The sequence below is a fragment of the Capra hircus genome, chromosome 8 (assembly GCF_001704415.2).
Source record: "Capra hircus breed San Clemente chromosome 8, ASM170441v1, whole genome shotgun sequence".
NCBI classification, from domain to species: domain Eukaryota; kingdom Metazoa; phylum Chordata; class Mammalia; order Artiodactyla; family Bovidae; genus Capra; species Capra hircus.
In genome coordinates, this window is record NC_030815.1 from 67,426,205 (window position 1) to 67,498,293 (window position 72,089).

Below are 72,089 nucleotides of genomic sequence, written 5' to 3' on the forward strand. Positions count from 1 at the left end.
CAGCAAATTCCCATTGGTGATCTATTTTACCAATGATATTATAAATTTCCATGTTACTCTCTCCATACATCTCACCCTCTCTCTCCTCCCCTCCCCCCTTGTGCTTAGGGCTGTTCTTTGCACGTCAAAGTCAAACTTTAGAATTCGTCTATCAAGATGCTTTATGATCTGATATCTGCCTACTTATTTAGCTTTATTCTTTGCCACTGAGCTAAACATTCCAGTGACACCAAAGCACCTGTTATTACCAAAGCATGACCACCAAAGCACACCTTTGCACCTGCAACTCTCTTTCATCCTGTATTAGTCTTCTTACTTTGTTATAACAACACTATTTTTTTATCAAAGATTTAGTTCCAGTATTACCTTTATCCTTAGCTTATCTCTGTAACATTATCTAACAATACTTTCATTCTCTTGCTCCCCATCTCCATTCATGGTGGAATTCCTATATTTCCCCCAAACATACCATACTTTTGCTGCTTCCTTCCCTTTTGCTATCCTTTTCTCCCAAGTTAATTTCCTACTCAAGCGTAGATAACGTTTCCTTTGAGAGGTCTTTCTGGTCCAAATCCCCAGGATAAGTTAAATCCTCTTGTTTTATGTTTCCACTGTAGGCTATGTCTTCTCTTTGATAATAAAACTCTTTTAGTGGCTCTTCTGGTATTTGACTTCTACAAAGACTGTTACATCTAGACAGGAACCTGGTCTATATTTTTATTATTTTTACACCATCAGAGCTTAGCACATTGTCTTGCACCTATTAGATGCTCAATAAATATGTGCTGGTTCTGAAGGAATTACGGGTATTGATGATTCTGCACAGTTGATCGCAGTCTCTTTTGATGCCACCCCCATCCCTGTCTCACAGGAGTACTTTTTCATCCATCAGTGTCTAATCACACATGCCACGCCTGAATTTTTCTCCATAGCTGGGGCTCACAACTTGGCTCCCAATTCAACTGGGGGTTTTGGAACTCAGGTTGGGACCAAGAAAACTCACATGCTGCAGATCATGGAACTTGAGTTGGCCAAAAAGTTCCTTTGGTTTTTGAGTAAAAACAAATCGTACAGTTTTCATTTTCACCAGGAACTTTATTGAACAATATATTCACCATTTTGTTCTACTACCTTCTGCTGTTTTACAGGCAACTTCATAATTCCATCTTTCCAAAGAACTGTTCTAGGTGCCTTTTGTAGTTTTCCAGGGAATTGAATTTTTTTTTTTTCCATTAACAGAAATTTGTAAAGACTGAAATAACTGAAAACCCAACGGTGCAATGTTTGGTGAATATGGCAGATGAAGCAGGACTTATCAGCCAACTGTAACAGATTTTGCCTGTCATCAAAGAAATATGCAGTCTTGTGTTATCTTGATGGAAGATAATGTGTTTTCTGTTGACTAATTCTGGATGCTTTTGTCAAATGCTCCTTTCAGTTGATTAATTGGTAGTAGTACTTGTTGGAATTGTTTGAATTTCCCCAAGGAGGTCATAATAGAGGACTCCCTTCCAATCCCACTACATGCACAATATCACCTTCTTTGAATGAAGACCAGCCTTTGTCTGGTTGCTGGTGGTTCTTTTCACTTGACCCATGATCTCTTCCATTCCACGTTATTGTACAGTATCCAGTTTTCATTGCCTGTCACAATTTGCTTTAAAAATAGATATTTTTTTCATTTAAGTAAAGAATCGCATGGGATATGTGGTCAAGAAAGTTTTTATCGCTTAACTCATGTGGAATGCATACATTCCAGTATGCACACAATGCAAAGCGATGAACAGAACCAAGCTGTGCAAATGATTTTCAATGCTTGATTTGGATATTTGGAGTACATGGGGTGTATCCCACAAGGTATGGCATTGATTATTTTAAATTAATGTCTCAATTTATTTGCTATGAACTTCAACTGGTCTATCAGACTGTGGAGTGTTATCCAGCAAGAAATTTCCAGCACCAAACTTCACCAATCACTTTTGACACACCCAAGCAGTCACAACACCTTCTCTATACACTGCACAAATTTTCTTTTTTTTTTGCATTTCAGTTGTGTTTTTACCTTTCTTGAATTTATAAAGTATAACATGCCGAAAATGTTGCTTTTTTCTTCTTTCTTCAAATATTAAAATGGCTATATAACAATTTACCAATTTTGATTTTTTCTTTTTAATACACACTGATATGACAGCTGTCACAATACAATCTAACAAAATTGTTTCAAATGAAGTGAAAGACAACTAAGCATGACTAGAGCATTGTATGGGGGGAAAAAGAATGGACATTTTGGCTAATCCAATAAAAAGTTCTACAAACCTGAGCTGGACATCACATTGGAATTAAAAAATAATTCTGTCTGAAATGGTGGCAGCAATCAGAGGAATAGGAACCAGAGGCATGAGAATTGGCCTAGAAACTTGGCCAGCTGGGCTGGTGTGACCCTATGAGATCTGGGACAGCCACAGGAACACAGGGCATGTACAAGATTCCAAAAGGTGCTGAACAGGCTTGGATGCCTCATGGTTTTGTTGGAAGTGGTGGTGGTAGTGTAGTTGATGTATCTTTACACACCAGCTTCCTCTTCTAGACTCTGAACCCTGTGGAACAAGGGAGTTTATTTTAATCAGTTTAAATCTCAAGCCCTCAGTACATTGTGCCCTTAATACACATCTGTAGAATAAATGTGTGTCAAGTTATTCTTCTCATCTAAAAGCTGACTGTTTACAGCCTTATTTATAAATAAAAGCTTTTTCTTTTTGCCTTTATTAGAAAGGTTTGCGTAAGAATGCACTGAACTTGACATATTGTTTTGAAATGCAAGCTTCGTGAAATTAATTTATAAAATCCAAACACAATTTCAGCCTATTAGGGGCTTGTAATTAAGAAATAACCTGCTAGTTAAATAAACCATTAGCTTTGGAAATCAAAGCATACCAATGAACTGGCTATGTGTGCTTTCCTGCTGTGGCTCTTAGCCTGGGAATTAGCCAGGAAATGATGCACTCTGCTGAATGAGTTGACAGAATTTCAAGTGGAAGGAACTCCTGAGGCCAGTGGAGTGCTCTGTGGTTGAAAGGGTACAAGGCATAACTGAAGTGCTTTGTATGGCAGAAATGGCTATGGCTACTAACTCACTCCTCTTCTGCATCATCCCATTGATTTTCCCTTGAGTGTTAGGCCAAAGGCTTAGGAGTTCAGTGGCCATTGCCTGCCTTGGGTACAGGTGATAATGATATATTCTGTCTGTACAGAATTAAAAATATAACAACGCTATAACAATACTGACTAAAAGCTGTTCACGATTTTGTAATCACAGTTCATTGACAATTCTAATTAATGCATGTGTGCTAAGTCGCTTCGTGTCCGACTCTTTGCGCCCGTATGGACTGTAGCTCTCCAAGCTCCTCTGCCAATGGGATTCTCCAGGCAAGAATACTTGAGTGGGTTGCCATGCCTCCTTCACGGGATCTTCCCAAGCCAGGGATCGAAACTGTGTCTCCTGTCTCCTTCATCGGCAGGCGGATTCTTTACAATTAGTAACACCTGGGAAGCCCATTCTACTCAATCAATGACAAAATAATCTTCCTACCAATAATTCTATACTTGAAATAATTGCTATAGTTACTATTGAGTTTTAATAATATACATGCGAGCTTCAAATTGTTACGTTTTTACTACTTTCAACAAACATTGCCTTTCATATGGAAGTTAATTTGTACAACTCCTAGTTGTACAAACTCCTGATACATGTGGCCTAAATACACCTGTTTATTTCCAGAGTGAATACATAAGCTATTAATTATTCAAACTTGTTCCCAGTATATAGTTTTATCTTTAAATGATTAAAAAAAAACCAAAAACGATAGTACCATGATTGTAAAGCTGAGGAAACATAATGTGTGAGCCACTTCAATTCTGTCATTCCACGTGACCCTCTCAGAATTTTTGTGGTTATGATTTAAAACCCTCAGAATGGGGAAAAATATTTGTAAATGAAACAATTGAGAAAGAATTAATCTCCAAATTATAACAATCATCTCCTGCATATCAATATTTTTAAAAAAACAACTCAATCAAAAAACAGGAGAAAAATTCTAATTAGACGTTACTCTAAAGAAGTGGCTCAGATGGTAAAGAATCTGCTAGCAATACAGAAGACCCAGGTTCGATCCCTGGGGATCTCCTGGAGAAGGGCATGACTACCCACTCCAGTATTCTTGAGAATTCTAGAGAATTTCATGGACAGAGAAGCCTGGAAGTGTACAGTCCATGGGGTTGCAAAAGAGTTGGAGAAGACTTAGCAACTGAACAACAACAACAATAATAATATAATGATAGTAATATAATAACAATAAAGTAACTAATGAGAATAATACCTTGGCCACCTGATGTGAAGAGCATCATTGGAAAAGACCCTGATGCTGAGAAAGATTGAAGGTCACAGGAGAAAGGGGCTGCAGAGGATGAGATGGTTAGATAGCATCACCAACTCAATGGACATGAATTTGAGCAAACTCAGGGAAATAGTGGAGAACAGAGGGGTCTGGTGTGTGACAGTCCAAGGGACTGTAAAGAGTCAGACACGACCTAGCAACTGAACGACAACAACCACAAGGAAAACATACTGTAGCACTGGGAACTCTGCTTTACACACTGTGGTGACCTGAATGGGAAGAAGGCCCAAAAAGTAGGGGTTATGTGAATACGTTTGACTGGTTAATTTTGCAAAACAGTAAAAACTAACACAACAGTATAAAGTAACTCTACTCCAATAAAAATTAATCCATAAAACAAAATAGTAAAAACAGAATGACAATTGAGACATCCAACAGTATTTATTTGGTAAGTCCAAATTTTACTTTATTCATGAAATATATTTATTTTATTGCATTATCATCACTGAAAATAACTTTGTTTTACAGAGAAGGATGTTAAAACACAATCTGTTTCACGTATCCAATATGCTAGATTTGTCTCTCTCTTTTTCTTTTCTCTTCCTAACATCATGAGATACCCTACAAACATGTGATCTCACCTTTCCTTGCATCCTTCGCTACTCAGAGAGAGGCAAGGCCGGGCCAGAGACCCACGTGCTGCAACTCTGCCATCAGGTGTTATTCAAGGCCATCTATATTCAGATTCTAAAACCCTATCCGAAGGTTATTATCTTATTACTTCCCAACATTACACCTCTGATTCATGCACTGGGGCTGTCCCCTTTTGTTCATCTCCCAAGTGCCACGTTCTTTTTCTTATATTCTCTCTCTCATACTCTTCTCTGTCTGCAATGCCTCCTCACTTCTTCATCCTCTTACTCAAACCATTCACAAATCCTCCATGAAGCGTTTTATGACTGCTTCATCCCACAAGTGAAAGTGGCTCAGTCGTGTCCGACTCTTTGTGACCCCTTGGACTATACAGCTCATGGAATTCTCCAGGCCAGAATATTGGAGTGGGTAGCTGTTCCCTTCTCCAGGGGATCTTCCCAACCCAGGAATCGAACCTGGGTCTCCTGCATTTGCAGGCGGATTCTTTACCAGCTGAGCCACAAGGGAAATCATCCCACAAATATGCCTCAATTCTCTAACTTCTCATAGTGAAAGGTATTTAAATTGCTCTGGTTTCTGTTAATTGATAGATATTTTTTAAATTGTGGTGAAATATATGCAACAGAAAATTTACTGTCTTGGGTTTCCCAGGTGGTGTTAGTGGTAAAGAATCTGCCTGCCATTGCAGGAGATGCAGGAGACTGGGTTCGATCCCCAGGTGGGGAAGATCCCCCGGAATAGGAAATGGCACCCCACTCCAATATTCTTGCCTGGAAAATTCCCTGGGCAGAGGAGCCTGGTGGGTTACAATCCATGAGGCTGCAAAGAGTCAGACATGACTGAGTGACTGAGTACACACAATTTACTGTCTCAGTCCTTTTTAAGCACACAGTTCAGTGGTAATAAGGACATTGACATTGTTGCACAGCCATCACCATTATCCTTTTTCATCTTGCAAAACTATGACTCTGAACCCATTAAACAATAACTCTCCATCCCCTCTCTCCAGCCCCTGGTGTTCATCGTTTTATTTTCTGTCTCTGTGAATTTGATTACTCTAGATTCTTCCTATAAGTGGAATTGTATGATATTTGTATTTTTTTTAATTAGTTTTTTCACTTTCACTTTTTTCACTTTCACTTCAATTTTGAGGTAGTCTAACTCTTTTTTTTTTTTCATCTGTTGCTTGTGCTTTTGGCATCATATACAAAAAATTATTGCCAGATCCAATGTCATAAAGCTTTCTCTATATCTTTTCTAAGGGTTTCATGGTTTTACCTTTTAATCTTTGATCGATTTTGAGTTAATTTTTGTATATGATATGAAGTAAGGGCTTAAATTCGTTATTTTGTGGGTAGATATCCAGTTTTTCCAGTATCATTTATTGAAAAAGCAGTATTTTCCCATTGAATGGTCTTGGCAGCCCTGTTGAATGTCATTTGACCAAATATGTGAGAGGTTTAATTCTGGGCTTTCAATTCTATTCCATTGCTCTATATATCTATCTTTATGTCTGTACCACAATGTTGTGACTATAGTAGCTTTACAGTAAGTTTTAAAATAGAGAAATGCTTTGCTTCCTTCCAAGATTATTTTGACAGTTTATGGTCCTATGAGAGTCTATATGAATTTAGCATGAATTTTTCTATTTCTGCTGCAAAAACATCATCAGAATTTTTATAGGGATAATCTTAAATCTGTACATTTGCTTTGTGTAGTAATATTAACTTCTAAACAATATTAAGTGTTCCAGTCCATGAATGTGGTGTATCTTTTCACTTATCGGTGTCTTCTTAGTTTCTGTCAGCAATATTTTATATATTTTTAATTGTACAGGACTTATATTTCCTTTGAAAATTGATTTCTAAGTATTTAATTATCTTTAATGCTATAGTAAGTGAAATTGTTTCCTTAATTTCCTTTTTGGACTGTTCATTGTCAATGTACAGGAATGTAACTGATTTTACATGTTAATTTGTTTTTAATTCTGTGAATTTGCTGAGTGTGTTTATTAATTCTAAAAGCATGTGAGTGTGTGTGCATAATGTTTAAGGCTATCTACATGTAGGGTCATGTTGTCTGTGGACAGAGAAAATGTTCTTTCTTCCTTTCCAATTTGAATGCTTTTTTGTTTCATTTTCATGCATGATTGCCCTGGATAGACTGTCAGGGCCATGTTAAATATTGGAATACCTCATTTTATTGTGCTTTGCTACGTTGTGCTTCTCACACGTTGTATTTTTTGAAAATTGAAGGTTTGCGGCAACCATGAGTCAAGCAAGTCTTTTGATGCCATTTTCCCAACAGTATTTGATTACTTTGTGTCTCTCATTATTATTATTATTATTATGTTTGTTAACAGTGCTCTGTGATCAGTGATCTTCGCTGTTACTACTACAGCTTGCTGAAGGCTCAAATGATGATTAGCTTTTTTTTTTTTTTAGCAATAGGTACTTTTAAAAATTAAAGTATGTACATTATTTGTTTAGATATAATGCCATTGCACATTTAAGAGCCTATAGCATAGTGCAGACACAATTTATGTACTGAGCAACCAAAACAGTGTGGCTCACTTTATTGTGATATTTACTTCATTGCTGTGGTCTGTAACTAAACCTGCAATATCTTCAAGATGCGTTATGCTGTGCTTAGTCACTCATTCATGTCCAACTCTGCAACCCTGTGGACTATAGCCTGCCAGGCACCTCTGTCCATGGGGATTCTCCAGGCAAGAATGCTAGAGTGAGTTGCCATGCCCTTCTCCAGGAGAATCTTCCCAACCCAGGGACTGAACCCAGGTTTGCTGCATTGCAGGCAGATTCTTTACCATTTGAACTACCAGGGAAGCCCAAGAATGGTGGAGTGGGTAGCCCAGTCCTTCTCCAGGAGATCTTTCTGACCCAGGAATTGAATCAGAGTCTCCTGCATGGCAGGAGGATTCTCTACCAGCTAAGCTACCAGGGAAGCCTGTCTTCAAGATATGCCTGTACAAACAATGGAAATGAGCATCAGTGTTTTGTTTCTGATTCTAGAGGAAAAGTTTTCAGTGTTTGCTGTTGAGCATGCTGTTAGCTGTAGGAGTAGTTGTTTTTCAATCGGGAGATCTTCAAAGGCTCACATTTATAGAGCATTTTAAAAATGACCTGATGTAGATTACTCTTTTCCTATGTTGCTCATTTAGACTTAACAAAAACTCTGAGGGAGATTTCCCCCACTTAGCAAATGTGGAAATCAAGATTCATAGAAATCAAGTAACATGCCAAAGTTTATGCAACATAAGTGACATTTATGGGTTTTGAATTCTGTTCTTTCTCGCTTAAAAGCCTACATTCTTTCCACCTTACCAAATAGCCTCATGGATAAGGAATCAGGTCTCTGCAGACTTAACATTTCATTTTCTCTTCTACAGTGTCAAGCAGAGCCAAGCCCATACAGATGCTCAATATCTTGTGGATGAATCCACTGCCACCATGAAAACCTATTTCTAAATGCCCTGAGAGCTTTCTTGTGCCAGTTGAAAAGGGAAGCTGGATAGCTCAGACAGTTGAATTCCTCTTGCCAAACTCAGTGCTCAATTTTGGTGACAGGTTCTCTCAATGGACCTCTAAGCCTGGTTTCCAAAACCATTCATTCTCCATCCTACATCTTCAACTTTCTCTGTCCCCAAGATTTGCAGCCACTTTCTCTTAGGATCCTAAGGGCTTCTCTGGTGGCTCAGCTGTAAAGAATCCACGTGCAATTAAGGAGGCCTAGGAGACGTAAGTTTGATCCCTGGGTTGGGAAGATCCCCTGGAGAAGGGCATGGCAACCCACTCCAGTATTCTTGCCTGTGAAATTTCAAGGACAGAGGAGCCTGGCAGTCTATGGTCCATAGGGTCAGAAAGAGTCAGACACAACCGAAGTGACTTAGCACACACACACTCCTAGGATCCTACTGCTTGATTCAGAGAAGCAGAGTACTTCTGCTGCATTTTTCTCTCTCTGTGCCTGAGATCATCGCAGCCGCCAGCCCCCCGCCCTCCGCCCCAACCACCAGTGGCACATAACTCTAGAGATACAAGGGACCTCCTGAAAAACCATTCCTGATCTTAAGCCTACCCTCCTTCTGGACATAGAGGAGGAAACCAACCCATGGCAGGCAAATTGGGTACTATACCAAAAGGAAGAGCAAAAAATAATTTCTCAGACTAAATTCCAGTTTCCAGAACAAACAGCCTTGGCCCATAGGTGGTCTAGAAAAGAGAAAACAATACCCTTGAATATTCTTGGGTTCTGAAAAAATGTGGAGGGGCAGAGCAAAGCCACAGATAAAAACAAAAACCTCTCCCATGATTAGGAGTACCCCATAAATCCCCACTTTCTGGGACGTCTTGATTACACATGATTCTGTTCATATGTCATAAGCCAGAATGACTACCATATGACGGACTGCTGTGTTTTGATTTTTTTGGTTCAGGAAAAATGGTCACCATAATAGGAAAAATAAACAGAACAGTCAAAAGTACTTTAAGAGTACAACTCATATTGTAACATTCTGTGGGAAAGCATGTGTGCATGTGTGTATGTGTGTGTATAACATGTGCAGATGCGATTAAAATTTAAGCCCATAGGGAACAATTATCTTCAACCTCCACCAGCTTCCCTTAACCCACACATTCAGGTAGAATTGTTATGCAGCTCTTAAAGGATCAAGATTGAGCCCATGGGATAGAGATAGAACTTCCTTTGAGACTCCCTGCTTACATGTGGAATAGGAGACAGGAAGGGAGAAGGACACGGTCCTGCCTCCGTCTGAGAAACGCCAAACTCCCTCTGAGAGCCCAGAGCACTGGCTTCAGCCATGGCGAGTTTGATTCTACCTCTTGATACTGAACTTCCTACTCCAGCTTCTCTGTTGGAAAGTAGACAACCATGGACATGGAAGCATCAACAAAGATCTTGGACTGTGGGGTACAGAGAAAAGAGCCTGGACTTTGTAGTCCTGCCTTAGCCACTTCATTCTTGTGTGAAAAAAAGTTGCTTAACTTCCTGATACTGACAATCCTCACTTGCACAATGGAGGTAGTGCTTTTCAGGGTCCTTGTGATAATTAGAAAGAACATATGTAAAGTGGCTGGCACATTATATGAGCACATTCAATGGCAGTTATCAGTATTATTAGAGTTGACCTACTCAACAGTCTCATGTAACTGAGAATATTGAAGCTCAGAAAAGGGAAATAACTCATCAGTGTCGTGCAGCCAGTTGATGAGAGCCTGGACTGGGACCACGTGGTTCTTCCTCTAAATCACTTTGCCTCCTAAGATCTGCAGCAGTGGGAGGTATGAGAACTAAAACAGACCCTTGCTACTCTTGAGGACTCTATAATTTAATGAAAGACAGATATATGAAAAAAAATCTATAAGCGTATTTAAGTAAGAAATGGAGAAATAAATGCTTGCATGTGCGGTATATTTGCTCAAATACATAGAGTGGGAGAAAGTCTATGCAGTTAGCTAGACAGTTGAAGAGAAGCCTAGCACTGCATTTGGCTCTTGCTTTTAGGTAAGTGAAGTGACTTATTTTTGTTTCAATTTTCCTGCAGTTTATAAAGCCTGTAATTGTAGAAGTCATTTTGTTTCATCTCTATGTGACTTTGTTTAATTTTCTATTAAAAAATGAAGTATTTTCCCAGTGGATTCTCAAGACAGGTTGTATGGAATGTAGCTGGACTACCCAAATACATCCCATTTGTGCCCACCGTGAAGAGGACCTGACTCTCCTTTTCCCCTAGGTGACTAGGACTCTCCCATCAAGGGTAAGTTAGCAGACAGACGGGGCAAGCATGTTTTGTGCACCATCCTGTCTCCTATAGCACGATACCTGGCACATTGTAGATGCTTAATAAATGTTGTTTCAATAAATTACATGTGGATTGGGCTCCCCTGCACCCCTAGTTCACCTTTCTACTGCATCAAGAAAGACCAGCACAGGAAATGTTTCTCCATCATTTGTTCAAGTAAGACAAGAAAAGTTCTCACCAGGGGATGTGTGTACATGCTCAGCCACTTCAGTCATGTTCCATCCTTTCTGACCCTGTGGACTGTAGTCCAGCAGATTCCTCTGTCCACGGGATTCTCCAGGCAAGAATACTAGAGTGGGTTTCCATTTCCTTCTCTTGGGATCGATCTCGTGTCTCTTACATTTCCTGCATTGGCAGGTGGGTTCTTTACCACTAGCGCCACCTTGGAAGCCCCTCCCAGGGGACAGGCATACTGCAAAATCCCTCTCTTCAGCCTGGCTAGTCTTGTCGGGATACTGGAACCTCCTTTGAATTTTCCCAGCCTCAAAGACCTCTTGCCAGCCTCAGCAGCCAACATGATTTTACTGGATCCAGATAAAGTCCAGCCTTCTTCACAAATCTCCTCTGACTATCCAGGCATTTACTTGCCTCCCTTCGCTGAGCAATTTGTACCTTCAGCATACAACTATGAGGTTTCTTTTGTAGTATGGTTACACTCGCCCATGTCTGTAAGTGTGTTTTCTCTCCAACAAGCTACGTTGGTACCTTGAGAGCAAGGACTGTTGGCCTCTACTTTCTGGATCTCTGTGGGTCCTCACACAGGTACATGTGGTTTGTAATAGGTGTTCCGAAAGTTTGATTCAAGAGCCCTCTAGTTCTTGGAGGGCATGGCTACTAGCGTCTCCACTAAGCGTGTTGTAAAGTTTTCATGCTTTTCCTTCAAGGACACTTAGAGCCTAGTGTCTAATCTATGGCTAGCAAGTAGCCCAGGACTCCATAGTCTTTATTTATATGACAGTGATTATTTAAAAATTAAGTCTTGCTTTTAAAAAAAAAAAAATCTTCTACATTTATTTCCTTTTCACATATTCTTCTCTCTCTCTCATGCATCAACTTATATAAAGAGATTATAAATGAGGAAATATGAAATATAAAGTTCTCTATTTGAAACTGTCAGTGGTTAAAAATGACCTATCCACCTTTGGTTAGCCATTTGGCACTGAAATTAAAAACACAAGGCACAATTGAAAGGATTATGTCTCCAACGGTGGAAGCTCAGGTAACATGGTTGAATCAAGTCTCATGGCAGCCTTTCAGTTTCCCACAGATTTTATATCTGAAATTGGAGTTGCTGATGCTTAAAGAAGAAAAGGAGCTATGAATGAAGTTTGATCCTTCTTTATCTGCTTGCTGTTGTTGTTCCGTCGCTAAGTCATGTCTGACTCTTTGCGACCTCATGGACTGCAGCATGTCAGGTTCCTCTGTCCTCCACTATCTCCAAGAGTTTGCTCAAACTCATATCCATTGAGTCAGTGACATCATCCAACCATCTTGTCCTCTGTCACCCCCTTCTCCATCTGTCCTCAATATTTCCCAATGCAGGGTCTTTTCCAATATGTTTCCTCTTCACATCAAATGGCCAAACTAGTGGGGCATCAGCGTCAACAACAGTCCTTCCATTGAATATTCAGGGTTGAGTTCCTTTAGGATTGACTCGTTTGACTTCCTTGCAGTCCCAGGAACTCTCAAGAATCTTCTCTAGCACGACACAGTTCGAAGGCATCAATTGTTTAGCACTTGGCCTTCCTTTTTGGACTAACTCTCACATCTGTACATGACTACTGGAAAAACCATCATTTGCCTATATCCTGTTTATACACTTTTATCAGCCTTTTATCCCCTTGAGAGAAGTCCCCAAGCTGAGGGTTTAAGACCACCCACAAAGCAGTTCACATCTGTTTTCCCTAAGACCACACAGTGGGAGAAGAAGAACTCTTTGGTGGGAAGAAATGAGTCACAATCCTCTCCCAGTCTCCGGAGCCCAACCAGCGGAAACAAAGAAGTAGTTTAACAAGAAGCAAAGAAAATGCAAAAGGGGAAATTATTTCATGTCAATAGAGTTTGAAAGTATCAGAACTGACATTCTCATTTTACAGATGAGTAAAACTGAGAGAGGGGAGATGGCTGACCCAATACCATAGAACAGACTAGTAATCATCTCCTTGGAAGACTGCGCAGCGTCTTCTAGCTCCACAGCCTCTCCTGCCTTAGGATTCCAGTTTTGAACTGAAACTCCATTCTGCTCCTGCAAGTGTAGCCCACAGTCTGCACCCTCATTGTCCATTTAAGGCCCAAGTCCAAGTCTCTCCTATTTCACTGAATATGCTGTAAACTGAATTCTTTCTCTGGTGGAAGGCAGACTTTCTTCAAGACTGACCCATGTACCACCAGCATCTGAATTCCTCGGAAGACCATTGACGCTGACACCTTCAAAGGCTTACAGAGTCAGTTGCTAGAGGTGGTCTGGGGATTTGCATTCTCACAGGAGCCCCAAGTCATGACTGGACACACTGAACCTCAGAACTGTAGGTCAAGGGAAGTGTCAGGGACAGCCTTGCCTTTCCTCCACCCCCCTTCTCCCAGCTGCAACCCAGCAGACATTTTAGCAGCAGCTGGAGAAAGTCTATCAAGACAGGGACTCCCCCCAACACCAGAAGGACTTTGTGAGCAAAATCTTCTATACAACTGCATGTGTTGAGAACCAGCAGTTTCTTTTCTTTCTTTCTTTTGAAGATTCTTTGATGTGGACCATCTTTAAATCCTTTTATTGAATTTGTTACAATATTGTTTCTGGGTTTCTTTTTATGTTTTGGTTTTCTGGCTGTAAGGCATGTGGGATTTTAGCTTTCTGACCAGGGATAGAACCTTCAACCCCTGCACTGGAAGGCCAAGTCTTAACCACTGGGTGTCCAAGGAAGTCCCTCATTTCTTTTTTTTTTTTGGAGGCAGATTCTTTTTTTCTTTTTTTTTTCAACTTTACATTATTATGTTGGTTTTGCCATACATCAACATGAATCCGCCACGAGTGTACACGTGTTCCCAATCATGAACCCCCCTCCCACCTCCCTCCCCATACCATCCCTTTGGGTCATCCCAGTGCACCAGCACCAAGCATCCTGTATCCTGCATCGAACCTAGTTAAAAAGTTGAATTTGTGAGCTAAGAAGATATCTATTCTTCTTTCCTCCATCTCTGCCCTGCTCTCCTTCCCCAATCTCAAGACTTCTTTCACATGTTTCTAACCTTTTATAACTTTGAGTGCTTATTTACTTTCTTCTTCATGACCACTCAGAAGGCCAGGGGCCTTCACATTTCCTCCCACAGATGATACAAAAACAGTCACAGCAATAACAATAGGGTGGCGATGACCCAATCCTGGCTCCAATGAAGCCTTGAAGTATTGCCCAGGACACACCTATTTTCACTTGTCCAACTTGCTTCAGATTATGAAGTCAGGTTTTTTTCCTCCTTTCTTCAAATCAGTTGCCCTTCTCACTGAAAGGGTGTCCATGACAAGATCTGGCCTGTTGATGTTATGCGCATGACCAGTTCAATGCAGCAGCAGCTCCTCTCCCCACCGCCCCGCCCCCCATCCACGTAGGCATGACCTGTAAGTGAAAGCTTCTGTGGGAGAGAACAAGGGCGAAATGAGCACAGCAGAGAGAGAAGGGATGGGCAGAAGAGAGGAGAAGCCTCAATTTCCCTTGTGCGTCTAATTAGATGATATGGGAGAGGAAAAACTCTGATGAGAGGGGACACAGCTGCACAGGGAGTTTGAGAGCCAGCGAGTCCCAGTTTCCCGCGGACATTGCCTAGTCAAGGATGGAGAGGTTCATTTGGTTGTGATTTAAAGGAGGAGGAGTTGAGCTAAGTGCTGGCAGCAGGGCACAGATTACATCAAGCACAGATATCATGACCCCTCTAAGAGCAACCTTGATAAGCCTGTGTAGGTAAATATATATCATGCAAGGTCTGCTTATCAGGTGGGTTGAAGGACTCAGCCTACACAGGCAGACATATGCTGGAAACATTGATGCATGCGTGCGTGCACACGTGGGCTTCCCTGGGGGCCCAGACATTAAAGAATCCGCCTTCAGTGCAGGAGACCCAGGCCTGATCTCTGGATCTGGAAGATCCCCTGGAGAAGGGAATGGCAACCCACTCCAGTAGTCTTGCACACATAAGTAAATATACACATATACTCTCTCCACGCATTGACACAAGGACACACACACTTACATTCAGTCGCATGAGCATAAAGATACTCCTATATGGATTTAGAGACACACACATAAAACAACCATCCACATATGTGCATGTACCTCCATGCAGTCATGCCAGCCCTCGACCATGTAGATCAGTCTTATACACTGATGTTGATTCACACATATAAAACAGAGTAAAATAGAAAGTGTGCCTATGGTATGGTGGCCATGTGATTTGTTGAAGGCCATATTGAGCCAAGGACATGGCTCTAGTTAATAGGAGGGCAGTGGTCAAGCCCTCTGGAGCCCAGAGCCCTCAAGAACTGGGTACAGAATGGATACACACTAAGGTCTTACAAATTGATGGATTCTGTGGCTTAACTTGCTGACTTTTGCCTTGATTATGACAACCATGGAAAAACTGTCTCCCCTTCTGTCCATTCGTGTGAGTGCTTGGTGTGTCTTAGAATCTTCTCATTGACTAAGATTGTGCTCAGGAAACCTCTCCTTATCCCCTGACTCTCCACTCCCAGAACCCCACCTCTCCATCAAGTGAAAAACCTTATTTTCATTTATTTTTTTTGACACTTTGAAATTTTTCTGTCATTGGCTTTTTCATTTTTGACATCTTATAATATTTTGAAAAATTACATATTCCTGGTTTTTAAAAATGTGAACCAGTTTGCTTTAGTGACTGCATTATTTAAATTATTTGTTTATTTTTATTTTTAGATGTGCTTGGCCTTCACTGCTGTACATGGGCTATCTCTAGTTGCAGTGAACAGGGGCAAATATTTGTGGCGTGTACGCTTCTCAATGTGGTAGCTTCTCTTGTTGTGGAGCACAGGCTTTAGGTGCCTGTGCTTCATGGACTCAGTAGTTGTGGCCCAGAGGCTTAGTCGCTCCACAACATGTGGAATCTTCCCGGACCAGGGATGAACCCATGTCCCCTGCATGAGCAGGTGGATTCCCATCCACTGTACCACCAGGGAACACCCATATTCCTTGATTAAAACATTGAATATAGAAACTTACAAAGAAAAAAGTAACAATCACTTAAACATCCACCATTAAAAGTTAATTGCTTTTTAAAATCATTTTGGTGAATATTTTTCCAGTTTTCTTTGATAAATTGTTAGAGTTTTGCCAAGCATAGACTTTTAATGGGTACTATTCAAGTGCTCTGTCTTTAAATTTCTGGCATTTGCTTTACTATTCAGAATATTTCTTACTCCAGGATTTTAGAGCCAAGTCTTCTATTGAAAACTGTGGTTTATTGATTCTATTTAAGTTTCTATTAGAGCATTTTTTTTGTTTATTATTTCGATTTCTTTTAAAAATAAAAAGACAAATCCACAACAGTCCCTCTGATATGGGCTTCTTTGGAAACCAGAACATGGCCCTGGCCCAAGGGAGGCCAAATATGTCATCCAAGGGCTTCCCAGGTGGCTCACTGTGTAAAGAATCCTTCCGCCAATGCAGGAGACACAAGAGATGTGGGTTCAATTCCTGGGTTGGGAAGATCCCCTGGGGAAAGAAATGGTAACCCTCTCCAGTATCCTTGCATGGAGATCCCATGGATCCCGGCAGGCTACTGTCCGTGGGGTCACAAAGAGTCAGACTCGATTGAGCTCGGGGATGATGATGAGCTCCTGGGACTTGGAGGTGATGCCCAGAGCTCTCTATGGCACACCTGGTGTCTCAGACAGACCTCCCTGAATAGGACCCTTGTCTACCTCACAACCTGAGGTGTCATGGTAGGCGGCAGGCAATGACTGCTGACATACCTGTGGTTTATTAACACCGTCACACTCATTAAACATCACCATTAAAAAGAGTGTACATTCCACCTTTGTTCGCTTGGTCAAGTTGAAGTGAAAACAGGGCATGTGCACTCTGGGTCACTGGAGGAAGACGGCACCTGCACCCCACGCCTTAGGAGCTGGCATCGCCTCTTAAGCAACAAGAGACCTGGAGTCACAGGTGCAGGAGCCTAGAAACCGTTCCCTCTCCCTGCGGAGTTCCAGATTGAATGAACCTTGTTTTCAGTCTTCTTTCCTTTGCACTTGTTACCGATTCCGGTATATACTACTTAGTGGTTAAATAAGAGTGAGAAGGAATTGGGATGCTAATCTTGAACTTTTAATGTCATCCGTTTGCTTTTTTCCCTCCAAGAACTTTCTCTGCTCTTTTCTTCGCTTATTTGTTCTCCCTTCTCTTCCATTACATCCCGAAGACTGATGGACTGCCTCTGCAGTCACACCCTAGGAAGTTATGTACGATCAGTCATGTCCGACTCTTTGTGACCCCGGATACTGTAGCCCACCAGGCTCCTCTGTCCATGGAATTTTGTAGGCAAGAATACTGAAATGGGTTGCCATTTCTTCCTCCAGGAGATCTTCCTGACCCAGGGATCAAACCCAAGTCTCCTCTGTCTCCTGAATTGCAGGAGGATTCTTTACCTGCTGAGCCATCAGGGAGGCTCAGCAAATTCCTAGGACCATGTACTCCTTTCTTTATCTCTCTCTTCAGCATAAGCCACTTTTCAGTCATCCTCTGAGGAGTCAGAGTGAACTTGTGGTATCAGGAGCTCTAAGCTTTTATTCCAGGGGTGACTCTACTGACTGCTTTAGGGAATTAATTCCCAGATCTTCAACCTCCACAGTTTCCTGGATCTGGTAGTTCCGCTCTGCTCTCTCTACCCACTGCTCCTTTCAAAAATAGCCCTTTTCCATTTTACAAAACCAAGACATGCATCCTTCCCCAATTTTACTCTGATTGATTGTTCTAGGATGTAAACACCTCCTGGAAGCCAAACCTCCTTTATTAATGAAAGCACTAGAAACTCATGGGACAGTTTCCTCTTTTTACTGGTTCTATACATTTTTCCTGTTAAGGATGAAGCATGGTGATAGAAATGGAGTATGTTAGTCCCTTTGGGGAGGGCTGAGACAATGAGAGTGATGGCAGTTCTGTTTAAGGACCTCAGTTCTCCCAAGTCTGGCTTTTGTCAAATAATGCTTTGCTGTTGTAGGAGAAAATGGTGAGAGCAGAGCAGAGGAGAAAATTGGTAAGAAATATTGAATGCTAAAAATGTCTCTTATTTTTCACAAATTTAATCACAAGCAATTATGTTCAGCTGTTCTCAGTACTCATCTTTGGGAAGTGTCATTATCTGGAAAGAAAAGCACCTTGGAACAGCTGAAACAGTAGAGGTTAGTGACACGGATTCTATTAAATGTAATGGGAATGTTTTCCAAGGCTACCAAATGATAAAACCTGGGGAAAAAGCTTTCCCTGGTTTCTTTTAAATTCAATGTGTGTGTATCCTTCAACAAGTTAGTTAAAATCTAGGTTATCAAACTGTATCATGAAATATTTATTCCATTTAGTCAGTTCTCTGCTTATTTTTTTCTTACTCTTTTCTAACTCTGATTAATAAAATAAAGTGATATTTTAGCTGCTGCACCATTTTGTCATTACCAGTGTGTAGATTTCTCTTTCATGAAACATGCAGGGAAAATCTTGATCACACTTCACAATATTAATGACACTATTTCTAAAGTTATATACATGGTTCTTACTTAATGATTTTCAAGAGCTGAAAGATTCAATGCATGCATGCACGTACATTTACCAAGGACTACCGGGATTTTTATTCTTCTTGCTTCATAAATAACACATTTCTTTGGCTACAAATTACACAGCATTGTTTCAGACTGAGTAGTGAGCAACAGCATGTAGATTTATTATTGTTTTCATAAATTATAAAAACAGACTATATTAGTTTTATATCAGTTTAATCTTGATTTGACTGCTTTTAGTAATCTCTCATAAAAAGTCCAAGTCCCATAATACATTACTCAGTGATTTTCAATAATATTCCTGAAATGTATATTAATCTATTCATTAATTTTGAATTGATAAATGAAGTCAGATATTTTATGACAGAAGGCGAGTCTGATTGGCCTGATGGTTTGACAATGATGACTGATGTTTCCAATTAGGTTATGAGGCAGACAGTTCCCCCTATGCTGAGTAAGCGAAATTTAAACTTAAAAGAATGGAATGAGATAGAAGCAGTTTATAGAAAATATTGTATGGTCAGAGCTGTATTGACATAAGCAACAATTTTGATTTTTCCAATTTTATCTGTGTATATCATGCTAAATAACAAAATGGGGGAAAAAAGCAATGGGTACAATTACTGGTCTTTTAATAAATTTTAAGTCTTTTTGGTATTCTTCCAAGAAATTGAAAAAGGGAATGCATCTAATAAATTCAGAAACGAAAAGTAAATATATAAAAATTCATACACATACACACACCCCTATTCATTTTTATAGAAGGTGGTTTTGAATTCTTTGCTTTCAGCAAAAGTGCAGAAGAACCTAATCAAACTATTAGTAAACAGTGTCAGTCAACTGAAACCAAAATAATTATTAATAGTATATTATCAAGTGACTTTTAGCCTATAAGAATTCAAAACTCCTAGCAGTATTTCTCTCTACTCACTATCTTCAATTCTTGAGCTTCTGTTTTCTTTAATCTCATGCCCAACAAGATTTTTGCCCTCAACTACTCCCTCAAGTACTTCCTCAACTAATAAAATGACTCTTGTTTGTTTAAGGTCACAATGACTTCAGTGTTACTAAATCCATAACCAATTCTTAAAGCTAATAGTATTTGACCTTTTAGTAACCACTTCATGGCTATTCATTTCCTCTTCTTGAAAATACTTTTGTCCCTTGGCTTCCTAAACTCTGCACACTCTTAGTTTTACTCTGAATTTACTGGTCATATTTCAATTTATTTTTCTATTTGCTCCTCTTCTCCTTTATCTCTTATTGTTGGAGTGCCTCAGGGTTCAGTTCTTAGACCTCGTTTCCTCTCTATTACAATGCCTTCCTAGGTGATCTCATCCCATCTGTGGTTTCACAGTCCAGCTCTGCCTTGATGACTTGTATCTCGATCACAGACTTTTCCCCTTAACCCCTGATTCCATCCAATGGCTAATCATCAGTGATGCCTAATAGCAATAACATACTTATGTCCAAATGATCTTAACTCCCCAAACCCTTCTTCACATGGTTCTCCATCAAAGCTCAGAACAGCGTCATCCTTCCATTTGAACAGAAGAACCTGTATATCATCCTTGACTCCGGCTCTCGCAATCCAAATCCCACTTGTCCTGAAATCACCTTAGCCCTTCCTTTACAATGCATCTGTTAGGGGAAGCACACTGATTGAAACCGCCCACCCTGGCCAGGCACCATAGTAACCATCTGCATGAGTTGTTTATGACAGGAGATCCTGATAAGGAATACGGAACTAATAAGCTACCACCAACCGGAAGATTTCAGGAAAGGTCTAAAAGAGACACCACGTGTCCGTCCTCTTCCCAGAATCCCTCTTGCTAGCATCCATCTTGGCTGAGCGATGCGTGCGCCACCAGGAAAGACTCTGAATTAGAATGATTGGCCAAAGACCACCCGGAAACTAATCCCATCACCATAAAACCCGAGACTGCGAGCCATGCAGCAGAGCAGTTCTCCTGGGTTCCCTTACCCTACTGCTCTCCACCCAGGGGCCCTTTCCCAAGAAAATCTCTTGCTTTGTCAGCATATGTGTCTCCTCAGACAATTCATTTCCGAGTGTTAGACAAGAGCCCAGTTTCGGACCCTGGAAGGGGTCCTCCTTCCTGCAACACATCCAGTATCTGTCCCCTTCTCACCATTTCTGTCACTATCCTAATCTTGCCTGGACTTTTGTAACAGACTCCTAATGGTCCTTTACTCACTGTTTTGTCTTCCCACCTACTGCCTAGTCTCAATACAGCATCCAGAGTGAGCCATTCCTGTGCTCAAAGGCTCAAAACCCTCCAGTGGTTCCCCAGCTCACTCGAGGTAAGAGCCAGTATGCTTACAATGGCCTGCAGGGACCAACACTCTGGCCTCATTATCTCTCTGCATTCATCTTCTATGACTTTCCTCTCATTCTGCTCTAGCCCCTCTGGCCTCTTCATAGTTGTGCCTCAAATAGTCCCCACCTCTGGACATTTGAGGGCTGCCCAGGTGGCACTAATGGTAAAGAACATGCCTGCCAATGCAGGAGATGTAAGAGATGAGGGTTTGATCCCTGGATTGGGAAGATTCCATGGAGGACAGCATGGCAACCCACTGCAATATTCTTGCCTGGAGAATTTCATGGACAGAGGAGCCTGGTTGGCTACAGTCCAGAGGTTACAAAGAGTTGGCTATGACTCAAGTGACTTAGCATGCAGTCACTGGACATTTGCAGTGGCTATTTCTTTTACTTAAAACACTCCTCCTCCAGGTATCTGCGAGGCCCATTCCCTCTTTTCTTTCAAATGTTTGTTCAGGCATCAATCACTAAGATCTACTGTGACTACCAATTTAAAATTGCACTCCCCTTACCCTGCTTTTTTTTCTACAGTAATTATTGTGTTTATTCTATTCATGGTCTCTCCCTTCCTAGAATATATGCTCAATGAGAGAAGGGTTTATTTTTTTTTTTGTTTTGTTTTGTTTTGTTTTTTTTGAGTTGTTTTTGTTCATTCCTGTAACTTCAGGGCCTTGAGGATTACCTGGAAGTAAGAAGTATTCGGGCTTCTCAGGTAGTTCAGTGGTAAAGAATCTGCCTGCCAATGGAGGAGATGTGAGTTTGATCCCTGGGTCAGGACAATCTCCTGGAGGAGGAAATAGCAACCCACTGCAGTATTCCTATCTGGGAAATCCCATGGACAGAGGAGCCTAGAGGGTTACAGTCTATGGGGTTGCAAAGAATCAGACTGACTGAGCAAATTAGTACACAAGAAGTACTCAGTGAATACAGTTGACCTATATAATTCACACGTGCTGAATTTGCAAATTCACCTACTAGCTAAAATACATTTGTAACCCCCAAATCCATGTTCATTGCATACTTGCATACATGCATTTGTAACCCCCAAATCCATGTTCATTGCATACTTGCAGTAATTCAAAGACAATGCACTGAGCACTGAAAAATTTGAGTCGCCTAAGTGTTCACATTCCCAGCTGAAGCTGAGCAAGGCAACTGGCTTCCTTCCTTTTTCAACTCTCATACTGTAAATAAGTGTCCTTTTGTGGTCTATTTTGTGCTACCTTTTCCGCCTTTTTGTGGTTTGGTTGGTGATTTTACTGCTAAAAACGGAACGATCCCTTTATTTTCTGGCACTGGATAGTGCTCTGGAGACGCCCAAAGGAAGCCTGGATTTTCTTCCTTCATTTAAGGACATTTAGCTTTAAAAATATCTTGGAATAATTTTTGCTGCAATTTTGGGGTTCTCTATTTCAGGAATACTTTTCATCCATATGTTGTGTCATTTCTGCCTGCCCTTGATATCTGTAGCTTTATCTGTACTCATTTTATCTTTTCCTTTCCTTCCTTTTACATTCTCTCTAGAAGGACTTTCATTTCAAGACTTTAATTAAATTTTCAGCCATGTCTATTCTGTTTTGGCTGCTCTAATTATTAGTTCTGTCATGATATTGTTTGGGTTCTCTGTCCCCTTAGTTCTGCAATCCCTCTTTTAATGTCCTTCTGTTCTTTTGACATCTTGTCTGTAACTCCTTTGTAAGAAATAGAATTCATGTTATCATCAAATTATTCCATAGCCTGCAGCCCTTGCAGGGAATCTTCTTCTGTTCCTTAGGTTATATTTTCTGTCGCTTGAGTTATTTTTCTGTCCCCCATAGCCTTCTTTCTTTCTCGGTTTTCTGTGTGATAGATTTTCACAGCTACCATGACATGCTCAGTTTGCTTCTGTGCTCACAGCAAGTATGGTAAACTCTGACAGTCATGGAGAGGTGGGGGTAAATTCTTTTAAACATTTCCCCCATTTTTTGTTAATGCAACTCCACTTCCCTCTATTTTTATTTTTAAACTATATTTATTTATTTTGCTGCCTCAAGTCTTAGTGGTGGCATACAGGGTCTTTCATTGTGGTCAATAGGCTTCTCTCTAGTTGCAACTCATGAGCTTAGTAGCCTCATGGCATGTGGGGTCTTAGTTCCCCGTCCAGGGGTTGAACCCTCGTCCCCTGCATTGTAAGGTAGGTTCTTAACCACTGGACCATCAGGAAAGTCCCTCCTTCATCCTATTGATACATTTTTGACTTCCCTTCTGAGCCAAATTTGAGAAATATCGTTTTCTTACTGCTTTTCATTACCTTGGTGGCTCAGTCAAATAAAAAATTTCAGCTGGAGTGGGTGAAGGTTCTTTGGAAAACTAGAAGCCTAGTCTTTCTTCTGAGATTAAAAAAATACTCTGTTATAGATTACCCTGTATGGATCAAGGATATATTCTACTCTTGTGGGGAAACACCCTTGTGTTTTAGATCATTCTCATGACTTAGACTGGAATTCTGATAAATGGTGAATCCAAGGGGTAGCTTTTCTGCCTCTGTTGACACAATATAATGCTTAGGATCCATTGGTCCTAATTTTTTTCTGTAAATCATGCAGTTAGTAATATCATGAGATTCTTATGAGTCTCAAATAGAATGCTGTGTATACTGGTGTATCATCATGTCACAGGCTTCCCCAGTGGCTCAGCAGTAAAGAATCTGCCTGCAATGCAAGACATACAGGAGATGCATGTTTGATCCCTGCGTGGGGAATATACCCTGCAAAAGGGCATGGCAACCCACTCCAGTATTCTTTCCTGGAGAATCCCATGGACAGAGGAGCCTGATGGGCTACAGCCCATGGGGTTGCAAAGAATTGGATGTGACTGAAGCGACTGAGCATGTACATCTTGCCACACTTGCTCAAAACATGTTAGAGATGATTATTTTATTGCAGTAAAATATGAAAATTTCCTTCCAGAGAGCATCTCTTTGCTTTTGCCCTGAGCTGGGTACTCAGTCACTCACTCTTTAATTCTGCCTCTTTCTAAATGGGGTTGCTGTCTTGAGATTTTATTAACTTACTACATTTGTCTCATATCATTTGTTGGAGGTGTGTATGGGAGGGGAAGGACTTATGATGAGCCATGGCCAAGTATTTCCTTATCGATTTTCTTTGGGACTACTTTTTCAAAAAAATTATAGGACATGAGGTCGTATCTATTTATTTCTGGTTGCTGACGGTGATCCTTTTGTTATTGTGGTTAGGTTCAACCGGTTTTAGGGTGGGATGTTGTTTATTTTCCTCCATTCATCATGTCTACCTAGAAGTTCAAAAAGGATTAGAGACAGAAGGGAGAGAGGCAGGCACTCAGGATGGGGTCTGAGTGAGGGAGGGAGAAGACACAGAGATGGGTAAGAAGGGATGGTGAAGAGCAGAGGTTAGTTAGCAATGAAGGGAACAGTGGGTGATGAATGACACTAGGTAGGCAGACTGAAGTCTGGTCAGAGATTTTGGAGCCCAGGAGGAAGCACTGAGACTAGTGGTGGGTCTAGGCTGTTGATCTTCTATAAGACCTGGCTCTCCTGCAGGTCATCTGTTGACATGATGTCTCTCCCAAGTAAACCTACAAGCTGCCACAGCCGCATGGCCCAAAGGTTCTGACTGGGGTGAACATGCATGTCTTGCTCTTTAGAGAAATAGAGACCACCAGGCAGGAAGGCAGTTGCAGAAGATACCAAAATTCTATCTGCTAGGAATAGATATGGCTGAGACTACCTCTGGTCCTATTAGTCTAAGATTTTTAAATTTTTTTAAATATTTAAAAATTTTTTGGTTGTGCCTCATGGCATGTGGGGTCTTAGTTTCCCAGCCAGGGATACAACCTGTGTCCCCTGCATCGGACATATGGAGTGTTAACCACTGGATCACCAGAGGGATCCCCTACTATTGTTCAGTTGCTAAGTCATGTCTGACTCTTTGTGACCCTACGGACTGCAACATGCAAGACAGCCCTGTCCTTCACTACCTCCCAGTTTTCTCAAATTCATGCCCCCATTAGTCTATGTTTTATCCACCTCTGAAGGGTGGGGGCCAAACAGTCCCAGGAGCCACTTCTAATGATATACTCATGCTGCTGCTGCTGCTGCTGCTGCTAAGTCGCTTCAGTCGTGTCTGACTGTGCGACCCCATAGACGGCAGCCCACCAGACTCCTCTGTCCCTGGGATTCTCCAGCCAAGAACACTGGAGTGGGCTGCCATTTCCTTCTCCAATGCAGGAAAGTGAAAAGTGAAAGTGAAGTCGCTCAGTCATGCCCGACTCGTAGCGGCCCCATGGACTGCAGCCTACAAGGCTCCTCTGCCCATGGAGTTTTCCAGGCAACAGTACTGGAGTGGGTTGCCATTTCCTTCTCCAATGCATGAAAGTGAAAAGTGAAAGTGAAGTTGCTCAGCTGTGTCCTACTTGTAGCGACCCCATGGACTGCAGCTTACCAGTCTCCTACTCATAAGTTCTCATAACTTAGGGTTCTAACATTGGTTTGGACATCAGAGAGAGAGAGAGAGACAATTAATTCACGACTCCGTAAGTACCATGACCTTTCTCATTAAGTCTAGTTAATGTTGCTCCTGAATCGAGAGCTTCCAAAATCATTGCCCATCCATGTGTATCCAGAGCCAGTGCTGAAGCCTTGCACAAAAGATGTTCCTTAATTAAATGAAGAAAAGATAGATCAGTTTGACAGCACTCCAGAAGTTAGAAAATATCCCTTGAGTCTCTCCACCCCTCCCTCCCACCCTATTGCTGTCTCTAATTTAGCACCAACTTCTTCCCAAGGAGCTTGAATCTGCCAGCAGAGTGAGGAATCATCCACCAGGCGGGTTATTTTAAATCTTTAATAGACATATTACCTTACATTATGGCTTCATCATCCGCCCCTCAGTGTGAGCACAAAGAGAACATCCATCACAATTAGTGTAACATCCCGAACACATAAAAAAGATGAAAATGTGCAGCTTAGTTGGGTGTAAGGGAGCCCGGCCTCTCAGAGTGGCTTTCTGTTACACTGTGGGCACACAGCCAGGCCTGGATGTGGCTTTCCCTGGGGCCAAGAAGGGGAGTAGGGCATGCTGTAAGCCCAGAGCACTCCTCGTGATGTTTGTCCTTCTCCAGAAAGGCAGAGCCTTCCAGTGCTAAGCTGAAACCATAGCTGTCATTTACAAAGTTCTAGTCTCACTTCTGGGCATCCCTGGTGTGTCAGATGGCAAAGTATCTGCCTGCAAGGTGGGAGATCTGGGTTCAATCGCTGGGTTGGGAAGATCCCCTGGAGGAGGGCATGGCAACCCACTTCAGAATTCTTGCCTGGAGAATCCCCGTGGACAGAGGAGCCTGGCGGGCTACAGTCCATGGGGTCGCAAAGAGTTGAACATGACTGAACAACCAAGCACAGCACAGTCTCACATCTATTACTGGCCAAACTGAGGTTGCTGGCCAAAATTTGGACTTCCATGTCCAGAGCAATCAGAAAGGAAGTCTGTATTTACTGAGCCAAATACTGTATTAGGCTCTTTTCACTGTTGTTAGCTCACGGAATCTTTATGACCACCATATGAAATAGATATGATTATTCATACTTTTGCAAAGGAGAAAACTGAGGTTCAAAAATTTCCTGAGACTCATACCCTGGTGAACCTATTTCCAAGGTAATTAGAATGTGGTCACTGGACAAGACAAGTGTGTCAAGAGCTAAAGCGAGGAGGAGGTAAGGAGATGCTATTCCAAGCTTGGAGGCAAGAGACATGTGCTACTCAGGTGTGAAAACCTGATGTCCTTTCCCCTCTCCTTCTCCTTTGACCTTCACCTGCATGTAATCCTTCATAAGGCCCACTAAACCTGTACTCTATTACACAGATCCAAACTGTCTGCAATGGCAAGGGTATACCTAGGTCTGGGGACAAGTCTCATAGTTAACAAATCTTGGGGATGCCAAATCTATGAGGTCTAAACAACTGTGGCTGGTGAGAGACTTTGAAGCTGTCAGAGTATTTCAGGAAAATGCAGCCAGTGGCTCAGACGGTAAAGCGTCTGTCTACAATGTAGGGGACCTGGGTTTGATCCTGGGTTGGGAAGATCCCCTGGAGAAGGAAATGGCAATCCACTCCAGGACTATTTGCCTGGAAAATCCCATGGACAGAGGAGCCTGGTAGGCTACAGCCTGTGGGGTCGCAAATAGTCGGACACGACTGAGCAACTTCACTTCACTTTAAGCAATGCTTAGAAAATCCTTGTGTTATGATTTTGGTATCTGATTTATATAAATTTATGGACACATTTGAAACAATGTAAACCATCAACATAAATATGTTTCCTCAGTGTCTATGTTTTCTCTAATATTCTGGGATCTCAAAAAGACAAAGTGTTGTCTGAGACTCCTTCCTGAGGGGTGTCTCTAAGTAGTTGAGCAATGCTTTCAAGTAAATTAAAGGAATTAGACATAATCTGTAATATCTCTTTCAAATATGAACTTTGATTATTTTATGACTTGAAGTCTGAATGGCAAAACTAGGATAGAGGTCTCCCTTAGTCCCTTATTAAATAAGTTAACATAAGTTCTGTACTCTTAAACTTAGTATCTTCCTTTTAAACATAGACAAAGAATCTTTGCCAGGGCAGTTTCTCAAAGAAACTGTAAGGACCAAGTAGAATAGTAGATGTGAACGTGCTATGGACAACATAGTTATATGTGAATATACATCGTGATTTGTATTCTTCTTAGTTTTTATTTAATCTTCATTTCTTTTCACATTTTATTAAAGGGACATGAATTGGGTTTTCTCTTACATGAATGTCTCACTCTTCAGGTCCATATCCTGTGACTTCTTCAACTGCACCTACTCACACATCCTTTTCTGTCCTCTACAGAAGAGGTTTTACTAGTGAAGGAGGAAACAGAACAGGTTGCATCTTGAAAGCAGGACTCCATCTTGGGCTGGACTGGGGACTTTGAGCTATATGTCCAGTATCTATGGAAATGACATATCAACTGGAAAACCAGGCCCCCAGAAGAAAGAGCCCCAGGGCTCTCCATCACCTAAAAGAATACCCTAATTATCTGTGTAACCGAATAGAATCATACATTCTATTATGCTTATTGGGGTATGACCACAAGCCTATTGATAATTGTCCACTGTTAACTACCGAGGCTTAAGGCATATAAATCATGGGTTAACTTTGATTGTATCTTTCTTTTTCTTTTGTTTGGACTAGTTTCAGGGAATTTGGGGAGGTGGGTTTGGGCATGTACGCTTAGAGTATATAAGGTTTTCACAAAAACTGGTTGGGGGTCCTTGGCTAAGAGGAAGACTCTGCCTTGGGCTGCTAGTGTACTAAGTAATAAACTGCACTCCACTATCTGCATTGTCCTTCTGAGTGAGTTTGTTTCCCAGAACGCGTGGCTACAACATTTGGTGCATTGGCTGGGAAACTCCTCACTTTGAGGAGACAAGTCCCATTTGGGACTACTCTGAGGCCTTGCGGCTTGAATATTCTAGAGGGGGGATGGCGCCTCGCCCTTCTGAGGGTGAGAAGGATTGAGAAGGATTCTGCTTCTCAACGCCTGGACCTTTCACGTCAGCAGGTAGTGGACAGCAGCAGGGGAACTGAGCACTCAGGTGAGGAGGAACCCATCTAGCAGGGTGGAAGAGGGGGCCTGATCACCCCCCTAGGAGGGACTAGAAGGGGCACGGGCCCACAGGAGCCTGAGATAGGCAGGCAGCAGTGATTGCTTGGTACACAGGTCGACGAGTGTGTTAGGGCTTAGGAAGGAAATTTGTGAAGGTCATTTAGGAGGTGTGTTCATACCGTCTTGGGGAAAATTATTACCAAGCGATTGCCAGGGGATTTTAGGATAGGCAGGCAGCAACGACTGCTTGATACACAGGTCGATGAGTGTGTTAGGGCTTAGGAAGGAAATTTGCGAAGGTCATTTAGGAGGTGTGTCCATGCCATCTTGGGGAAAATTATTATCAAACAATCACCAGGGGATTTTTAGGAGAAGAAACTTGGTCCTTGTGTGCTCATATTCTACTCTCCCTTAGGAGGTGTCCCATCTGCTGTGAAATTCTTGACACCCTCAGAATTGTCAGGCTAGAAGGAGGGGGATACATAAGTGAGTATGAATTGGCTTTTCTGGAGATGGCCTAGGATGTAGGATATTTAACCCTTCTGTGTTTTCATTCACACCTGATCAAGCCCACCAAGGCAGAACAGACTTTAAGCGAGAAACAGTCTTGGACCATGTGGTGTTCTGGTTTGGCCATGCTGACCAGCAGGTGAAGACACGCCGATCCCCCTTCTCCCTCTGGGATCTGGCAGGATTTGGACGAGGATGACCTGCCCCTCCCCAATACTGGATGATGCTGCGCCTGCCACCCAGTGCTCCACCATGACCAGAGGCCGCCTTAATGCCCGATCCAGGGCCAGGTGAAGTTCCTACAGCAGCCACTGCTCCTCCACCAGCTCTCCTGGAGGTCTAGAGCTGTCACCTCAGCAAGCTCCCGATCCTGGTGGCAGAAGCCTCTGGCCAACACTTCCAGGATCCAGCTCCAGCTGAACTGCCCAAGCTATACCCTCCTCTCCCGGTGAGTACTGATAGGAAGGGGAAAGGAGACCCAGAATCAAACTGAGGCTGTGTTTCTCTAAGAAGCCAGAGGAAAGGGCCCCGCTACAAATGCCCCTCAGAGAGTTACAGCAGCCTCCAGATCAGGGGACAGACGGCCACTACCGTCAGCCCCCCACAGCTTATTTTACCAAATTAGGCTAATGGAGACTATTTCTTGAACCTACTGCCCTACATGGGATGACATAATCCAACTACTAGTCTCCCTCTTCAGCACTGAGGAAAGACACAGGATCTTAACTGAGGCCAGGTAATGGTTAAGAGAAATGGTACCTGAAGGTACTGCAAACCTGCAGCACTGGGCAGAACTAGCCACACCTGATGAGAGGCCCAATTGGGACTGTAACACAGAGGAAGGAAGGGGGCACCTGTAGAGATATTGGGTGGCCATTTTACAAGGCCTCAAGGCAGGGCCCATAAACCTATGAGTATGGCAAAACCCTTTCAAGTGATTCTAAGGGAAAGCGAGTCACCCTCTGAGTTCTACGAAAGACTGTGCAAGGCCTATAGACTTTATACACCAATAGATCCAGAGGCTGCTGGGTCTCAAATGGTGATTAAATGCAGCCTTTGTATCTCAAGCCTACCCTGAAAATGTCAGATCAGGGGGCACCAAGTAACTCATGAATTTTTATACATCCCTGAATGCCCAGTATCTTTTGTTGGGAAGAGACTTGCTGTCTAAATTGGGGCACAAGTGACCTTTCCCTCCATGAAAGATCCATTCTTCAGGTGGGCTCACCCACGTATTTACTCTTTCTCTCCGACACCCCTTAAGATGAATGCAGTTTGCACGATCTCCCGGAAGGGAAACCGTATGGGCTAAACAGTGGAGGGAGAGAGTTAACTCAACATATTCCCTGAGTTCTGGGCAGAAGACAACCCCCCACACCCCCAGGCTTGCAAAACAAGTCCCAGTGGTAATAGAACTCAAATCCAGTACAATTATGTCAGAACCTGCCTTGGGCCTGCCAGACCTTGCAAAGCCATTTACTCTTTATGTGACTGAAAAGGACAAGGTAGCTATGAGAGTGTTGTACCAGACTATTGGGACATGGGACAGACCCATGGCTTATCTCTGGAAACAGCTGGACAGTGTTTTCACTGGCTGGCCAGAATGCTTACGGGCAGTTTCTGTGGTTGCCTTACTGGTCCAGGAGGCAACCAAGCTGAATTTGGGCCAAGATTTGATCATAAAAGTCCCACATGAGGTCAACACTCTCCTGCAAGGGGACCCACATAAATGGCTGTCAACATCCTGGATTATTCAATATCAAAGGCTGCTATGTGAGAACCCTAACCTCCATATTGAGCCTTCCCAGACTTTAAACCCACCACACTCCTGCCAGTGAGAGAGGGTGGACCTTCTCATGACTGTGAGGAAATCTTGAAAGAGGTCTACACTAGCAGACCCAACCTCTGAGACCAACTGATTCCAGACCCTGATTGGGTCCTATATACTGATGGCACTAGCCTGATAAAACAAGGACAATGGCTGTCAGGTTACATCATAGTCACAGAAGACTATCATCGAAGCTGGCTCCTTGCCACAACAATGGTCTACTCAATGAGATGAGTTACAGGCCTTGATTCGAGCACTCCAGCTGTCAAAAGGCAAGAAAGTAAATAACTACACCGACTCCAGGTATGCTTTTGCCACACTACATGTACACAGGGCTCTATATAAGGAAAGAGGACTTTTGACAGCTAGTGGAAAAGATATTAAAAATAAAGAAGAAATTCTGACCCTATTAGATGCTATCTGGGAATCAGAAAGGGTTGCAGTCATACACTGCCAAGGACATCAAAAAGAGGATAACCTCCAGGCTTAGGAAAACAGACTGGCAGATAAGACCACTAAACAAGCAGCCAAGGGCTTGGAGGATGACAAGTGAGGCCCCTATTAAAGCTTTCGTATCGGCGGAGCTGCCTGAGCTAACGCTGGAGTCTCCAAAATACACTGAAGCCTAAAACCAACTAGCCAAAGTGGAAGGGGCTATCAAGACTGAAAAGGGATAATGAGAGTTGCCAAGTGGCAAATTATTGGTACTGGAGGAGCTGGCACCCACTCTGGTAAGCCAAACACACCAAGCGACCCACCTAGGCCATGATAAATTGGAAGAACTAATTCGAAAATATTTCTTGGTTCTCTGCTTCTCTTCCCTATGTAGGACAGAATCTCACAACTGCACTGCCTGCTCACAGGTTAATTCTTCCTCTCAGAACAGACAAAAACCTCCAGAGATTCAGCTGAAAGGCACACTGCCCTTTGAACACCTGGAAGTGGAGTTCACTGAAACGAAACCTCACCGACACTACCGTTACGTTCTCGGGATGTGTAGAATCTATTCCTACCTGGTCTGAAAAAGCATCAGAAGTAGAGTGGTGCCTGCTTAGGGAAATAGTTCCCAGATTTGGATTTCCTACCAGCATTGGATCAGACAATGGCCCAGCTTTCGTAGCTGATTTAGTACAACAAGTAAGCAAAACTTTAAACATTAAATGGAACCTGCACACTGCATATAGGCCCCAGAGTTCTGCGATGGTGGAACAAACCAACCAGACACTTAAAGAGACACTCTCCAAGCGGATCATAAAGACTGACTGCTCCTGGGTGGACTTGCTTCTGATGGCTCTGCTCAAACTCAGAATGACCCCATGGTCCCAAAGCTATTCTCCATACGAAATTGTGTATGGGAGGCCCCCTCCCATAATAAAACAGGTGTTAACAAATTTGCCTCAGGTAAGAGGGCATAGGATTTCGCAACAGATGGAACTGGGTGATGTAATAAATCAGGTAACTAAGTTTGTACGAAAAAGGGTGCCATTCCCCCTTGGGGAACAGATTCATGAGTTTACTCTTGGTGACCAAGTATGGGTCAAAGATTGGAAACATGATTTACTAGCCCCTCGGTGGAAGGGCCCTTATACTGTTATTCTAACTACCCCTACTGCAGTTAAATTTGCAGGTATTGCCCCCTGGATCTGTCATACGAGGGTGAAGAGAGCATACCACGCAGACCCAGAAAATGCTGAGTGGACTGCACAGAGGGAACCCTCTGACCCTTGAGAGACCAAGATCATCCTTAAGAAGCAGAAGAAATCCTGAACGAGCCCCTTCAGGATGAAGCCGCGTAATCAACTCCTGCTGCTTGGTCTCATCAACGTGCACATTCCTATGTGGACTTCCACAATACCTCCAACTGTTGGGTATGTCGAGCTATTCCTCTGTCTATGATGGATGGACTTCCCTGGTGGGTGTCGCTGTTCCACCAAGGAGATTTTAAACCACTCTGCTCTTTTCTAGGACAACAAAAAAAAGACTTTCCTTTCTCTTGTCGACCATAATCTCTCCCTGCTCTCTAGGTATAAGCCACACCTACAGTCAATAGACTCAGGTCATGGGGTTACATATTATGTAAACACCAGTTTCATAAAAGTAACAGAAGCGGTAATTCAAATTAGAATGGTTTTAGATATGCTCACAGCTGCTCAAGGAGGGGCCTGTGCTATAATTAAGGTTGAATGTTGTTTATATATTCCTGATTTATCTGGAAATGTATCAGCTGCTTTAGATGTCATGAAAAACCAGGTTAAAAGCAATGTCAAATGAAAACATTCCTTTCTGGACTTCAGTACTATCTTGGGTGAAGGGTGATTGGTGGAAAACTATATTTACCATTGTTATAGTTGCCTTGATAGTTCTGCTCTGTGGACTCTGCATTTTACAATGTATTATGAACTTTGTAACCCAAAGGTTGGTGTCGTTCTCTCAAATTGGTGGTCAGAGAGCTGGGGTGCAATATATCCTTATGAATGATGCTCATACTATGAATTAAGAGCATCAAGAGTGAGGAATGAAGAAGGAAACAGAACAGGCTCTATCTTTAAAGCAGGACTCCATCTTGGGCTGGACTGGGGACTTTGAGCTATATGCCCAGTATCTGTGGAAATGACATATCAACTGGAAAACCAGGCCCCTAGAAGGAAGAGCCCCAGGGTTCTCTATTGCCTAAAAGAATACCCTAATTTTCTGTGTAATCGAATAGAATCATACATTCTATTATGCTTATTGGGGTATGACCACAAGCCTATTGATAATTGTCCACTGTTAACTACCTAGGCTTAAAGCATATAAATCATGGGTTAATTGATTGTATCTTTCTTTTTCCTTTGTTCAGACTAGTTTTAGGGAATTTGGGGAGGCGGGTTTGGGCACGTACGCTTAGAGTATGTAAGATTTTCACAAAAACTGTTCTGGGTCCTTGGCTAAAATGAGACTCTGCCTTGGGCCTGCTGGTATAATAAACTGCACTCCACTATCTTCATTGTCCTTCTGGGTGAGTTTTTTCCCCAGAATGCATGGCTACAACATTAGCATATTTCTAAATCTATTGGGATACTGTGATGCTGAATTAAAAGAATGGTAGAGAGAGACTTGACTGGCCTGAATGGAGAGAGAAAAAGGATTGGGTTTAGCAGAGAGGCTAAACTGACCAATATGTTATGTTGCCCTAAAGGGAGGAGAAACTCAGTGGGAGCATCTAGAGAGAGTGTGGGAGATTGCATGTAAACGCCTTGGAACAGCCATGGATGGAAGAGAATTGGAAAGTAGACAAAGGGGCTTTGAATAGAGTTACATTGGCTTATGAATTAGATCCCCTTTCATATTCTTTAAGAGACATAAATAATGCTTGTGATTCCTTTTTAATTACCATTTAGTGGCAGGATTTGTCTCTTTGAAGATGAGTCCCTCCAGAGATTGTGTAATAGAGCAGGTCATTTATCACATCATGATGAATTGGAAACTGTTTAGTTTTTTTTGTGGACCACCTGCAAAGGGAAGATGTGCGGTATTTGTGGGTAGGCAGTGAGGAGGGTAGGTCCCATTGTACTTCTTGCTTGGGTCCTCCCTGTGCTGGCCGGATGCTGTACCCGAGAACCAGCCACCTGTGCTTTGGGTCTGGGACACTGAGTGGGGTTCTGCTGAGGGTCTGCTACCAGTCATTAGCCTTCCCAAGGCCACACATTGAGCAGCAAGACTGAAGCCTTGCAAATGAAATGATACCTGGATACTGTAACCATGAGAATCAGAGGGACTCAGCAAACAAGGGATATGGAGGTAGTAGGTTTGTGGTGTCCACTGAAAAGCTATACATGGCCTAAAAATTGAGAGTTAGATTTATTTGGTGGAAATTATGAGGACCTCAAGCATCCCACGTGACCCTGGGAGAACTGTTTTCTGAGGAGACTGGGGGAGAAGTCACACTACATAAAAGTTTTATAGCAAGGGGCAGGTAATCTGAATATTAAAAGATTATTGTTAATTAAGGAAAACCAGATACATCCCATTAAGAGATTTAGCACTCTCCTATACATGGGAAGATGCAAGCATATGGGCTTACTGAAATCATTTCTTTCATATGCACCTCATCTATCTGAGGCCAAATCCTGCTCTTTGACTGTTCCTGTCCTCAATTCCTCGTTCATCCTAAGGGATGGCAGATGTGGTGATGGCTGCCTCTTGCATTTTTTTGCATCCCCCTGAGCTCCTCAGTGCTTATAGGAGAAGCAGTTGATAGCTGCTGGAGAGCTGGTGTCGTTTCCCGGGCTCATAAATTTACATTTGAAAGGCTGGAATCCCTGATGACTGTGATATCCTTGTTTACTGTTATGGCAGAAACTGTTTCACAGTGGAATGGTGACCCAAAGTCCTAATTCTTATTCTACTTCTGTGCTGTGGTGAGAGGCTTGCTGATGATGTCCAGGAACATCAATGAAGCGGACAAGTGAATGGTGATGACATTCCAGTGAACTCAAGTGATACTGGATCTCTATCAGTTGTTGGAGCAGGAGGCCAATTCTTGAGCTGATGCTCTCTTTGGTCTGTGTACTATGAGTGGCCATCTCTGAACATTGCAGGCACTATTGGGGTGTCTTGTACCCTGGGGAAACCTGGCTTCTTTAGGATGAGTGCCTTCCCGATCATACTACAGACCCTACAGTCATCCTCCAATCCCAATTTTTGATGGTGATCTTGACCACAAGCCAATTGAAGCAAATATCACAAATGATGTATGTGACAGATATAACATTTTTCAAGGATAAGCAGGAAGTATATCTAACATGGATTGGGATTGTTTTGACTAAACCCAGGGCTTCCCTGGTGGCCCAGATTGCAATGCAGGAGACTGGGTTTTGACCCCTGGGTCAGGAAGATCCCCTAGAGAAGGGAATGGTGACCCACTTCAGTATTCTTGCCTGGAGAATTCTATGGACAGAGGAGCCTGGAGGGCTACAGTCTATGGGCTCCCAATTGTGGACATGACTGAGCGACTAACACATGCATCCTTTCACCTGGCCTGCTGCCTTAATACCTTTCCATATCATATATCAGTAATGCTTGTGTTCAGGGCTGTGTTGCATTCAGGGCTTGTAGTAAATGTATGCTTTAATTGATGATACAACATAATAGTTAGGAAAAGAAATTTGGGACCAACCTGCTTGAGTTCAGATACCAGCTCTTCCACTTACTAACAGTGATACTGAGCAAATTACTTAAGTTTTGGGGCCTGTAAAACTGGGCTACTGAGAGTATTAAACTCATAATGTTTGCTGTGACGATTGAGTTAAAACTTGTAGAGATAGAAGAAACCTGGTGCATAGACAGTTTTGAGAAATTATCATTGGTATAACTAAGTGTAGAACAGTGCTCCTCAAAGGATGGCCCCAGGATCACTCAAGTCAAAGTCACAGTAGGGCCAGGAGGTGGGAGGGGGGCCTGTTAAGTGAGAAGACATTTAAACAGGGAAACCAGAATCTGTAGAGAAAGGGTCAAGCATTGCCTCTGTCAACAAATACTGCATAGGATTCTTAATTAAAGACAAAGAGCTCCTGTGGTATGCAGGATTCTCCTGATGCCCTGCCCCCAAACAGACACACACACACACACACACACACACATACCTCCTGAGTGAGCCATGGCTGGCTATTCAAACACTAAATCTAGGTGCTGATGGGAAGAGATTTGCAGATAGAATTAAAATCTCTATTCAGTTGACTTTAAAATATAGAGATTAACTGGGAGGACCAGATCTATTACAGGAATGCTGTAAAAGGCAGAAGGCTTTAGAAGGACTTGGAAGAAGGGGTTATCTTAACCATTGCTGATTTACAGTAGAGGGGGTGTATATGAGAAGAAATCAAGGCACATTTAAGACACTGAGAGGGAAGCCCTTGGCTTTTCTCAGGGACCTCAGTCTTACAACCTCAAGAAACTAAGTTTTGCCAGCCAACTGCATGAACTGGATTCCATCAGAGATTCTAGAAAAGAGTATATCCCTGATGACATCTTGTTGCTGGCCTTGTGAGATCCTGAGCAGAGGACTCAGTTGAGCCTGGAAAGACTTCTGACCTATTGAACTGTGAGATGGTAAATGAGTTCTTCCTTAAGCTATGGAGTTGGGGTTGATTTATATTACAGCATTAGATTATAATTAGTGCAACCACAGACAGAATGGGAAGGGCATTGGACTTGGAATATCTCACTAGAGGTGTATCTTCTGACAAGCTATGAACTTTCCTTTTCTTCTTCATCTGTAAGATAGTAACAATAAATAATATTTAAAAATACAGAATTATAGTAAGATTTAAGTGAAATAAGTTATACAAAATGTCTTTTACTGTATAAAACATCCTCTTAACAAAATAGGAGTTTATGAGTTTGTTTGTTTTTTTTTTTTTTCCTCAAGCATAGTCTCTCCACTGGAGCTTATTCAAAACACCAATTAACAAGTGTCTTTGTAAAGCAGGGGCATCCCCAATAATATTCTATGGTTCTGAGGCTGAACAGATTACTGTCCCCAATTTTTATGTGCCTGCATACATGCTCAGTAGCTTCAGTCCTGTCTGACTCTTTGAGACCCTATGGACTGCAGCCTGTCAGGTTCCTCTGTCCATGTGATTCTTCAGGCAAGAATACTGGAATGAGTTGCCATGCCCTCCTCCTTATATGTGCTTACACATTACCTAAGGCTGCAAGCCTAGCTCTGTTTCTTCCCAGTGGCTGTTGGTCCTTGAGAAGTCACTTCTGGAGGTGCACCTTCTGGAAGGGCTTATCCTCATTTGGGGGCACCCTCCGTACACCAGATCTTCGGCAAACACTCTTGAAGCAGATGCTCCTTGTATCTCTGGTGAGCATGAGTAAGCCTTATGGAAGCTTTTTTCTTAGTTGTTGTGCACCACCACAAACAGCAGCTCCACACCCTCCTTCAAGGAAAGTGTGACCACTTTTAATAATATACTAGGGTTGAAGGCACCCTAAGGAACGTGTGAGAACCACAAGAAGTTCTTCCTGAGCAAACTAGTGAGCTTTTCATTAGTCGAGTTTGAAGGTAAAGTCCAAAGTAGATGGAATTGTATAATAAAAATGATTTTAGACATTACCATGAAGGGGAGAGAACATGAGACCATTGTCAATAGGAAAGGAATTTTAGGAGAAGAACCCACAGGAGGCAAAGCTGGATACTCATGTACTACACATCTCCACACTGTTCCCTTAATATAGATTGTGCTATGCAACCTCCCCAGAAAAGTCTGATGAAAAATTTCATTACAGTTCTGCTATTTTGTGTGACATATAAAACCTCTTCCTCTCTCTGCATGAAATCTAAGTGGAATCTGCATGACTTTCTAATGCAATATTTTGGAGGATATGGTCAAGTACTTTACACAGACTCATGTTGGCTGTGACAAAAGAGGCAAAGCTCAGCAGGATGAAGTGACTAATCCAGGGCGATTCATGGGTACCCACTATGGGTCTGGCACTGTGCTAGGGTAAATACATAAATAAATATATTCATACTACATGAAAAATTCTAAGTCATCACAGTAATCTTGCAGGATAATTTTATTCCTAGTTAGCAAGAGAGAAAGCTCAGAGATGTTAGCCATTTGTTAACACTGCAGAGGGCTGGGATCAATTGAACCCTAGGTCATGTGCTACCCATTGCAGCACACTGTCTGCTTTAAAGACGAAAAGAACTATGGGCAAAGGGGCTTACTAGTTTCGTGTTTCATCAATAACTTCCAGAAATCCTGATGCTAGAGGACTTGGGGGGATGTCAAGCCTCAGGGAGCTTTGGCCAACTCTCTTGCCAGTGTCATTAATCTTAGAGAAAGGCTCAGACTAAGAGAGTGAGGCTCACCTGCTGAGTGACATTGTCAGGTTGGCTTGGGGAAAACTTTCTACTTTCTCTTCTGGATACTGTCTAACAGAGGGAAACAAATATCTTCACCATTTCTCCCTTTCATAGAGATATTCTATGCCCAGAATTTTCAAAAAGCAGCTCAAGAAGCAAATAACCTTTGTCCCAATAATTTATCATTTTCGTAACTTGATAATAGGGCTCTTCCAGCTGGGCCACTGTATTATAATGAAGCATGTCAAAGAGATCTTGAAGCTTAATGAATACAAAGAAATTAAACTTCCAAACCTGCTGATTTGAACAATCACCACTGCCCACCCCCACCCCCCTTTTTTGGTGTGTTTCTGAGTCATTAAAAAACTAATTACTTTCTCTTCCATTTGCCCAATAACAGAGGTCAGACTTGAATGTGTAAGCAATGAATGGCTCACCCCTTTGGCTCTGCATCAGCACAGGCAGAGATTACCTCTTGTGGTGATGAGGCTTTCTCTCCTCCCTTCCTTGCAAAAGATGCATTATTTTACAGAAACATCAGGCAGGGACCTGTTTTAGAATAATCATATAAATTAAAGCAAATGTAAATGTTAAATGTCTGGGAATAAAAGGAAAGAAGCAGTACTGGGGGGCTCTATTGAGCTGTCAGGAACTGCTGACAGAGCCGTTTGGTGACTAAAGGGGAAATGTTGACAGGAGGGAGAACTGAATATAGTGTTGACTGATCAGGGATGTGTTGGTAGGAGAGAGGAGGAAGCCAACATTCTAGGTATCTCGAGATAAAAAGCGTCCCCTATGTAGCTGATGGAAGCCGTTTTTATGATTGATAGTAATGATACACCATTGGTAGAGGGCCACGGGTAGACCAGTTGTCCAGGAGGACAGGCCCTGAGGGACTAAAGTAGGAGAGCCCACGGAAAGGGCTCCATCTTCAGGAAGACCTGGAGACCTTCTAGTTTGCTTATGATGATACCTTGTGTAAGTTACTACACACCTTTTTTTGTCCATCTGTAAAGTGGGCATGGTCACTTGGTGGGTTTTTTATAAAGATTAAATAAAACACATAAGTGCTTAGCTGAATGCCTGGTCTATAGTAGGTTGTAAACAAATAATAGTAGATTTATTATTAAAGTAAATTCCAGTAATTAAGGTTTGAATTTCGGAGTAAGGCAATTAGGGGCTGTCACCATTGTGAGCCTTGCCAAGACCCTCATGAAACAGAAAGTGAATCAGAGTGTCCTTTGGGGCAAAGCTCATAAGTCTACTACTATTTTGCCCAAGTTTTCATGGCTCAGGAACTTGAGGCCAGGCAAGGGAATAAGGCAGAGAATGCTGCCTGGGGTTATAAAGTTCTTAGAGTCAGGAGTTTTAACACCACCCCTTCTTCCAACCTGAGAATTTGAGAAAGTGACTTGTTCTCTGCAGAAGTTTATTTCCTTATTGATAAAAACTAGAGTAAAGGAGGTCGAATTATCTACCCTATTAATCTCTTCCAGTTGTGATATTTGAGAATTCCAGGTATGGAAGTTAAGGTCCTTGGAAGTCACATGTCACTGCTTCTGCTAAGATCCACAATTCCATCTCTACAGGCCATCATCTGATCCCAGCACACTGAGTTTAAGAGCTCAGTCCTGGAGTCCATGTCTCTGACTTTGTCATTTCCAAACACTCACTCAGGGACTCTGGCTTCCCCCAATGTCCATAGCTGAGTGCTCTGGGGAAAAAGGGAGGTCAGACGTCTCCAGTCAATTTTTAATTATAGACGGCAGATGCTGAAGCCCTGGATTTATGAACACTTGTCATCTTAACAAACCTGCTGCCAGTTCCCAGTGACTCTTGCCTGACCTGTTTGATTTATACATCTATTGCCTGTCACATTAAGCCAGAGGCTGAACTGCAGAATTTCCAGTTGCCTCACCTTTTCTCAAATGCATTCCAGCTCTCTTGTGCTGTCACGATAGACTCATCTGCTGAAAGGGGTCTTATCCCATGGAGGGCCACTACCATCCTACCTCCCCTCCAGCCCACCATCTCTCCCCCTCTTTCTACCCAGTTTCCCTGCAGCTCTTAATGCCTTGGATGGAATCAGACTCTGCCCCTCTTGCCTTACCCTCTGGAGGATTATGGCTTCCTTTAATGAAGCTAACACTGATGGATTTGGACAAGAGTCAAGCACAAGTGAATTTTAATGGGTTTCTGTGGGAGAATTGCCTCTGATTTCCCACTCCTCCTGAACTTCAGAGCACAGGGCCTCCACTTTTTTCCTCACAAATGGGATGCATCAAACTCAGATGCAGTCTCTGAGAGAGACCCTGGGTTCCTGGAAAAGTTTTTAAAATTTATTTAGATGCATTTTGATGGTCTTCTGTAACCAGCACTTAACTCCAACCTTCTGAGAAAGGAGTCTATATTTCTCAGCAAAGAAAGTGTTATGACCTCCCTTCCCCCTCTTTCTTATTTATGTTCTTGAAATAAGGATCGCTGGTTAAGGTTAAGAAAAGGGACTGAGTCTTAAGGAAATGATTATATCAGTTGTGCTTCTCTCTGAACCCTATTTGGCCATCAAGGTAGATGGCAGAGCGGAAAGAGGTTATCTATTCACCCTTAACCGGAGTGCTAGACACTTCACATCACTATGGAAAACAGTTTCCATAGGGTCAGGCAGGTAAAATAAATGGGTGAATTGGCATTTAGTACAAGTGAGACTAGTACAGGTACAAGGGATTCCCTGCAATGTGGGAGACCTGGGTTTGATCCCTGGGTTGGGAAGATCGCCTAAAGAAGGAAATGGCAACCAACTCCAATACTCTTGCCTGGAAAATCCCATGGATGGAGGAGCCTGATAGGCTACAGTTCATGGGGTCACAAAAAGCTGGACATGACTGAGCAACTTCACTTTCACTTTTCACAAGTGAGACAGTGAGGAACAGTGGGGTCTGAGGAGATCTGAAGAAAATAAACCCCATATACAGAAAATAGCTACTACTGTACTTAGGCTTAACTGGTCAATCTTTGGGGAAAATTTAGGTGAAGGGTTACCAGATCTTCCAGTTTTTCAGAGGAGTACAGAAATGCAGTTTTTTTTTTTTAAAGCGTGTGAATTTTTTTTATATAAAATGATTGGCAAATAATTAAAAAATAGAAAATGTTATCCTGCATTCTGCATGCTAAGCAAAATATATTTGCTTATCAGATTTGACCTAAAGACTTCTAGTTTTCAAACTTTGTTTTTTATGCTTGATCTGATTTATTATTTCCAGCAATCCTAGAAAGTGAATTTTATTAGGTCATTTCATGGCGGAAGAAACTAAAGGTCAAAAATGTCAAGGACTTTGCCCGGAGTCCCACAGTTAATAAGTGGTAGAAAAGGGGTACTTTCAGAGAGCAGACCCCCTGGAGGTCTGTCCCTGACCCCTGTTCCTACCACTCTGCCAGGTTGCATAGATTCAGGGGAGCATCACTTTTTCTTCTCTCCCTTCCTCCCTCACATGCTTCACAAATTTCTAAGACTTTATGAATCTTCTTATGAATCTTCCAGATTTGACTCCTAAGTACTTGAGAACTCCAAGAGCATCTGCAGAGAAATGTATTTGTTTCTGAGTCCTTGTGCTCACTGTGGCTCATTCAAGCGTGGATTTTAAAGCCCCCAATAATGCTAATTTTTCTTTTTCTTTTACCTTCTTTTTTTAAGCCAAGATATCATTCCCTGGCTTTTATATAAAGTCATATTTTCAGAGGTTGCAAGTCAACAGATATATAGAGAATTGAACTAGGTTTTCTTGGTTGCCAAGTAGATTTGGAACTTGAGGAAGGCTGAGGAATCAGCATTTATTGAGCCTCTGTGATCCTGTGAAATGAGAATTATTGGCCTCATTTTACAGATGAGAAAATTGAGTTCAGAAAGTTTAAGTTACGTGTCCAAGGTCATACAGCGCCCAAGCAAAGGATTGGAATTCAGACTCTTGGCTGCCTGAATTCAATACTTTTTCCACTGTACCATGCTACCTCTGAATATTACAGTGTATTGGTCTGTACTAGTAAAATTAACAGAATGGCTGAGAAATTATGCTTTTGAATTGAGATATTTCATAGGGCAAGAAAAAAGGAAAGTAAAATATGTTCTGGATCAACACATAAATGTGGGTTTTGTATATACTGAACTAAAAGCAGGAGAAAGTCAACTCAAGTTTAACCCTGTCTGAAATTCATGCATTCACTATTCTCTCAAAAATTCTCAGTAATAGAGTCAGCACAAAATGATATGTTGTACTATGTCACAGAAGTATGTGCTGTGCTGTGCTCAGTTGCTTAGTGGTGTCCGACTCTGTGACCCCATGGACTGTAGCCCACCAGGCTCACAGAAGTATATGAGTCTCCAACTGTATGATTCTATATGCCACTTTGTGTTCTTATTGCCGCTTATAACTGTGTATGATTCATTGCTGTTTCTTTAGAAAGACAGTAGTCCTTTATATACATTGCCTGTGATACCTTAATGTATCAACTGAGAATTTTACCCAGTGACTATATCTTCCTTTTATATATACATGAAATATATTGCAAATATTATATACAAATACATATTTATATCAAAAGTATGTATAAATTTGTATAATTGAATTAAATATGTAGTATATAATTATGTATAAATATGTATATATTTATACATAAATATATAATTGGGTTTATATATTGCATATATAAGTTAATCCATATAAATATATAATTATATTTATATACATATATATAGACAGAAATACACAAAAACTGAAGAATATATTCATTAGGTAGAATTCCAGGTTGACTATTTCCTTTCAGCACTTTTGATATACCATCCCATTGCCTCTTTTTGTAAAAATTAATTTTATTGAGGTATAGTTGATTTACAATGTTGTATTAGTTTCTGCTACACAGCAAAGTGAATCAGTTAATCCCTCTATTAATGGTATTTCCCAGGCAAGAATACTGGGGTGGGTTGCCATTTCCTTCTCCAGGAAGCATATTCATACATCCATTCTCTTTTTTTATTCTATTTCTGTATAGGTCATTACCGAATATTGAGTTCCCTGTGCTATACAGTAGGTCCCTTATTACTTATGTATTCTATGTACAATGGTGTATATATGTAAATCCCAAACTCCCAATGTATCCCATTCCCCGCTTCCTTTCCCCCTTGGTAGCCACAAATTTGTTTTCCACATCTGTGACTCTATTTCTGTCTTGTAAATAGGCTCATTTGTGGCAACATGGATGGACTTAAGGCTGACATACTGAGTGAAGTAAGTCAGAGAAAGACAAATATATGATATCGCTTTTATGTGGAATCTAAAAAAAAATGGTACAAATGAATTCATTGCCTCTTATAGTCATTATTTCTGGAGAAAAGTCAGTCATCGTTTTCATCATTGTTCCCAGGATATACTGTGTCTTTTTTCTTTGACTACTTTTAGATCTTCTTTTTATCTTTTGTTTCAGGCTGCTTGATTAAAGGGTGCCTAGGTGTGGCTTTTGTAGCAATTATTCTGCTTGGGGCTCAATGACCTTCTGGGATCTGTCAGTCATTGTCCCTCCAGCTTACTAGCCATTGTTCCTCAAATATTTCTGCTACTCCACTCTCTTTCTTCTCTCCCTGGGACTCTAATTACTTGTATGTTCAAGCATTTGCTATTACACAGCATGTCTAGGATGCTCTGCTCTACCTATATTTTAGTCATCCATCTTTGTCTTTGTGTTCTAGTTTCAGTTCAGTTCAGTTCAGTCGCTCAGTCGTGTCCGACTCTTTGTGACCCCATGAATCGCAGCACACCAGGCCTCCCTGTCCATCACTATCTCCCAGAGTTCACTCAAACTCACGTCCATCGACTCGATGATGCCATCCAGCCATCTCATCCTCTGTCATCCCCTTTCCCTCCTGCCCTCAATCCCTCCCAGCATCAGAGTCTTTTCCAATGAGTCAACTCTTTGCGTGAGGTGGCCAAAGTACTGGAGTTTCAGCTTTAGCATCATTCCTTCCAAAGAACACCCAGGACTGATCTCCTTTAGAATGGACTGGTTGGATCTCCTTGCAGTCCAAGGGACTCTCAAGAGTCTTCTCCAACACCACTGTTCAAAAGCATCAATTCTTCGGTGCTCAGCTTTCTTCACAGTCCAACTCTCACATCCACACATGACCACAGGAAAAACCATAGCCTTGGCTAGGTGGACCTTAGTCAGCAAAGTAATGTCTCTGCTTTTTAATATGCTGTCTAGGTTGGTCATAACTTTCCTTTCAAGGAGTAAGCATCTTTTAATATCATGTCTGCAATCACCATCTGCAGTGTTTCTGAAGCCCTCCAAAAATAAAGTCAGCCACTGTTTTCACTGTTTCTCCATCTATTTGCCATGAATGAAGGGACAAGGCAGAAACTGTAAATGCAAGTACAAAGCAACACATGGGAAAGAACATAGAGAAACAGTTGGTTCAGTTGAGACAGAGATATACACGTGAAGAGAAAGGCTATGGGTGCCCCGCCCCAGTCAGAAGAAGCACAGAAAAGAGGTGGTTAAGTCATTTATCTCGGAGAAGGCAATGGCAGCCCACTCCACTACTCTTGCCTGGAAAATCCCATGGATGGAGGAGCCTGGTGGGCTGCAGTCCATGGGGTCACTAAGAGTCGGACACGACTGAGCAACTTCACTTTCACTTTTCACTTTCATGCATTGGAGAAGGAAATAGCAACCCACTCCAGTGTTCTGGCCTGGAGAATCCCAGGGACGGGGGAGCCTGGTGGGCTGCCGTCTACGGGGTCACACAGAGTCAGACAAGACTGAAGTGACTTAGCAGTAGCAGTAAGTCATTTATAAAGGCCACTTTTTCTGGGTCTTTGTCTTCCTTTCTGCCAATTTTCTGGTTTCTCTTTTCACATCCGACCTATCCTGGGACTCTCCCCTGGTGTGCACACACACTTCAGCTAAGATGGATCTCGAAGTGGAGGCTTCTGGGAGAAGCAAGACTCATTATGGTCTGGCATTTTCACCTGACTTTTGACCCACAAGGAGTCTTTTTGCACATGTGTAGTGTTTCCCTTTTCTGCCTCTGTGATAAATGCTTTTTCTTCACTGGGGGCAAAGATACAGGGAAAATTAGCTTCTAGTCTCTAGCCCTTGCTGGTCTGGTGGCTAGGATTCCTGGTTTTCATCAGGCTACCTAGGTTCAGTTCCTGGGCAGGGAATTAGAGCTCACTTCACACCACCATTCACTACTGCCTCACTGAGATCAACTCAAATTTTTATCACCACTTGATCTACATCATTGGAAGCACTGATGCTAAAGCTGAAACTCCAATATTTTGGCCACCTCATGTGAAGAGTTAACTCATTGGAAAAGACCCTGATGCTGGGAGGGATTGGGGGCAGGAGGAGAAGGGGACGACAGAGGATGAGATGGCTGGATGGCAACACCGACTCGATGGACATGAGTTTGAGTGAACTCTGGGAGTTGGTGATAGACAGGGAGGCCTGGTGTGCTGTGATTCATGGGGTCGCAAAGAGTCGGACATGACTGAGTGACTGAACTAAATTGAACTGAAGGGACTAGATGCCATGATCTTCGTTTTCTGAATGTTGAGCTTTAAGTCAACATTTTCACTCTCCTCCTTCACTTTCATCAAGAGGCTCTTTAGTTCTTCACTTTCTGCCATAAGGGTGGTATCATCTGCATATCTGAGGTTATTGAGATTTCTCCTAGCAATCTTGATTCCAGCTTGTGCTTCTTCCAGCCCAGTGTTTCTCATGATGTACTCTGCATAGAAGTTAAATAAACAAGGTGACAATATACAGGCTTGACGTACTCCTTTTCCTATTTGGGACCAGTCTGTTGTTCCATGTCCAGTTCTAACTGTTGCTTCCTGACCTGCATACAGGTTTCTCAAGAGGCAAGTTAGGTGGTCTGGTATTCCCATCTCTTTCAGAATTTTCCACAGTTTATTGTGATCTACACAGTCAAAGGCTTTGGCATAGTCAATAAAGCAGAAAGAGATGTTTTTCTGGAACTCTCTTGCTTTTTCCATGATCCAGTGGATGTTGGCAACTTGATCTCTGGTTCCTCTGCCTTTTCTAAAACCAGCTTGACCATCAGGAAGTTCATGGTTCACGTATTGTTGAAGCCTGGCTTGAAGAATTTTGAGCATTACTTTACTAGTGTGTGATAAGAGTGCAATTGTGCAGTAGTTTGAGCATTCTTTGGCATTGCCTTTGTTTGGGATTTGAATGAAAACTGACCTTTTCCAGTCCTGTGGCCACTGCTGAGTTTTCCAAATTTGCTGGCATATTGAGTACAGCACTTTCATAGCATCATCGTTTAAGGTTTGAAATAGTTCAACTGGAATTCCATCACCTCCATTAGCTTTGTTCATAGTGATGCTTCCTAAGCCCCACTTGACTTCACATTCCAGGATGTCTGGCTTTAGATGAGTGATCACACCATCATGATTATCTGGGTTGTGAAGATCTTTTTTGTATAGTTCTTTTGTGTATTCTTGCCACCTCTTTAATATCTTCTGCTTCTGTTAGGTCCCTACCATTTCTGTCCTTTATTGAGCCCATCTTTGCATGAAATATTCCCTTGGTATCTCTAATTTTCTTGAAGAGATCTCTAGTCTTTGCCATTCTATTGTTTTCCTCTATTTCTTTGCACTGACCACTGAGGAAGGCGTTCTTATCTCTTCTTGCTATATTTTGGAACTCTGCATTCAAATGGGTATATCTTTCATTTTCTCCTTTGCTTTTGGCTTCTCTTCTTTTCACAGCTGTTTGTAAGGCCTCCTCAGACAGCCATTTTGCTTTTTTTTGCATTTCTTTTTCTTAGGGATAGTCTTGCTCCCTGTCTCCTGTACAATGTCACAAACCTCTGTCCACAGTTCATCAGGCGCTCTGTTTCTCAGATCTAGTCCTGTTGTTCTCAAGGCATTTATCCCAGCAGTAAACTGACTAAAGGGATAACACAGCTGAGACCCATTTCAACCCAACAACAGGAGCTGACAGTTGTTCAATTATTGCCGAATTCAGACCTAAATTGAAGAAAGTAGGGAAAACAACTAGACCATTCAGGTATGACATTTTGTGTTCAGCATCTTACTAATCCATTTAACAAATTACTTATAATCGTACATTTTTCATTTCTAGCATTTTCATTTGCTGGTTTTTAAAAAATCATTTCCACATCTCTGCTAAACTTGCCCATTCTTCACATGTGTGTTCACCTTTCCCCTAGCCCCTTTCCATTTTATCATAATCATTTTAGAGTCTCTTTATGATAATATCATTATCCAGGCCATCTCTTGATATTGCTTCTGCTGTTTACTGTAGACGTTGAGCTACATTTTCTTTCCTTTTTGTGTTCTTATAACACACAGGAGAACACTAAACACTGAATTCAATAATGTTTGCATCCATAAAAGTTCAGTCTTGTTTTTCTGTTCCACAATGAGAGTGATGGCTAAGTCAACCTGAGGTGGATGAGGTTGGGTCAAAATGGGTTTCAGCTGTGTTATCCCTTTAGTTTTAGTTAGTTTACCGATGGAACAAATGCCTTGGGGACAACATAGACATTTTCTTTGGGCTTCCCTGGTGTCTCAGACGGTAAAGAATCTGCCTGCCATGTAGGAGACCTGGGTGTGACCCCTGGGTTGAGAAGATCCCCCTGGAGGTGGCCATGGCAACTCGCTCCAATATTCTTGCCTGCAGAATCCCATGGGCAGAGGAGCCTGGTGGGCTACAGTCCGTGGGGTCACAAAGAGTCAGACACGACTGAGTGATTAAGCACATGAGAGTGATGGCTCAGTCAACCTGAGGTGGACTAGGCTGGGCCGAAATGGGTCTCAGCTGTGTTATCCCTTTAGTCTTACTTAGTTCACCAAGGGAGCAAATGCCTTGAGAACAAAGTAGACATTTTCTTTACATCAGGAACTGAGAGATCTCACAGCTGGCAAGATTCTGGAAATTTACCTCTGATTCATGGCTTTCAGATATCTGTGAGACTTCTCTCTACCCTACAGCCTAACTGACAAGTTTCAGGTTATTAGTGAGTTCTCTTGACCATTAAGTCCTACCAACTGCTTTCTGCACCTTGGGTGTTTGCACTTAGTCCTGCCAGTTTCCCAGTTACTGGAGGTCTTCAGAAGGTCTGAGGTGCCTTGGGAGTTCTCTCTTGTCAGCTCATTGAGAGTTCTTTGAGTTTTCAATTCTTCGATGGTTTCCTGAAACAACATTTATTTTATTTTTAATTTTTTTTACATTGAATAGGATTGGTTTACAATGTTGTGCCAATCTCTGCTGTACAGCAAACTGAATCAGTTATTCACATATATACATCATTTTTTATGTTCTTTTCCATTATTGGTTTATCACAGGATATTGAACATGGTTCTCTGTGCTGTACATTGGGACCTGGTTGTTTATCCATTCTAAATGTAATAGTTTGCATCTATCAACCTCAGACTCCCAGTCCATCCCTTCCCACCCTCCACCCCTTGGCAAATACAAATCTGCTCTCTATGCTTATATGTCTGTTTCTGTGGTTTTTTTAAAGTTATTATTATTACTATTTGCATAATTTATTTTCTGTTGGTTGTTAGGATGAAAGCAATGATTTCATAACTTTTTCCATCATGTCAAAAGCAGGACTATTTTGGTTATGGTTAATGTTGTTGTTATTGGTGGTGGTGGCAGCAATGGTGTGTGTGTGTGTGTGTGTATTTGAAAGTGTCATTTACAAAAGTAGGATTTGAGGATTTTAAGCTTGCTTTATGCAGTGTCTACACCCATGATATTCATTTCTGCATCACTGTCCCAGATGATTTGTCCTTGTAGCTCATGTTGTCTGGCCTCAAGTCTTCTGACCCCATAGTTTTGCGAATAGCTCTCGATACCCTTTTATGTACCTCTCACCTCCTTGTGACTCATTTTCCATTTTTGGAGCTAAATTAGGTATAACCCAGTAGAAGTGATCTTTTCTCTTCCTTTCATTTATGTATGTACACACACATACACGCACGCACACACATTCACTAGATCTGGCTTCTGACTCAGTGTTTTGGTGCCATTCCCACCGACACATAAAATTAGCTCCTGTATCATGTCAACACAGCATCTCACTCTAGACCAAATGTTCTAACACATTTGGAAAGAGTCAGTAAAAAAATTATTCAGAATCTAAATAAAAAAAAGATTTTTAGATTTTCCTTGAAAATCTCTTCAGGCCTGGAAGACCTGTTCCAATACTGCATTCATCTATATCCTGTAGGATATGAACAATGAACAAACAGCTGGAGATAAATGCTGGTAGGTCTTTGGGAAGTGTCCTGAGCCAAGACATGTGAGAAGAGGGAAGCAAAAATGTCATTCATGACAAGAGCATGTTAGCAGGCGAGGGAAAGGAGAGGTGATGAGGGGCATCTGATACAGTTTTGCAAACAGTGACTTCCTGGCCCAGAACTGATGGCTCTGATTGCTTCTTATTGCAAGGCACTACTTGCCATAAAGCATTAACACTCCCCGATTTGGTTCACATAATTTCATTTTAATTTAATGCAATTCAGTTCAACCCAGCCAATATATTAAATATATATTATGTAACTACTATATGTCTAATGCTGTATTAGTCACTGTGATGATTACAGAGAAATGAAGGCATGAAATGGCTCTGTTCTCAAGGAGATTGTGAGTGTAATCCTACAGTTGAAATAAGAGCTGCACAATGTTCAGCTAAAATTAGAGAACAAAGTAAGAGAACTGAACTGAAAGTCAGATCAGGGTTTTAATTCCAGATCAGCAACTTACTGATCAGGCCATTTAATTTCTCTGTACCTCACTTTCTCCTTCTGTAGAATGAAGGATTGTAATAGATCAGTGGTTCTCAAACTTATTGTATTTAATATCCCCTTTTATAACAAATAATTTGTAATGCCTCATTTACCAAATCGAAATGAAATTTGCAGATATTGTAAGGTACTTATATACATAATAAAAATCAGTATAATGCCTTAACTATAATATAAAGGAGAAATAAAAAAGTAGACATTTTCAAATAAATAATGTATACTTCAAAATGTAAATTTTCAGGCATAACTGCAGTAGGTGATGTAATGAAGTAGTCAGATAGTTGCACCTGCTTATAACGAACATTTGGATTTAAGAGAAGTGAGATTAGAAGCCATTCTGTGCTAGAGGAACATTAAATGAAAGAGCAGAGGTACGTGCTTATATTCTAGGACTAAGACACATGTAAGGGTAATGAGTACCAGAGCAGACTTATTTGTATATGAAAAGAGAAAGAGAGAAATAGCTTTAATTGAAGCAAGGACAGCACACCATTCAAATTATAGGCTGTGGAAGCAGAGAAAATGAGGAAGCATGCTATTTCTCACAAGAGGGTTGATCTTTAATTATAAATGTAATGTCAAAATAATGCCTGATGCTGTGACACAGGATGGGATGGGATGGGCATTGTGGAAGGCGTGTCTTGGATGTGAGATCCCACCACGTGTCAAGGCATGCATTCTGGGTATCCAGCAGGACATTCAAGGTTTGTATAAGGCCTGTCCCCAGCATTGAAGGACTTCTCACATCCCTGCTCTCTTACCACCACGTGCTACTGCTGCTCTAGAAGTATTATGAGAACCAAAAATACTCCCATCCATTTTCAAACTACCTCCCAATTAAGAGGTCCTTACCATGTTTGAGGGCTTCCCAGGTGGCCCCAGTGGTAAAGAAACTGCCTGCCTTCCAATGCAAGAGACACTGGAGATGCAGGTTCAATTCCTGGGTTGGGAAGATCCTTTGGAGGAAGACATGGCAACCCACTTAAGTATTCTTTCCTAGAGAATTCCATGGACAAAGAGGATCCTGACTTGCTACAGTCTGTAGGGTTGCAAAGAGTCAGACGTGAGTGAAGTGACTCAGCATGTACCATGTTTGAAATTCCATCAGTCTACTGTTCTAAATGGTCAGACCAAATGCATGGGAAAGATAATAAACCCAATGGAAAGTCATGATGAGGAAATCAATGAAAACAGAACTATCTTCATGGAAGAAGTAGGGCCTGGACTGGTCTGGAAGGATGGGTAGAATTTGGCTAGCAAGAATGGTGCATTTGAACACTTGGCTGTGTTGATAAACAGAATAATCAGCATTTCAGGGAGAGATTTTATAGCACTTAAGCATTAGTAGTGTGACAATCGGAGAAGGCAATGGCACCCCACTCCAGTACTCTTGCCTGGAAAATCCCATGGACGGAAGAGACTGGAAGGCTGCAGTCCATGGGGTCGCTGAGGGTCGGACACAACTGAGTGACTTCACTTTCACTTTTCACTTTCATGCATTGGAGAAAGAAATGGTAACTCACTCCAGTGTTCCTGCCTAGAGAATCCCAGGGATGTGGGAGCCTGGTGGGCTGCCGCCTATGGGGTCGCACAGAGTCGGACACGACTGAAGTGACTTAGCAGTAGCAGTAGAAGTGGTGTGACAATTCCTGAGCCTGCGCCTCGTATAACTCCGGTATGTGGATCCTACACGATGCCTACGTGTTCATTACAACAGATCACAAATGGAAAGGGGCTCAACTTGCTTTAAAGCATATATGCTTCATTCATTAACATTCTACAATTTTAGATTTTTCATGAGTTCACACTAAGTTTAAAATGGTAATGATTCTGAATGACACAGATTTCAACTTAGGCAAAGAAATATTTCCAAAAATAGTCACGTGGGGTGAGGTAGAAGGGAAGGGTTCACCCAGTGTCAGAAAGTTGTCTTAGAAACCTGGGGGCCCATCGCTTATTGACCTGCCAAGTATCCCTGAGAGTGTTCACTTTAATGCAAAGCTCTCCTCAAACTAACTGACACTCCGTTGAACGTCCCCAGATGATGCTGAGGTTTAGGCTTTTAAGAGCAGCTTGGGAACCTTTTCATGACATGGGGTTTTGATGATAGCTCTTAAAGCTAAGGAAATATGTCATCAATCCTAAGTGCATTAGAAGCTGAGGACACAACAGAATCAAGTGCACCTGAGCCTTTGCTCTGTTGGCACTTCAGAAGAGCAGCTGCGGGTGGCAGGCACTACAGGAAAGCATGAGAATTTTTTTTTTAAATTTAGTTTTGATGGAAAGATAATTGCTTTACAATACTGCTTTGGTTTCTGCCATACATGAACATGAATCAGCTATAGGTATACATATACCCCCCTTTCTCTTCAAGCTCCCTCACCCCTCCCACCTTGGTTCATCCCTAAAGGCTGTCACAGAGCCCAGGTTTGAGTTTCCTGAGTCCTACAGAAAGTTCCCATTGGCTATCTATTTTACATATGGTAATATATATGTTTCCATGCTACTCTCTCTCACCATTCATCTCACCCTCTCCTTCCCCGACTCTGTCCATGTCCATAAGTCTGTTCTCTATGTTTGTATCTCCATTGTGGCCCTGCAAATAGGTTCATCAGTACCTCTTTCTCAATTCCATATATATGAAGCATGAGAAATTTGAGAGGACGCTTTGGCTGCCCTGGCCATGATGCTGGCCCAGGAGAAGGGGATGAAACTGGCCAGCTCATGGTGTTGGTGGACTTCATATCCACCTTCTTGAGCCACTGTAGGCAGAGTTCAGAGCCCTGTCCTTCTGGCTGGGTGATAGGTTAGGATAGAAGCAATGTTGGGGGAACCTGGCTCATCTGCCCTTTTCTGCAGGTGGCTATTTTTTTTTTAAAGCATTTAATTTATTTATTCATTTTAACACCAAAACCATTTTGTATTAGGGTATAACTGATTAACAATGCTGTGGTAGTTTCAGGTGTAAAGGGATTCAGCCATACATATACATGTATCCATTCTCCCCCAAATCCCCCTCCCATCCAGGCTGGCTCTTTTTTAAAAAAATTATTTATTTATTTTTGGCTACACTGGGTCTTAGTTGCGGCATGTGGATCTTCCATTGCAGTGCACAGACTCTTCTCTAGTTGTGGCAGGCAGGCTCCAGAATGCATGGGCTCTGTAGCTGTGGCATGTGGACTTAGTGGCTCCACAGCCTATGGGATCTTAGTTGCCTGATGAGGGATTGAATCCATGTCCCCTTCATTGGAAAGTGAATTCTTAACCACTATGGAAGTTTCCCTCAGGCGGTTCTTTAAGCCCACATTTCCCTGTGGGATTTCTGGGAAAATACCGGAAACAAAAGAAGGATGAGATAGGAAAGCACATAAAGAGTGTGGGCCCTGGAGGCACAGTGGGACAGAATATGAAAGAGTATTTGCTTTCAGCATGAGACCTCTGGCTTCTGGTTATGCCTGGTTACTCCCTGTGTGACCAGCCCCTGCCTAGCGCACTAGCAGTCCCTTACTCTGTGCTCTGTGGGCCCCACCATGCTTCGTTTCCCTTGGTCCCCTCTTGCTCCTTTGAACCACTCACTTCACATCAGTGGCACCTCAGCCTGGAAGGCTCCAGGCCTCCACCTCTTGGGTTAACTTCCATTCAGGAAGTAGCTAGCCCATCTGGGAGAGTACTCAAAGAAAGCTTAGTGAAGGGACTTGGGACCCAGGTGAGGGCAGGCTCAGGGCACCAGTGAGGCATGGCGAAGCACCAGGAACTGGCAAAGTGGGAAGAATGTGTGTCCCTCAGGCTTAAAGCAGCAGCAGGAGAAACAGATGTCAGTACCTGCTGAGAGCTGGGCTATGGGAGGGGGTCTCTGGGAGCAGTGGCCACCCCAGGAGCAGCCTCTGGGCTCTGGAAAGTCAGAGAACAAACAAGCAGAGGCACCACTGGAGGAAAGCCCTGACTTGCCCAAGAAGAGTGAGTCAGAAACCATGGGAAGATATCAGCAACTCACTTCCACCTTCCATGTCTTGTGCAAGTGGAGGTCTCTGGTACAGCCTAATTAGTTTTCAAAATCATAGCTGCAAGGGATTCTGGGATTTTTTTTTTTTTTTTAAGATTTTCAACCTTTGCAGGTGGAAAGGGTATGAAAGGGGAGATGAGAACACCCATCTAAGAACCCACTGCATCTGGGTCTGTGTTCTTTCTGCATGCCTCCCATCCAGGTAGTTAGTGTATGCTTCTCAGCCTCACCTAAGCAGGTCTCTGCTCCTGGTTCCTTCCCAGAGAAGCCTTCCTCCATATATAAAGCAGCACCCATTCCCTCTCATTCTCTTATCTTGCTCCAGAAACTTCATAGCTCTCATCACTCATGGTGTGTGTGTGTTAGTCATTCAGTCATGTCCAACTCTGCAACCCCATGGACTGTAGCCCACCAGGCTCCTCTGTCTATGGGATTCTCCAGGCAAGAATACTGGAATGAGGTGCCATTCCCTTCTCTGGAAGATCTGGCCAACCTAGGGATTGAACCCAGGTCTCCTGCATTGCAAGCAGGTTCTTTACCATCTGTGCCACCAGGGAAGCCCCTCATCACTCACCATCTGAAATTAAAACCTATTCATTTAATTCTTTCTCTCCTCACCAGAGTGCAAGCCAATCTGAGCAAGCATCTTTCCTGTTTTTCTCGATCACCTGTGTCTACCTTTTTTTTTTTCTGTAAATAATTGTTTGAAAGAATGTTGAACGAATAAATCAGGAGAAGAGAAGGCACAGGCCTGATGTTGAAGGACCATTTTGAGACACATGTTAGAGGTACTCTTTTGGGGAAGTTAGAGGTACTCTTTTGACAGAGGTGATGGTGAGAAGGAATCATGGCAGAGAAGAAGTGTGATGCTGCCTGTCACTGAAAGATAGCTATTCTGGAGGCAGATGAGAAAGAAGCCTGGAGAAGGACACAATGGGAGATAGCTGGTCAGTGAGGCAGTAGGACAGTCCACCAGCCGTTTGACTGGGACGTGTGGACACACAACACTCTTCCGGGGTTGCAGGAGGTGTGTCAGTGGCCTGGGAGTGGCTGTTAAGCTCTACCAGTATGAAAGACCTAATCCCCCTTCCCTGAGGAGCCAGAGATCTATTTGAGGAAATTGGAGCAGCAAGCATGAAATGTGTGGAGCACATTAAGACGTACAAATTATCACAGCAAGAGAACATGAGGCCCTGGGGCACGCTCACGAAAGGAAGAGCTGGTTTTGGGTGTGCCTGATCCAGAAGACTTACTGGACATCTTGAGGTGAGTGATACACCAGAGGAATGTCTAGGGAAGCCAAAAATGCAAGAAATCTGCCTGGGAACTAGTTGGAGAGGCACTGGCAGGGGACTGCTTGACATGCGGGACACCCCAAATACATTCTTTTGCAAGCTTGTTGAATAAATAACTAGAGGATCTAAACTCAGAAAAGTGTCTTGTCCTCCTCTCTAGAGTAGATATTCTGGGACCTCGTCTTCCTGCTTGCAATGGTCTCTGCCCTCATCTTCAGTTTCCTACTCTGGCTTCTCTTCCTTCTCAGTAGGGAGCACATTCTCTGTCATATTTTTCCTTCCTTCTCACTGTCTCTCCCTCCCAGAGTTGCTTCTAGAACAAGACCCCCAGATCCACCACCCAATTTCTGAATTTGAACCAGTTTTGCCAACATTTCCTCCAGGATGCCCCACGGTGAGAGATGATCTAGAATCAAATCATCTTTCTCCCACACGACAGTTAATTTTATGTACCTACTTGCCTAGGCTATGGTGTTCAATTTGTTTGGTCAAACAGAAGTCTAGATGTTTCTGTGAAGGTATTTTCTAGATGTGACTAGCATTTAAACCAGAGGACTTTGAATAAAGCAGTTTACCCTTTATAACATGGGTAAAACTTGTTCTAATCAATTGAAGGTTTAAAAAAAAAAAATGTCTGAGGTCCCTGAGAAGGAAGGAGTTCACCCTCCAGACTGTTTTTGGACACAAGACTGCAACATCAATTCTTCTCTAGTTTGCCAGCCTGCAACCTGCCCTGCAGCTTTCAGATTTGACAGCCCCCAAATTCCAAGAGCCAATTCCTTAAAATACATTTTTTTCTCTCCCTCCCTCTCTCTCTCTCTCTCTCTCTCCATTTTTATATATGGTTTATCTAGAGAATCGTAACTATTTCATCCCCCAACTGCTTCTGCCTGACCTTACTGTTCCTGCTTTGGCAGTGCCATATACCTGGTGACTAGACTCATTTTCCCTCCTACACAACCTAGCATCTAATCCTCACCAAATCTTTTCAATTCATACCTTTGGAACTTAGGTTAAATCCATTCTTTTCTATTTCAATCACAATGTCCCTCTAAAAGTGACAGTCTTCTCTAACCAGGTTTACAACTCTGTCTTCCTCTGGATCTCCTTCAATGTCTCTTGCATCCTCCCATCCACATAATGGTGGATTTTCTAAATAATAAATCTCATCTTATGAGTTTTCTACCTAAAACTCTTCAATGGCTCTCCTTGGTCCCTATGATAAGTGGAGGTTCACTGATGCTGGTTCAAAGGCCCTACATGATCTAGCTCCTGCTACACGTTTCATTCCGTCTTCTCTCTAATCAATTCCCATCAACATACTCTCCTTCTTGATAGGACTGTGACCTACATGCTCAGGGCATTTGCACGGGTCTGGAATACAAACTGCTCACATCTTTCCTCTGGCTAACTCCTACTCATCATTTAGCTATCTTTTCCTTTAGGAAGTTTTTTCTGACCCCTCTAATCTAGGTTAGTTTCTGCTCCTACATGATTCTGTCACACCTATCATTATATCGTCATCACTATTATTTTTTATTTTGTGATTCCTTTTATAAGAAATTTTAAGAAAAGGCAAATCAAGTGACATAGAAAGAGGATTAATAGAGTAGAACAAAGGCTGGTGATAGGAACAAGGAATAAATGTAAATAAGCAGGAGGGATCTTATCTAGGTGATTAAATGTTTTAAAACTGGATTTTGGTGATATTTGCATAACCTGGTAAATTTACTAAGAAGAATATGTTTTTTTTTAATTTTTAAAATATTGTTATTGCAGTAGTGTTGCTTTACAATGTTGTGTTATTTTCCATATATCATTTTTTTTAATGGTGATATTTATCACTGCACTATGATTACAGACTCAATTTTGTATATAGCTTCCTGTAGACTGGGATTGGACCTTGCTCAGTAGGCATCGCATCCTTAGTGCCTTGTGTTTTAACATGTATACAATAGGTTTTTAATGAATGAATACATATATAAATACATTCCACCTGTTGATTTTTAGTGCCCCTACCTGTACAAAACCCCTTGCTGGGTCGAGTCAGTGTCTTTCTGACTTCTTAGTCTCTACTATGTCCTTCCTGTCATTGTATTTTACCTGCTGCTGGTTCTGATACAACTCCTTTGATTGAAGATCTCCATAGCTTTCCGCGTCTTTTGTCATTTTAGACTTCCCATGAGATGAATGTTCTTTCCTAGGGGCCCCCATTCTGGCCCAATGAATCTACTGGCCACTTCCAATCTTTCCTCCCCTGCAGTTTCCATCGTGTTGCTTCTACTTGGAAATCAGAGTCTATCCAGCCTCTGAATTCCCTTCATCCTCTCCTTTGGATTGAAATTAATTATTTGTTCCTCTAAACGCCACTTCATTTACATAATGGAAAGAGTTAGCAGATATAAAATCTCACCCAAGCTACTTCATTTTCAGAATCTTGATATTTTTGCCCATAAGATGAGACTAATAATATCATCATAATAATAGCATTTACTCATCTAGTTCTTGCATGTGCTACATGCTGGGTAGGCTCCTAAGCACTCTGCATTTATTAACTTATTTAACCATTAACCCTGAATATTCATTGGAAGGATTGATGCTGAAGCTGAAGCTCCAATAGTTTGGCCATCTGATGCGAAGAGCTGACTCACTGGAAAAGACCCTGATGCTGGGAAAGATTGAGGGCAGGAGGAGAAGGAGGCAACAGAGGATGAGATGGTTGGATGGCATCACTGACTCAATGGACATGACTTTGAGCAAACTCCAGGAGATAGTGAAGGTCAGGGAAGTCTGGCATGCTGCAGTCCATGGGTCGCAAAGAGTTGTACATGACTGAGTGACTGAACAACAATAACAACAACAAACCATTATACAACTAACCTCTTGTAGAGATAGAATGGAGGCAGAGAGAAGTTAAGTAACTTCCCCAGTGCCATAGAGCCGGGAGCACCAGTGCGGAGATTCAAGCCTGGCAGCCTGGTTCCAGGTCTGCCCTCAGTCACGTTGCCACACTGCCTGACGGAGAGTAAAAGTGGGTTAGTGGATAAAGATGCTTTAGCAGAGAATGCAGCTCTGGCAGGCACTGAGTAGGTGGTTCTGCAGGTCCCGGAGTCAGGTGCATTTAGCATGATTCTGTCACTTAGGACCTGGCTGACCTTATTTATCTAAGCCTTGGTCACCTCATCTGAAAAACTGGCATATTATTGTATTTATCTCATAGAATTGTTCTGCAGATTGAATATATATATATATATATATATATATATATATATATATATATATATAATGTACTTAGAATAGTACCTGGCACACAGTGGTTGTTCAGTTAAGTTGTGTCTGACTCATTGTGACCCCATGGAATATAGCACCCCAGGCTTCCTTGTCCTTCGCCATCTCCCAGAGTTTGTTCAAATTCAAGTCTGTTGAGTTGGCAATGCTATCTAACCATCTCATACTCTGCTGCCCTCTTCTCCTGCCCTCAATCTTTCCTAGCATCAGGGTCTTTTCCAATGAGTCACACAACTGCACACAGTTAAATCTTCGTAAATGTGTATTTTTATAATAGATCATAATCATGATTATTTTATCACACTCTGCTTTGTATTATAGTAATTTGTGTGCTCAACTGTAATCCCTTCTGTAAGATTGCAATCTTTTTGTTCATGGCCTATGTCTTACACTCTTGCACATCAAAGGTACATGATGTTTGTTAGACGAGTAATAGATGATCCTTTCAATGCGATTCATTTAAAGGATTATGGCAGAGGGATTTCTGACCAAGAAAATAGTCCCCTAAAGAGGCAGTAGCTGTGACGTCAATGGAAGATGTCAATTACATCTTTCTTCACTGCTCTACCTCCCGTTCCTGTTAAAAGAGTAAAAGGTTAGCAGGCTGGGATTTTTCCTCTTTCCATTCTGTTAAAGTATGATGTGTAGTATCCATCATATAACTGTGGGTGAAGGAGCTGGCTTCTTCCCTGTAGTGAAGAAATCCCATTAATTTTTTTTCAACTCAAAAGGATCTGTTAGTATCTTATAGCCTGGTATGATGGGGGTATAGAAACAGTGAGAAATTCTGGAAAGAATCAGGGCTTTGGAGGAATGTTGTTAGAGCCCTGATTGATCATTTACAGAATGATTTTAGGCAAATTGTGTAAATGCAGAGGTGTCTCATTTTTCTCTTTTGTACAATGGTGGAAAATCAAATGGGAGATCATACATGAATGTACTGTGGGAATTTTCTAAGGCCCTCCTTTTGTTGTCACTGTTGTTCTTGTTCTAAATGAGGGTCTCTGAAGGTCTGATTCTTTCCAAAGTAGAGACAAGCCATGGTGGGAATTGCACCCCCATCAGAAGGTGGAAGGAGAGTGTCAGGGAAAGAAACAACTGGAAAGAATTTTAGGGATCAGCTGGCCCAGCATTTCTCAAACTCCTGCTACTGCCTTGATTTTTGCCACTATCTGTACAATCTCTGCACCATCGTATTAAAGGAAATATGATAGTTTCCTTTAATAGCACTCATCTTTTTATATAAACATGTCCAGAAAGGAAACCATCATTACTGTAAATGGAAAAACCAATATTACTTCCCATAAGTGGAAGGCAGAAAAGAAATACAAGGAGAACTCAGCTAAGTCATTAAATTCTAGGTAGGTACTGCTGCTTGCCAAGGTTCTGAGCCAGAGGCCTACTCTCTCTTCTTTGGAAAGACAAATTAGCAGATATTAGAGAGGTGTTAACTGAAAATTTGAGCCAAGCTGAGGCTTGAAGGATTGAAAGATAATTAAAAAGGAAGTAAATTTCTCACTGATTAAATGTAGCTTCATGCTCTGCTCTTGCCCCACCTTGAGTCATTTTTCACTGCCCTGTATTTTTGAGAAAAAAGAGACTTTAGTTCCACCTTTGCTTTTGACTAATGAGGAAATTGAGGCCCAATGGATCACATCTTTTTTCACAGAGGGGCTTGCTAGACCAGGTGTGTGGGTCACCCACCGATGGCAAAGGACATGCATTCCATCAGTCAGAGGTAACTTTCACCATCCTGAGGGCATTTGTTTTTATTATTTATTCTGTCCATCTCCATAGCAGCCTGATGAGATGAACAGGCTACATTGGATTTGGCCATTTTTTAAGTGAGGGAATGAAAGCTGAGAGAGGTTACCTGACATTTCAAGGTCCCTTGGGCGGCAGGTGGCAGAGCTAGGCCCCAGCATGGCCTCCTGCTTATGCTTCCTTTCTACCGGATCACCTTGCCCGTCAGAGAAGCCACCCTGACCTCGTTTCATCTCCAGCTCCGAGACTGAAATTTATAGAACATACACTGGTTAGAGGGGCTTTCCCGGTGGCTCAGAGGTAAAGAGTCCTCCTGCAATGCAGGAGATGCAAGGGGATGCAGTTTCGATCCCTGGGTAGGGAAGATCCACTGGAGGAGGAAATGGTAACTGACTCCAGTATTCTTGCCTGGGAAATTCCATGGACAGAGGATCCTGGCATGCTATAGTCCATGTGGTTACAAAGAGTTGGACACGACTGGGCAATTGAGCACACATGTATGTACACTGATTATATTCTCTGTGGATAAGATACTATAGGTCTTTGACATGGTTTGAATTTTCCTTTCTGGAAAAGGAAAATAAGCTTTCCAAGGCAAACCCCATCCCTTCTATGTAGCATCAAGCATGAAGCAGGTGATATCATGGTGGCCAGTAAGTTAGCAAGTCTTGCTACGACCAGGCTGAGGAGTGGCCAAGTGACCTCCCTGCTGGGGAGCGAGGTTAGTGGGGCGGTCAGCTTGTGGGGTCACTCCCACACCTAGATACCCCTTCTCCTTCCATGCACAGAATTTCTAGCAATGTCTCTCAGTGCCACTCACTTTTTATAAAATGAATTACATGTGTTTTGAACTTCTTAATTTGTGGGTAAGTAGCTGAAATCTGTCTTCAATGCTTTCCCTGTAAACTACAGGATCAAGTCTAAACAAATTACCCTGGCATTCAAGTCCTCCCTTGATATGGCTAAGTGATTGCTCCAGGCTTCCTGGGCCCCCCTCCTCAAACTCATCTACCTACTCAGACCCTACGAAGCCTTCCAGAGAAAACTCGAACTCCATTTCTTAAAGCCTGTCAGAGTACCTGGCTGGCAAGGAATCTTTCTGAACTTAACATTTGCTTCATAATTTATAAGGAAATAATTGTGCTGTGTCTCTTTGCATCTTTTTATTTCAATCTGTTATTTACTTCTTTTAGCCTTAAGGATTGAATATATTGTTGCTTACCTAGGATCTTTGCAAAAGACTGTCACATCTATTTTTTTCAGGTCAGGGTATATGCTATTCTTTGCATCCCACTGCTGGATTGCATATGAAATAGACACTCAGTACACATGTGGCCAGGGAATATCTTCCAAATCAAAGTTGTTGTTCAGTTACTCAGTCGTGTCTGACTCTTTGTGACCCCCTGGACTGTAGCACACCAGTGCTTCAGTCCTTCACAGTCTCCTTGAGCTTGCTCAAACTCATGTCCATTGAGTCAGTGATGCCATCCAACCTTCTAGTCCTCTGTCATCCCCTTCTCCTCCTTCCTTCAATCTTTCCCAGCATCAGGGACTTTTGCAATGAGTCGGCTCTTCACATTATGTGGCCAAAGGATTGGAGCTTCAGCTTCAGCATCAGCCCTTCCAATCATTTAGGAGAATAAAATGTTAAGAGTCTCAAGAAGCAGGCAAAGGAGTTTGGAGCTGTGTTTATTTCACTCTCACTAACTGGAACAGAAATTTCTGCCACACACATTACTCTGGATGTTGCACTCCTTGTTCTTGCTTCTGACCCTGATCTCCTTTCTAGTGAGCCCTGCAGGATGGGAAAAGAGACACCTGTCTCTGTAACTTTCCCTTTTGCTGGCTGTGGTCCTTTTCTGTCCCAATCAGAGAGGAAGCAGAGAACTGAAACTCTCTGCTCTTCTTTCACTCTCTCCCATGTTCCCTTCTTTGATTTTCCCACTCTATGGTTGCTGGTGGCCTTGCAAAACTGTGGAGGAGCTCATTCTCCATCTGGCCTAAGGAGTCAGGGAGTAGACTCCAGTAAGCATTGGAATCCCTGTTGGAAAGAGGCCATGTTCCCTGGGTTGTAATTGTCATGGAGGCCTGTTGTCATGGTAACTCTAGTATCAGGCAGGGTAGTGTGGATGGGAGAGAAAGATAAAGAGAGGAAGAGAGAGAAGATGGCAGAAAAAAAAGGGAAGGAGGAAGAGAAAGCAGAGAAGGGGGGATTCCTGGAAGATCAGAAAGCCTTTTTTTTTTTTTTTTTTTTAACTTCACTGCACAGCACATAGAATCTTAGTTCCCAGACCAGGGACTGAACCCATGCCCCCTCCAGTGCATGCGTGGATTCTTAATGAGTGAATTACCAAGGAAGTCCCGATTGGAGGATCTTTAATTTGGGAAAGACAGCAGGAGCTTATGCGGGTGGGCGATTGTCGTGACAGGAGGGAATGGCAAAGGTGGAAGGAGGTGAAACGGAGAGATAAAGAGGAAGGGAGGGTATGAGAAGCAGAGATGAATGAAAGAGACAGGGGAGGGTGGGGAAAATTAAGGAGAGGATGAAAGAAGGGCTGAGGAATGAGTAGGGCTGGGTGCTGGGAGGGAAGGGGAGGGGACCCGGCACAGCTCTTGGCGTAATCCCTAATTATTGCCCCGATGTTTTCCATCTCTATCTGCTCTTTGATCTCCTGTGTTACACATTAAATATGAGCAACCAAATGCCTGCATCTCTAGTCTAAAAACTCGATGAGGCAAGACTTCAAAGCGAGGAGTGGAACAAAACAGGCAGCGCCTGGCTTTTTGTACTACAGGATTGCTGGCCCAATTAGGTTAAATGGAGCCCTGAAATCCTCTTCTGATCTAAGCCAGGCACCCACGCTGTGCCTGCTACTGGTTCCAGGTATAATGAGATCAGCATCCCTGGGCTCCCAGCTGACCCCTCTCCAAGCACCCCAGGCCCTCAGAGGGGCTACCCAGAAGCTGGCATCAGGGATGCAGGCCAACCTGGTCTGAGCTCTCCAAGGGGTGCCCCAGGCAGTAGATCCAAGGCTGGCTCAGGTTCTCCGCGTGGATGGGAAGCATCTAGTCACCTCATGTGCCTGAGTGCCAGGTTGTTGTTGATGTTCAGTTGCTCAGTTGTGTCTGACTCTTTGCAACCTCATGGACTGCAGTACACCAGGCTTCCCTGTCCTTCACCATCTCCCAGAGCTTGCTCAAACTCATGTCCATTGAGTCGGTGATGCCATCCAAACCATCTCATCCTCTGTTGCCCCCTTCTCCTCCTGCCCTCAGTCTTTCCCAGCATCAGGATCTTTTCCAATGAGTTGAATCTTCATATTAGGTAGCCAAAGTATTTCAGAATCAGTCCTTCTAATGAATATTCAGGATTGATTTTCTTTAGGATTGACTGGTTTGATCTCCTTGCTGTACAAGGGATTCTCAAGAGTCTTGCCTAGCACCGCAGTTTGAAAGCATTAATTCTTCGGCACTCAGGTAGAACTGCTAAATCTGACTTTGACCTGTCCCCTTGGGGTTTTCATCCAGGTGCCCTAGGTTCTGATGTACCTGCACCCACAGGTCCATGGAGTCAGAGTCTGAGTCTGGTCAGCCCAGAGCAGTGATCCAGTCACCCTCTCTGGGCCTGTTTCCCCCTTCTTAAATGCAGAATGAAACTGGAGACTCCAGTGCTATGGTGTATGCTTGCCTTGTTCTCCACATCTTGCAAGGTGCCTCTGTGGGGCAGGCCCTTTGACACATAGGGTCCCGGGAAGGAAGGCCTTTTCCCATTCTGCACTGCAAGGCCCATGACCCATGTGGGCTTTTCTCCACTCACATCACTTTCCCCTTGCACTTTCCCAGCCGCCGTGACCTTCTCATACTGCCTGGCCACCCCTGTCTGTGAGAAGGGGGAAAACTGATAAGCTCCCCCACCCTGAGTTAGGGGAGACCAAATGGGAGTATCAGGGCTTTCCAGCTGGCTCAGTGGTAAAGAACCTGCCTGCCAATACAGGAGACACAAGAAATGCAGGTTGGATCCCTGGGTTGGAAAGATCCTCTAAAGGAGGAAATGGCAACCCACTCTAGTACGCTTGTCTGGAAAATTCCATGGGCAGAGAAGCCTGGTGGGCTATAGCCCATATGGTGGCAAAGAGTTGGACATGACTGAGGACCATCACCAAGTAGGAGCATTTACTTCTTGGAAAATACTGAAGAAAAGGCAACTGTTTACTCAAAGAAGTGTTCCCAAGGACCAGGAATTGAATTTTGTGTTTAGGAGGCAGTGGATCTGCTGCTGGCCTTCAAATTCTGCCCAAGAGGAATATTCTTGCTCTTGTCTATGGTCTTCTGGAGAGACGGGTGTCAATCTGGGCAGTATGGGCTCAGGTTGTAAATTTTAGCTTATGACCTGAGGCATCTCTATCTTCCTCCTTTGTCATCTCTCATATCCCAGGAATGACCCCTGAGCTCAGTGGTAATTCATCTGGGTGGGCACAGGGGGGCTGGCAAAGAAGGGCACAGGAAACCGTGTCTCAGAGGAGCTCACAGCCAGGGTAGACACAGCGCGAGCCTGTTAGTCTGTTCTCTCGTGAACACAGCGAGGTCCCGTTTTCCACTCAGGCTCCCCCTCCTCATTTGTGAGGCTCTGGCCTTTAAGATCCTTTCACAGGCATCTCCTGAGGCCCTCAAACTTTCTGGAGTCTTGTCTTCTTGGCAGAAAGAGGCCCCAGTGCAAGGCCCTCAAGGGTGGCTGTCAGTGACAGATGTTATTTTATGGAAGATAGCCTCTGAGAAGTGTAATGCATGGTTCCTGAGTGTTGCAGGTAGAGAGCTGGAGGAGGAAGGGAGACCCACCCTTGGCTGTGTTTCTCCAAGTCAGATGAGAAGCTGACTGGTGTGAAGAGAAGGCTTGCACAGAGAACTATTCTTTTATTCTTGGCATTTGGGAGGTTCTGGGGCTCAGGTAGCCTGTGCCTTGGGCTCTGAGCTCATGAACAGAAAAATGAGGTCATACCAGACCTGATAGATCCCAGATACTTGTTTATGAATGTGGGGTCCCAGGAGAAAGCAGTGATGCTCCTTTGACCTCCTGGAGACCCCTGACAGCCCAGGCGAAGTCTGAGGCAGAAGTGGTGGGTCAATACTCAGGAAGGATAGCATTTGGAAGCTTATTGGGAACCTCCTATCAAGTGCAGGCTTCCCAGGCAGTGCTAGAGTAAAGAACCCACCTGCTAGTGCAGGAGATGTAGGAGCCGTGGGTTCAATCCCTGGGTTGGGAAGATCCCCTAGAGGAGGAAATGGCTACCCACTCCAGTATTTCTTGCCTGGAAAATTCCTTGGACAGAGAAGCCTGGCAGGCTAAAGTCCATAGGGTGGCAAAGAGTTGGACATGACTGAAGTGACTTAGCACACAAGCACACATGCCCAACACAGTGTTTAAGAGCCAGCTTTAGACTGGACCTCACGTACTACATCCTAGATTCTCCCTGCATAATCTAGGATTAGTTACGCAGTCCTCTGTGTCTCAGCCTCCTCATTTGTGAAGTGGCTGATACTTGATCTATGCTATAGCCCTGCCATGAGGATTGAAGTGCTAACAGTGCCTGGCACTGAGTATTCAACAAATGTTATCTGTTCTTTTTATCCACTACTCACTGCTTACATTATCCCTGAGGACAGTAGGAAAGGTGAGTCCTTTTAATAAGAATGGAAAGAAAGACTCTGCCCAGAACCCTAACCTTTATCACTCTTTCCATAATGCCAGGTGTGGTGGGGACGAAGGATATTCAGCCTTGACACATGTGTATAGTTGTTGATTTTACTCTTAGCTATTTCCAGTTTTCTCTCTTTCTGAACGTGCAATAGGATTGTAATAAAAATTGGTTATGACCACAGGACTTGATTTGAGCAGAAATTATGTATATCACTTCTAGTGAGGTGGGTTTTTGTGGTTTTTTTTTTGGCCATGCCACATAGCATATGGGATCTTTGTTCCCTGACTAGGACTCAAACCAGTGTTCCCTGCTTTGGAAGCACAGAGCCTTAACCACTGGAGCACCAGGCAAGTCCCTCCAGTGAAGTTCCAAGATGCAGGGTACCACTTGCCACATCTGCTTCCTGCTACAGTGATCGTGTGAGCATGTGTTGTGATGAAGCTTCTATCATTGTGGGTTGCTTAGTGGCCAGGATGAACAGAGTCCCACAGCCAGCTCTCCCTGGACACAGAGTATGAGCCAGAGTGACCTTGGTCCTGAAAGAGCTAAGGATCATTTTTTGCCTCAGAATAACCAAGTGTATCCTGACTGATTGCTCATAGATTGAACTAAAGTATCTGAAACACTGAGTCTTCCTCCTGATGGAGTCTGCTTCCAGCTTTCAGAAGAACCCAAACAGAAGGAAGGGTGTGAACAGTCAGACCACTGTTCTCTGCCTCTTCTTTCAGTCTCAAGCTATTTCCTAGAGGCAGCATTCAGCTCAAGAGGTAAAGGTAGCAAAAAGAAGGATTTTGTTTGTGTGTTTTTGTCTCACATTTTATTACCCCAGTAGAGAGGCTGGGATCTTCATTCACCAAGTTCCTCCCAAGAGTCTCTTAACATCTTAGATAAAGTGCAGAGATTTCAATCACAGTAGGAGCACCAGCATGGATGGGTTCTGAATGGGGCTTTGCTTACTCTTGTTTTGTTCTCAAGAACTGGATCTCCATGTCTCAGACACTTAGTCTGGGGCTGATATTCAAAGTGTCCTTCCTGGGACATCAGGCTTGGAAGAATGCTCAGAACAAATGCTGACTCATATTCTAGAAGAAAGGGAATTTCCAGGAGATAACTGATGAACCCAGAGTCAAGCTCTACCCAGTCTTTGAAAGCCAGACCAATGGCATAATTTACAGTACCTGGTGCAAGATAAACATGCTGGTTCCCTGGTTCAAAAGTACTAGGAATTTCAAGCTGGTGAATCTAGGGTATTTAGCCAAGCACAAAGACCTTCTCAGATTGTACCTTCTCTGCTGAATAAGTCATTCCTTCACAAAGAGAGAAAAGGAAATCCACTTGAATCTTGGGACACACCCACCCCCTTGACACTCTTGGCCTGAATCCAAAAGGAGCTGAGTGAAAAGCCATCCAGGCTTAAGAAACAACTCCAAATCCAGGCTCTACAGTGTGGGCCACAGACAGCTTCTTAATGCTCTCCTTTTGCAGGGCAGGCTGACTCTCCTGGTCCTGTTGTTGAGATACAGGGCAAGAAGACAACAATTCAGTGATGAGATTTGGCCCTGTACCCTAGAAAGCCAGCTACCCATTCTGCTTGTCTGTTTTAAATGTTCATGGGAGGTAAAGAAGAAATTCAGAATGCAGGAAGGAAGATGTGTATTCAAGGGCGTCTCTAGATCCTCAGTTGCCCTGTTCATTTCCTTGTTTATTTTCTGACTTCCCCACAGGAGGGTTCATGCCATGAGGGCAGACCCCCTCCTAATTCACCTTCCATCACCTACATACACACGATGCCAAATTAGGTCACCCATTGACACTTGTGGTGTGAATAAACGAGGGCCTTAGGCTGCTGGTGGGTGTGTTTGCATGACCAGAGTGAGGAGTCATGCATGTGTTGCGTGTGTGTGTGTGTGTGCACATCTCTTTCCCGTTCTCCACTCAAACCTGCACTTAAGTCATGATGGGTCATATTTAGGCTTAAGTGACTACCTAGCATATCAGATGATTTCTTCCAGAGATTGTTGTCTTGTAGAAGGGGATTCAAATGCCTTGCTTGATTCAATCAATCATCCATTACCAAATATTTACTAAACATCTAGAATTTATTCATTTGAATAAATTCATTGAATTTATTCATTTAAATAAGCAGTTATTGAATAACTGTAATGGATCTAAGCTCCACCAGACTTAGGGTTAGAAAACTTCTGTGAACTCAGGCCCCAGCCCCCCTCCTTGGGGGTGGGGACCCGAAGGGGGTTCAGGCTTAACACCTTCCTAGCTCCTTAGCATCACAGAACCCTCTGCGATGTGGTATGGATGTCTCTTTGGCTTTAGGCGAGGCTGGATCCTAATCTGAATTTGAGAAGGGACAGGGCAGGATCTGAAGGTGTCGCTCCTGCACCTCGGAAGACCCAGCCTGTCTCCACCCTCCCCAGGGTGCCACAGAGGAAAAAGGAGCCAGAAAAGCCAACAATGTCCCCAAGTTAACAAACACAGCCTCTTCCTCTCCAATTCTCTCTCTCTCTCTCTCCATTTACTGAAATGGTAATTTTAAGTCTCTAATAGCTCCTCAGGGCACTGAGGTGAGGCAAGAGGGGGATGTATTTATGTTCACATCTGCCAGGCTGTCTTCTTGGGTGATGGCAAGGCTGATGGCACGGCTGATGGCACTGCTGCTGAAAGCTGCCTGCTCTGCTCCACTCGGTGAGGAGCAGAGCGTGCTTTGTTGCGTCTCCCTGGTGACCAGCCTGCCTGCCACTCTCAGCTGTGGGCCAGCCCACTGTGTCCTCTCTCCAGGCTTCAAGTCAGCCCAGGGGGGTCCATGCATATTCATGCTGAGGAGACAGCACCCTCCCCAGAAGGGCAGACATCCTGGGTGTTTATTAATCACTGTCTCCAGTTCTCTCACAGACACATGACTGGAGGTCCCTGGTAGGAAGGTTGCAATGTCACCACCAACAATGGACTCCGCAGAGTGGAAATGAACAATAAAGGCATTAATGAGGGGGTCCAGCTCCAGGGGCTGAGCCCTGGGGAAGGGACTCAACCATCCTCAACTCCACCCGGAAGTGAGGTTGCCATTTGTGGTTGCCTGATGTGATCTTGGTTCAATGACAGCCTGGAAGCTCAGGGTAGTTACTGGGCACAGAATCTCTGCTGATCACCCAGGTGTGCATTTTCAGGGATGCTCTCCCATTAAATGTTTTCAACTTTGGAAACAGGTATCCATATCCCCCTTTTTCAGATGGAAAATTGGCATTTGGGGAACAGAAGTGACTTGTACAAAGTCACACAGCCTATGAAGTGATGGGATCCTCTCCAAGACTCAGGACTTTTGTCCTGCAGGCTCACTACTCTCATGCAATCCCAGCCCACCCCCAACACTGCTGAGGGAAGGTTACAATCAGGGGCTTTTCCAAGGAGTTTTCCAAGGAGTCTAGTCAGTCTCTCTCTTCTCCATTTTGCACATTACAGTTCATCAAAACCGTGCTTCTGGAACGGTTCCCAGGTACACAGGTTCCCAGTTGAGTCTCTGAGAAATCAGAGCTGAGAAGGGTGTGAGAGATCCTTGTTTTAATAAATTTGGAAGATTCCCCTGAAGAAGGAAATGGCTACCCATCCTTGCTGGGAAATCCCGTGAACAGAGGAGCCTGGTGGTTTATAGTCCATGGGGTCACAAAGGGTTGGACACAATGAAGGTACTGAGAATGAGTGTGAAACTGAAGTGACAGCCCAGAACCCAACCTAGTTCTTCCAGCACCTTGCTTTAGGTCTTTAACTTACCCCTGGACACCCAGACCCCCAGGGCCTGATGATTTAGACCTACCCTGATTTGCATCCTCAACAAACCTGCTTGTTTTCCCAGCCTCTGAGTTCTGATTCCATTCAGATTTCCCAGGTGGGCCCCCTCATTGACTCAAAGATGAGCTACACTGGATTCTACCTGTCTTCATTTAGGTTGTTTGCTCATCTTCTTCTTCCAAAATGACATGTTCTCCTGGCTTCTGTCTGAAATTGTTAGGTGCCATCTTTGTTGTAGACCTGTTTCGAGCTCGTTTATTCTTCCCTCTCAGAATTCTCACTGTACACCCTGTTACACTTACTTCATCTCTACTTAGAAGTCCTTGATTAGATCAAGGGGTAGGGTATTTTATTCAGCTCTTGAATTTTCTCCAATATCTGACAGGACCAGAGACAAAGATGTTCCTGAGGAATCTGTGGTTGATGATGTTGCCCATTTATAACCCCATATCTCCAATTTCACTGCCCCTGTCCACTCCCAGAGTAACACACAGCAACTCTTCTTCCTTGAATGCAGAACATGTTTAATGAGGAACTACTGTGTGGTAAAGCATCTGCCTACAATGTGGGAGACCTGGGTTCGATCCCTGGGTTGGGAAGATCTCCTGGAGAAGGAAATGGCAACCCACTCCAATATCCTTGCCTGGAAAATCCCATGGACAGAGGAGCCTGGTAGGTTACAGTCCATGGGGTTGCAAAGAGTCGGACACAACTGAGTGACTTCACTTCACTGTGTGCTGGACATAAGAGGTGCTGAGGGAACAATGATGAGGAAGCATCTTAGTTCATTAGGAGATTACTGTTTTATGGAGCAGACAGAATCACAGGCTGGTGAGAACTAAAGAGAAAAGAAAACCTGGGACTGAAAGATAAGCCTTTAGGGTCTTTGGGAACATTGGGAAGGTGCCCACTGCTCACTTCAGCCAGTTCTTCTTCACCTGCCATTTGCACAGAGTGACCTTGAACTTTTAGTGCTGTCCTGTCCCATCTCTAGGCTGGCCAGCCTGTAGCAAATAGCTCTTTCCTTCCTTTTATTAAGTCTTCCCACCTAGATGTCTTTTTAAAATAAGGCCCCATGCATTCTGTTTGGCATTACTAGTGACTGGTAAATCAACTTTTATTCTTTCCACTGAAGACAATGATGAATGAGTGACTCTATTAAGATAACCCCAGGTATTGGATGCAAGTCACTGGGAGAGTGGTTTGGGACAGAGTTGGAACTTTCTACATGCTCCTCAAAGTTGATAGCAACAGGTGCTTATACACAATTCCATGGCTCTCAGCTTTCCTGCAAGCAATTAATTCTCCATGCTGCTGCTGCTGCTAAGTTGCGTCAGTCATGTCTGACTCTGTGTGACCTCATAGATGGCAGCCCACCAAGCTCCTCTCTCCCTGGGATTAGCCAGGCAAGAATACTGGAGTGGGCTGCCATTTCCTTCTCCAATGCATGCATGGATGCTGAGTCACTTCAGTCATGTCCGACTCTTTGCAATGCCATGAACAGCAGCCCACCAGGCCCCTCC